This window comes from Nicotiana tabacum, chromosome 10 (assembly GCF_000715075.1).
Source record: "Nicotiana tabacum cultivar K326 chromosome 10, ASM71507v2, whole genome shotgun sequence".
NCBI lineage: Eukaryota > Viridiplantae > Streptophyta > Magnoliopsida > Solanales > Solanaceae > Nicotiana > Nicotiana tabacum.
Window position 1 is genome coordinate 168,018,367 of NC_134089.1, and position 72,089 is coordinate 168,090,455.

Genomic DNA, 72,089 nt, shown 5'->3' on the forward strand with positions numbered 1-72,089 from the left:
TTAAACAAACATCGCAAAACTATCACAATTAATAACAACTAAATATACGACTAATTATATAAATAATTGAACTAATCTTTTGTTTTTTCATGAAATTAACATAAAGACTTAACTATTCGACCGACTAGGTCGAAGAACTGAAAATTCAGACTTAATAACTCTATACAAAATAGTCGGTTGACTAGGTCGAAGAACCAAAAATTAGAACTAACGGACAAACAAAAAATAGTCGACCGGCTAGGTCGAAGAACTGAAAGTTCAAGCTTAACAAATCCACACAAAATAGTCAACTGGCTAGGTCGAAGAACCAAAAATCAGAACTAACAGACAATAACGAACTACTCGACCGGCTAGGTCGAAGAACTGAAATTCACATTTATAAAGTAAAAGTAATTAAAAACTAATACTCATTGCACATAAATAACAGAAACATGAATGGAAATTAAACCTTAGAACTAATACTAAAACAAAAGCAAAAAATCAGAAAAAATAAAAATAGGGAAAGGAAATTGATGTTTTACTATACAGAGGGATTCAATGCCAAATCGACCGATGAGATGGATGCCGGGGGCAACGGATGGTGGCTGCCCGACCTTGAAGTGCACGTTTCCTCTTAGCAGACGCCAAAACAAATAAGTTTGGCATCGTACTAGAAGGAAACGAGCTCCTCTAAGTCGATAATAGAAAAGAAACAGAGGTTGATGCGTTTGGTGGTGATTAATGGCAGTGGAGGCTGCTGGCCGGCGGCGGTGTGTTATTTTTGAGTGGGGATGTAAGGAAAGTGTAGGTCTCTTTGAGATCTATGCGTTTATATAGGTTTTGTGGGTATGTAGTGGCTGGTTTGCCGGAAAATCGAAGAAAGAAGTAAGAGGCGGCTATCTACGATTTCGATTTCACGGAATTTAGAGAGGTTTTTGAGGATTTGGGGCTCGGATTAGGGGTGAGGGGAGTGAGAGGAAGAGATGGTGAGATTCTGGGGTGGATTGGAGGTTGGCTGTCGCCAGTGACGAATTCCGGCGGGCGGCGCTGGGCGAAGCTGCTGGGAGGAGAAAGAAAAGAGAGAGGAAGAAGAAAGGGGGAGAGAAGAAGAGAAATAAGGGGAAAATGAGGCAATTTTCTGATTCTTTAAGTGGTTATATACCTCTTGAGAGATCAAATATGGACCATTAGATCAAGGGTTGATCAACGACTGAAATTGAATCTCCAAGTCATTAAATGAAACGGTGTAGTTTCACCGTAAAATTACGTCGTTTAGCTTACCTCTCAAGTAGGCTTCACCAGAACGGGTCAAATAGAATTGGGCCATTGATTTGGGCTAATTTTTGGCTTAATTTCTTTAAAATTTAACTAGAACAATCCTTACCCCATTTATCAAACCATTAAACAACTCTTAAAACATATACATATACAAATAAGAACAAAACACACATACACACACACATATTTATTAATTATTATAACTTATAATTATATGCTTATCATAAAATAAATTATATTTATCATAAAAATTATCTTATCTAAGCACAATTGTATTTAAAATAAATTGACAAATAGAATATTTTGTATTTGAATCGATCTGGAATCTAAAATTTTGAAGAAATTACGCCCTTATAAGTGTAAACATTTCTAAGGTTATTTAAGTCATTTTAATAGAAAAAGAGTTTATCAGCATTTTTTTTATCAAATACTGCAGTAATTTATTATCAATTTCAGCACTTGTATCCAAACACATAATTGCTTATTTATTAAATTATTTTCAATACTTAAAAGTACTTTTCAGCACCTAATGTTTATCAGCTACTTCAAATTAGCTAATCCAAACGGGCTCTGAATAAATGCATGGGGTGGGGCTTGCACGTGAACAATCGAGTTGGAGAAATTAAAGAAGGTGCAGCAATATATAGCATGCCACCAAAAAGACAAGAGAGAGCTGCTGCTCTGCAGAGACAGAACCGCACGTGCACCACTTGGCTTGTCTCTATTTGTACTAACCACAGGATGTTCCCACGTGCGCTCGTCTGTACTGCTGTTCCACTATATTAATCTTCACTCCTTCTTTTAACTATCGCGAAAAATTTTAGAGCAAGGGTAAAGTTGTCGATATAATTATAGATTCGAGCTGCAAAATAGTCACAACTACTTATATTATGGTAGATTATTTATATCATACCGTCTAATATACGGCTTTTTCCTGAACCCTATAAATACGGGATGCATTGTACACCTACTGCCCTTTTTTTTGCTTTATTTCTCAGCTTTCGCAATGCAAATTCCCACAAAGAGAAAAATAAAGAAGGGTGGTTTTCCTTACGAAGCGCTTTGTCATTGCCAAAAGGCTGCTCTACTAAAATAGCTAAACAAAGTTCAGTACGTCATATTTTACAAAGTATGATAGAGATTGAACGACTATGTATTACATTGTTAAAGGTTGGTGTGAGTGCATCCACTTTATTACTTGGTTCAAATTATATTTACACACAGAGAGAGAAAGAAAGTTAAAGAATTTCTAACATATAGGAGTACTATATTTTTGCGTCGTCTACAAAATTTTGTAAGAAACGAATAAGATGCGGTGGTACAATGCATTAAATAAGGTAAAGCACTCGCTTTAGAAATTAGGTTTTTGTAATTACAAATGTTCTAGTTAAACGATATTTGAAACAAAAGGCCGATTGAGAAAGGTGCAAGTGTAGTACTAGTGAGTACCTGTTAATTTAGTGGTGGCAAAATGGATAAAATAAAACAACTATCCATTCATATTATCCATCAGAAAATTGGTTGGATAATGAATTTTTTTAAAGTTGGTCAAATATAGATAAAAATCATATTATTCACTTAGAAAATGCATAACCAATGTATAACTAATGTGTTTAACTTTTACATTTGTAAAACCTCAAATTGAGGATTCCTCAAGTTTGGGAGAATAGGAATTCACCCAAATGTGATCATATTCAAGAAGCCATGGATAATATGGATAACCATATTATCCGCCGGTTAACCCTTTTTTTATCTGTATTAATAATGGTTCGGGTTGAATAATTTATCCATTTTTACATTACCCATTTTTGACCCATTGCATATTTGACCCGACCTGTCTGTTCGCCGCCCCTAGTTGTTATTATGGCATTCGACAAAAGAGAAACCAAAAAGAACACACTTCATTATATGTTTGAAAAAGAATCCGGAAGAAATTACTAAAAAAAAATGAGTTTAAGTTCTATATACTGATAGTATAAATATAGAATAAGACATGTTTAAGTAAGTATAAGTAATTTTTGTGAGAGATGTTAGGAAAAATTAGTAGTATCTCAAAAGGAAATATCCATTGCTGGTTTGAAAAGACTTTCTTTTTTGAAATGTTATTTTACACCTACTTATTATTTAGTAAATTATTTAATCCATATTTAATGAAGCAAACTAGCTATTAACTAGCTATTGGAGTAACACCCATATATACTTGGTATTTTGGTGAACTAAGAATATAAATTTTCCAACTCTCCTTTTTATTTCTCATCCTTCCTGTAAGATGAGTTTCTTTCTAGAATTTTCTGTTTGTTCTGTTTTCAATTTATAACTGGATGAATTTGTTGAATTTTGGGAGATACGAATAACTTTATTCTTTACTATGTGGGCGAATATCCTTATGAACAATGTCCTTGACATGCCTCATATTTTGCTAATTCTATTCTCCATAATCACTTTTTCCAACAAGAGATTAATTAATAATAAACATAGTAATTAATACTATGCTATGTAAGTTAAACTACACTATAACGTAAAAAGGAATTAACACCAATAATGTATGTAACTTAAATCCAAGAAATATAACTTTATCAAGGAGACACAAAAAAATAGCTTATCCCGAGTGTAATTTCCGCTTCATGGACTCTCTTGGGTAGAAATGTTCCAAAATCTTTCAGCCCATTTTGGCTTCAGTTGTGTGAAAGATAGGCTACACCCAAGGAGACACAAATGGGCTCATGAAAAGCATTAATTTGTGGAAATGACATCAAATAGCCACTTTTAAGCATGTTATTTAAAATATATTCATAGTTATAATATATTTAAACATTAGTCAATTCGCTCAAACATTAGGATACGACGTCATAAAGTTTAAATCTCAAGGTTCAAACTTCAGGACATCGTTTTCTAAAGTTCGAAAATTGCGTCGAGAAATTCGAATCTTATGTCCTAAATTTTAAATTAGTAGTCCAGAAATTCAGGACATGTAGTCTTGAATTTTAAATTAGTTGTTCAGAAATGTAGGACACTTAATCCTAAATTTCAAATTAGTAGCTCAAAAGTTTAGGATACTAAGTCCTAAATTTAAAATTAATAGCTTAAAAATTTAGGATAAAAAATTCAAGATACTTAGCCGTGAAGTTTGGATGAATTGGTTAATCCTTAAAGACATAATCAATAGTGAATATATTTTAAATATCATGCTTAAAAGTGGCTACTAATGCATTTCGCCCCGTTAATTTGGAACCTAGTCCAGGATCCACCTAAAGCCCATCTCCCGTACCGTCAGTCAGAAGAATACATTCGGATTCTATAACGAAAAAATGGCATGACATAACAACATATTAAGAAAATTGGCATAAAAAAGTCCTAGTTTTAGATATTGTGACCCTATACCCCTACTTTAAATTTTTATTTGTTTTAATTGGTATAGCATAACTAACTTTATCGTTATTCAAAATGAAAAATAACTTCAGCACTTTCCCCTCTCTCCTCCCCTTTCTCCTTCTTTTACGCTTTTCTCCTCTATCTTCCCCAAATTTTAAATTTTTCAAATCCCCCAAATCTCTTCATTTTTATCCGATTAATACTTTATATTGTGTCTTCTTAATGTTTTTCTTAACTATTTTTTTAAATCAAGTCCCTTTTGTAGAAATTGGAAGATAATATTCACATTCTTGCCAAGTTGATAGATGGGTAAAAACTCAACTGGTAAGAAATCAAAATCTAAAGCAATTGTGGTCAAATCTTCATCTCTTCATGTTGATTATGACTTTGGTTTTGAAGATACGGTCTTAAAGGGGTGCAAATCACGACATGCAATAGCCGTTCGAAAGGACAATCAAAGGGAAAAACGGGTTGAAGCATCGCATACAAAAGACAAAGGAAAAAACATCGAAAATGCGTCTGGTATGCAATAAAATATTGCTATTAAACCCAAAAAGAGAAAGCGTGTTAGCACGGAGGAAGTTCAATGTGATAAACTTCCTGTGAAGGTATTTTTAATCTTAATTGATTTAATGTATTTTATCCGATTTACCATTTACATTAGCTATAAGCATTCATTATTTGCACTTGATGCTATGTAAAAGTGGTAATGGCTTTGAGCTAAATATTTGTCGTCTCCAACTCACTGCTTCTACAATTCCATGGTTCTCAAAGGAAAAGAAAAGAGAATCTTACCTATAAATGCGCTCAAACAGTGCTATAACTCTTGCAAATTATGGAGTTCACATGTAAGAATCTGAGTCTGTGTAATCTTTTGTGCTACTCATTCTTCGACTATGTTGTTATGTTAGCTTCACGGGGAGAAATCTGGGAGGAGCTAGTGTTGTAATATAGTAGTTATAGAGCATTGGCAAAAGTAGCTTCTATTTGGTAACTGAGACAATAAACCGGTGTGGTAACACGAAATAAACAAGTAAATAAATAATTATTTGTCAAAAAAATGTAGTCTGATTACTAATAAATAAATTCTAACTCAGTGCAGACATAGGTTTGATGATTTCCAATCCTTAGGATCCCGTATTTTATCTGATTTGAACCTTTTTTATTTAGTATTAGTATATTTTCTTTTATATTTAATTCTTTTAACATGCATCAGTTGTGAGATTAATGAAAATGTATAGAACTATTCTTCTGAAGATGTGTAGTTGAGAACAATTTAATAATATTCACCATTTGTATATATGGCTTAGTATAATTAATATTTTTTTATGTAGAAATGAAATTTCTATGTCGCACTGGATACAAAATTATCATGTTCTCATTGGAGCTCACATACCAATGTTGGGGTTGTTGATGAGTTAAAGTTGAAATTGACGGATGAGCAGATTCAAATGTTTAGGAAAACTTGTTTTGGCTATTTCCTCGATTTGCCTCCTGTTGTTGTACAAAATCAAGTTATACGGTTCTTAATATCAAGGGAGTTGGTTCAAGATAGTGAGGATGAGTTTTACGTCAAGATCAATCATAGTACCCTGTGTTTTGGGATTAGAGAATTTGCAATTATATTTGGTCTAAGGTGTGTTGGTGAAGTCAACGATGAGGGAACTTATAGTGGATCAAATAGGCTCAAGGAAGCCTACTTTCCCAATCATGATAGAGTATCAAATGACGATCTTATTGATTGTTTTATGGAAAAGAGATGGCAGTCAGATAATGATGCTCTAAAGATTTCATTATTGTACTTCATATACACCTTCTTATTTTTCACAATTAGTAAAAGATCCTTTGTAAGTAATCGGGATGTTTTTTTGATTGAGAGTGGGGAATACGACCAGTATTGTGTATCTATACCCCAATGTATATCAATACTTAATTGTACAACTACATGTATATATCTTGTTCTATATATATGTAAACTAACACACTAGGCATTGTGTATATCTCTATCCACATGTATATCAATACTTAATTGTACAACTATATGTAAATATTTATGTGTGTTAACTTGTATATCATGATATTTATATACGTGAACTAACCATACCAGTGTTGTGTACATCTCTATCCCCATGTATATCAATAATTAATTGTCAAATACACGTATACATTTGGTTTAGCTAATATGTATATCATGTTCTGTATATCCTTCAACTAACAACACCACTATTTTGTATATTTCTATCCCCTTGTATATCAATACTTAGTTGTATAAATACATGTATACATTTAATAGAGATAACATGTATATCCCACTATGTATATCCGTGAACTAACTACTCTAGTTTTGTGTATATCTCTATTCCCATATATCGATACCTAATTGTACAAATACATGTTTACATTTATTTGAACTAACATGTATATCCTGATGTGTATATCCTTGAACTAACAACACCAGTATTTTGTATAACTCTATCCCCATATATATCGAAACTTAATTGTACAAATACATGTATACATTTTATTGTATAATTGTATGTATAACAAGCATATAGATGTATATCCAAACTTGTATATCCTTAAGTAACGTTAAATCTTTCCATGTCAATAAAATTCAGTGTTCAGTATGACAATATAGTAATTCAACTTCATATAAAATGATTAAATTGTTAAAGATCATGTGCCATAATACTGTTTACATGTCTATGAAATAATATACATGATGATATACATGTCTTACACAACTTAATATATTGACCTTGTCCAACTACGTTATATGATACATTTTGATATACATACGAAAATGCAACCTCTATTAAATTAAAACTTGCATACACAAGTGCAAAATTTAAATAACTTCTTAACATGAATAATACTTCAATCATTTAATAAACTTGATATATACACAAATCATTTATCTTTAAGGTCATCCAGTGGTGATTCGGTATATTTTTACATGTTCTCCTATTGTGGCCCTCACGTCCACATTGTCCGCATGAACTCTTTGGTCTCTTAGCTTGTGATTTTGAAACCTTTTTGTATCTCACCTTCCTCGGTCTTCCAGGCATCTTATTCCAGACTGGTGGCAACACAACTTGTTCTAATACCTCTACTGGAATTGTCCATGTACTTTTATCTAGAAGAGGATAAATTGGAATGTCGTATGCTTTCAATATGTATTCATTGCTGTAGTACATAGAGCAATAATCTTCACCCTCTAAGTTTTTTGACCTCAAAACCGCTCACGCATGCGGACAAGGGATTTGATTTAGCTGGAACCTTCTACAACTACATGTCCTCTCCCTAAGGCAAACGATGAACAACCTCCCATTGTCAATAACTAAATGCAAGTTTTCAGTTGATGGTCTTACCTATATTTGGTAGAAAAGCAAGATTAGTCTAAACTTTATGTAAAAAATCCAAAAGGGTAACCCTATTGAGTGTTTCTGTAGATAAACATGAAGTTGAAATAAGGAATATGTTATATAATATAAACTTACCATCATATGCTGTGGTGCATCAAGATTTTCATCAAGTATAGCATTGTATTTAAAGGTAAGCTTTGTAAATGTCGGTGCAGTGTTTCGATTTTTGTAGTTCCACCTGTTGATCAACATTCGAATTTCTTCCAATAATTGCTGTATCGGAAGTTCCCTCGCTTCTTTAGTTGCTGAATTTAATGATTTTGCAATGTTGGAAGTCATTGTCATTGTCCTGTTGACTTTTGCATGCGCTCTATACCACCTGTGATACCCAATTTCAAATAAGTAATCTTTCACTCTTCCATCTATTTGTTCCATCTCTGTCATATGGTGATTAAACTCTTGAATGGTATATGCTCTTGCAGTAGCAAAAAATATCTCTCTTAGCTCTTTCTTGGCTCCTCTTATATCTGTCTTTTATGTTATTCCGTAGGTGCCATATACAAATACAATGAGAAACTTGAGGATACACTATTGAAGCTGCCTTCGCTATGCTCTCATTTCTGTCCGATACAATGCACATGTCATCTCTATCACCGAACGCTTCTTTGAACCTTTCGAAGAACCACCTCCATGAGGCATCATTCTCCTTATCGGCAATTGCATATGCAAGTGAAAAAATCTTGCTTGTTTACAATATATTAATTATATTCCTTCAACATAGTGCTTATTATAAATATATTCTATTTATTAAGTGTATAGTATATGCACACATCAATATGGAATATTTTATAATAACATGCGCTAGATGGGGTGGGGGTGGGGGGAGATTAAATACCTATGGATGGTTAATTGATATGCACAAATTTAAAATAACTATATAAGTATAAATGGCTATACACAGAACTTTTATACATATATGTATACTCTGATATACAATTAGATACGTGGATATACATGAATATGTTAATGAAATATAGTAGAGTATTTCTAGAACAAACCTCCAGCATCTTGCGAGCAAGTTGTGAGTAGCATTCCTCTGTACGTTGCTTTAAGGAAGCTTCCATCAACCACAACAATATGTTTGCAAAATTTTCATCCCTTTATTGATGCATATAAGGCAACAAAGGCATACATGAAGTGTCCTTCGTCTGATTTTCTCAAACTCACAACTGACCCGGAATTGGAATGCATCAACATATATAAGTAGTTTGGCAGCTTTGCATACGATTCACTTGGGTCTCCTCTTAAAAACTGAAGGGCATTTTGCGTTGATCTATTTGCCCTCCAGTAGCTTAAGTCAATACCGTAGTGTTTTTTCATGTCTTTCATTATGTCCTTTGCAGTGTATATTGTTTTAGGATCAACATATTTATCACAAATAATTCTTCCAATAACAGGAGCAGTAGCTACACGTTGTGTAAACAATCTATCCCTCGCCGAACATGTGTGATCCTTACTGAATTTTCTAACCTTAAATATTTTTGACTTGTTTAGCGATGAAGACTTGAAAAACCACGTGCAACGGTCATTGACACATACCAGACAGTATCTAATAACATCCAAATTTACGCAATAGTAAATAAATTAAGATAAATTATCGTGCGTCGTAAAAATAAAAACTGACGATTGTCTACAATTATTAAAGTTAGATATACATTTATACCTTGATGGACTTGATCGATTAACCTTAAATGAAATTTTTTCTGAATAGCATAGTTTTTCAACACCATCATCAGTGTCTCCTTAACCTTGTAAAGTTGGCCTTCCGAAACATTATTATTTAGAGGATCATCTATTATTAAAGTTTCATCAAAATCTACAACTTTAGGATCATCTACGTTATCAAACGCAATCAATTGTAGTGTATCACCGTTATGTATATCATATGTATTGGCAATTTGTAGGCATACAGATGAATTTTCCTCGTTTCGATTAAACGCATGCATATCTTTCTTTTTCATTGTTAAACACAGTGGATATTCATTAAACACATAATTTTTCTTCTTCAACTCGATATATACATGCAATCCCATATCATTGTGTATCTTTCCGTAGGGATTATCATTTCCAGTCTGGCTCTCGAAGACTCAATATCAGAGGAAGGTTTTTTGCAAATTAGTCCCGCATTAGTATCTGAATTAGTCGATCATCATTGGTGGTGAATCCTTATCGCATTTATACTGGATTTCAAGCAAATTAATTGTGGCGTCAACCATCAATTGTTTTGAAATTGTAAAAACAAAATCAATAAATTTAGTTTCAGTACTAATCACCACGCTTTCAACTGAGTAATCCACAAATCGATTGTTGCTATCCCAGTGTCCCCCGTACTGTATCAAAATCGGCAAAGTAGCCATTGAATCTGTATTCTATATACAGAGATTGAAACCCTTCTTCAACCGATTTCTTAGAACTTCAAAAATAAAGAAAATTGTTGCCAAAGAAAGAACTAATTATTGCATTAGAATACAGAGATTTGATATTCAATTTCCGTTATGGCTGAAAAATCTTCGCACCCATTTTGATTTTTGAAGGAAATATAATTTCTGCATTTGATTTTATTTTAATCGACTGAGTAGTTACGCTTCTAAAGGGATACATCATGCAAGTGTGATTGGGGGGACAGAATCTTAAAACCCCCCTATTTTTGAGGGGTTATATAATCATGTCTTTTGGGATTTGGCTATTTTACGCCAATACTTTGGGCTACTAGTGCCAACCTAAATTTATGGCCAATAAAATGCCAATTATAGTGAAGCATTATTATATGGTGTCAATTTGTCTTCCATAACCACTTTGCCGCGAAGGAAGAGGAATAACTTTTAAATCATACTTATATTCAAGAGCTGTTGTGGACTGATCGATCAGCCATGAGTTTCCTTTTCGGCAAGAGAAAAACTCCCGCAGGTTCGTATTTCACTTAATTATCTGTCGAATTTGATATCTTTTCGGCAATTTGAATTTATCTCTCGCTGTATTCTATTGTTCACAGTCTAATTTTGGTGATGTACTGTGAATTGTGATGACCTGTGTTAACTAACTCGAGATCACCTCAAGACAGCCTGGTGTACTAAGCTCCCGCTATGCGCGTGTATAGGTCAAAATCCGGTTTAGGAAATCGGGCGTGGGAAGGTTGTTAAGTGAGAAGACCGTGTTTCGATTTGGGCGGCCAAACCGAAGTCGACCGAAGCCCAACAACGAGCAGTCGTTGAGCAAGCCATTAAAGCCGAGGTCGAGTAGCGAAGAGTAGGAATAACGGCTAGTGTAGTCTTGGAATCAACGACATGAATATTCTCTTTGTTGTACTTTTTTAGGGTTTTTAGAAAACATCCCATATAAATAGAAAGGGAGAGAGGAAAAGGGACAAGTGGGATTCATCTTGAGAGAAACCATTGTAAGAAGTTGACTCTTGAGAGAAAATACAAAAGTTTACCTTTCCACAGTAATTGATTTTATCAATTATTCTTCCTTTCCACTCACAAGATCCAAGAAAGCATTGTTCATTTTCTCACTTATTGCCATATTCTGTTGTCAGGAGGAAGAATCTTCCACATCATTCGATATTTGGGTGAATTGTTCTTATTTATATTTATTGCCACTTTCATATTTATTGCTCATCATTCATTCTTCGTTTATTCTCCAAAGTGTGCATTTAATAACTTAATAACCAATTATGGGCATTAAGTAGATGGTATCATTTAAGCACTTAGCTAGATCTAAGAATTATTATGCTTGACTAGGATTCATCTCTCATCTAGTTATTTTTTTATTAGTTTAACAAAGAGTGTTATACTTTTTAGTCAAACAAATTGGCGCCATTTGTGGGGACTTCCTAGTCAAAATCATTGTCTTTCTAGATCGACAAAAACACACCAATAGCAAAATACAAGACTTTTTTTCCCCTACTTGCATAATCTAACATGGCAGGAAATGGAGAACAAAGACTAAAAGCAGTGGCAGATCTTACTACTAATCTCCTAAACACCATCAATGAAACTCACGAAGAGGACGAGGAGAACGTGACACCAAGCATCTCACCTAGGCGAAGTGATTCACCCCCTCATGGCAGCATTACCGCTTCTTGTGGAAAGGGAGCCTCTACGTCCACTACGGAAGAAGCACCACCAGCGGTAAAAAGCTACTAGAAATATGGCTAACGAATACACTGAATTGACAAACCCCCTCAGAGGGTGAGCAGAGAGGGTGTGCGAGTCGACGTCGTTACAACAACCAATGAGCAACATATCCAGCCTCCCTCGACAGGTATCACTCACTCTGTTAATGATGCAGGTAACGACGCCCTCGCTGTCATCCTTAGAAAAATGGAGGAGATAGAGAACGAGAATAAAACACTCCGCAACCAAATGAGAGAGCATCAAGAAAGGGTAGGTAAGATATCAGGCGCCCCAAAACTCCTACCAAAATGGGACGCCGGCCTGTTTGTGGAACAAGCGTATAGATAAGAAAAAGTTGTTATTGCAATCATAGAGAAGGCTCCACTATATATTGGTTCTGCATTCTCTATTTCTAGTAACCTCATCATGATTGTTGGTCGATATGGACTTGGGCTAGCCCAAAACTTGGAGGTGATGTCTTGTATGCTTTCTGCTTGCACTTACGACCAACTTCTAAACAGAGGTATTTTAGTCACTTAGGTGACCTTGGTCATACTGATCTTGTCTTACCATTGCATTGATATCCACCTGATCAATTCGGATTAGACTTTCCATTTGATCCTGGCTCTAGTTTGCTTACCACGTTCCTTAGAGTTACAAATGATTGTGTATTATGTGGTGCCTCGAGCAACTTTGAGCGTGATAAGTTCGTGACATTCACTGTGTGGAATTCTTGCACTGCACCTTTGAAATTTCGATTCAAAATATATACAGTGTTCGCCAATATGGTTTGTTGGGAGTTGCTTTCGACAATGCTTTCTAGACTTGCTGAAGGTATTGGTAGTGGTATAAACAATTTGGTTCCACAAACAAATTTAGGATATTTGCCACTGTGTTTTTGTTTGGATGATGCTCCTGGTATTTGACTCTATTTTTATGGATCATGTGCCGATCTTTTTGCCCGAACACTGCCTCTTCAAATGACCAAGAAAGAAACAGAAGCTATTGTGACTAACACTACACAAGTTATTGGGTGTATAGTACTTAGTTTAACATGTTGTGAGCTCAATTTGTTCAACGAAATGGTGGAAACTGTGATTATTTTTGTTTCTAACAAGGTGTTTTTAGGGAATTGGAGTGGAGAGATAGTAAGTCTTACTGTCAAGAACCATGGCTTGGGCATAAAATTTTTGAAGTGGTTCGACACTAACCATGCTTTTATGGTTGATTTTGGTTGTACAACTCTTCCTGATGTTCCTTTAAGCTCTAAATCGGAGCCGCATACATCATTTGACGAAATTGCTAAAAGGAGTAGAGGTTTGGTTGCAATGTCGTGCTTTGAGACTGTGAGCGACATGGAACTTACGTGTCCGTATCTGATTTTTCCATGCTCTTATCCACAGACTGTGCAACAAATAGCAACATTTGTCATTGTGATAGCATTTAATATTGAGGGTGTGGATTATGTGGCTGGGCTTGAAGGTCTCTTACTAAAGGTGAAAAATTCTGAGATGAAGGCTTGGGCATTGGAGGTACATTCACTTTTGAAAACCTTAAGCAGGAAAGTGTCTGATTATATATTGCCACTAGCCAGAATAGCGATGTACAAAACTTGTTGGAGTTCTGGTTGCTATAATGTAGACTTGTTGGCTGCATTCAATGATGCACTTAGAGATGAGATTGTTTTATTATGTTAGGTCCTGATGCTTCCCAAGCAGATTATTTCAATGATGCCATTTCTATAGGGTCACTTCAAGCCTCAGACTTGGAATTCTTGTGATTGCTTCAGATGGTAATCAAGGAAGTCAAAGTTCATACACAAATCTAGCTTTATGGACGTTCATTGTTGCTGCCAGTTATACTAACATAGATTTTACACATGCAGTAGAGGAAAGGCTTAGTTTATAGGGAAAAGATCCAAAATTGCCCCTCTAATATAGTATATTGTTTACTTCTACCGCCCGTTATACTTTTCGTCCAATCTAGCCCTTACCATTAATCAAGTTTTAAAAATTACCCCTGACCCTAGCATTTTGACACCGTGGCAGCTGACCAATATGAATTTCTACTTGTATCTCATTTTCACTGTTCAACATGAATTTCTACTGCTTATTCTTAAAGCAATCGAATCTTTTATCTCTAAGTCATGCTCTCAATGAGTTTAGAGTAATAACTTTGATGTTGAGCTCAGTTTTATACGAATCAATCAATCAACTATGTCTGGGTCCCTAATTATTTGGGGTCGACTATGAATCATTTATACTCGTTTCAATCTGTTCAGGTGTGATTCATTAATGGGTCCGTGGGGTTTCAGTTTGGGGGGTCGATGACATAACAGCTGACATGGATGAAATTGAGGGGTTCAGCTGTCACGGTGTCAAAATGTTAGGGTTAGGGGTAATTTTTAAAACTTGATTAACGGTAGGGGCTAGATTGGATGAAAAGTATAACGAGTGACAGAAGTAAACAATAAACGATAGTAGAGGGACAATTTTGGACATTTTCCCTAGTTTATATGATCTGATTGTAATGTGGATAGAAGGAATTCCCGACTCGAACCTTGAGGGCAAGGTTCTTATTGAGTACGGGGGTATTGTTATGAATCAAAATAGTGGTGATTCCACATTTATGGGACTTGGCTGAAAATAGAGCATGTGCGCTGTGCATGACAGAGACCAAGGAAATCAGGAGATAATAATGCGTTCATTGCATTCTAGAGTTAGGCTGAATTTTATAGAAACTTCCTCTCTCTGGTCTCTCTCCCTCGACTATTTCTCTCTGTGGCTTTGTCTTCCCACCCCCTTTTTTTCTGTTACGATCTTTAGTTATGGTTACTTTTCAGTGTAATTCCTTTGTTATCAGAATCAATATCAATCTGTTATTTCTGTATTTGGTTGTGGATATATCAATATATTTCTATTTTATCCATCTTGATAATTTTATATTATTAGAGCGAAAGTTACGTATTATAATTTGGAATACTACGTGGAATCAGAGGAGTATATATAGAAGAAATATATTGCAAAGATTGGATATATGGGTATAATTGGGAAAAGACGAAAATGATTCCTGGATAAAGAGGGGGAAAAAAAAAGATGAAACACAATGTAGAACAAAGGAAAATGGACAAACATTTCCACAATTTGATTTCTGAACTTCTCTCTAACTATGGTTATATTTACACCTGCATCAAGGGGCGGATGTAGAGTTATAGGTATGGGTTCATTCGAAATTAATAGGTTTGATACGGACGTTATATATATAAAAAATTTAACTAATTAAAAAAATAATAGTTTTGAACCCATTAAGCCAAATAAGTTGTAGTAAAACCTCAAATTCAAACTCATAAGGTTCAGATCCTGAATTGCGACAATATTCATATAGAATTGCAGCCACGTTTTAAGTAGAGTTAAATTAGTGATTCTTCGTAATTTATATGAAATTATTTGATTGGATACGAAGTCTTATTTTTTTTAAAAAAAAAAAAAGAACCTTTGATATTTGTGACTGATTATAAGCAACAACAACTACGACGAAATTAAATAATGGAGTAGTGGCAGTAATAATTCTTATACTCTTGCCCACTTACCACCTTAAGTCTTTTTCATACAAAACGAATAATAAAATTGGGAAAATAATAGTACCCAATGATAGTCAATATAAAAAATCTATAAGCTTAGACACAAACTTTAGTAGTAAAATAATAACAGGTTTCAAAACTTTCAATATTTTATAGTATCTCAAGTTCCTTATTAGTTTCGTTACAAAATAATTACCCTAATCAATTTACGAAACATGAAATTTTACTACTCCTCTTAGCTGTCCGTTTCATACAAAAAAAAGAATGATAGGACTGGAGAAATAATAGTAACTAATTATAATCTGTATACAAAAGGTATAATTTTAGGCACAAAATTTAGTAGTAATATTAGGTGTTTAAAAACTTTCCGTAATTGTGTTTAGCTTTAGTTGCAAAATTTATTACCCCTAAACAAATTAACAAAGTTGAAATTTTACTATTCTCCTAATCGTTAGGGAAAAGCATTAGCAAAACAAGTTAATTAAAAAAAATAGTTTCCCAGTTAGTATTGGAAAAGTTTACCTGTTTCTTTACCGTAAAGTTTCAGTCACCTCTCTCCTATAAATATTCTTTTTTTATACCTAAAATACACCGTCGAGTTTACAGACTTTTTCTTCCCTCTCAGCTATCAATTCAATGGCTTTCTCTTCTTTTTCTTCTTCTTCTTCTCCGTTTCCTTCCGATATAATTTTCGAGATATTAACTCGAACTAATTCCTTAAAAACATTAGACACATGCAAAGCAGTAAGCAAAGAATGGCATAATATGGTTTTTGAATCAAATTTCATGCCACAGTTTTGTGAGAAAAGCAAAACTATTTCAGGTTTTTTTGTTCAATCTTTATCAAAAACCAAGTACGTTACTGAGTTCATATCATTAAGTGGATGTTCAGGTGAAACTCCATTATATCTTCCTGTTGAAAATATAAAGCCTGAAAATATTTTCAAGAACGACATTGATATGAAGATTGAAGCATCGTCAAAACAAGGGATTTTGTGTTGTGTAAGAAGCACAAGAAAGGAGTATAGATACCACATATGTAAACCTAGTACTAAACAATGGATTAAACTCCCTAATCCTAGGATACGATATTCTACTATCAAAGTCGCCCTGATTGTACTGAGATCAAATCCTTTGCAGTTCAAGATCATAAGGTTGTCGTCGCCTCGGACTCTTTATCATCATTATAGAAAATTAGGGTTGAATTACTATCTTTGTGAAATTTTTGATTCAGAAGCTTGGGTTTGGAGGGAAGCAAAAGATTTATTACTACCTCCTGAAGTGTATTTTGACATGTTTGCTCCAGCAGTTAATGCAAGTGGATTGGTTTATTTTAAGTTAAGAAAAGATGATCAAGTGATGGCTTTAAACTATAATGGAGAAGAAGCTTTTTCAAGATTTTCTCTTCCAAAACCTGCATTGGAGTATAAAGATTATGGATATAACCAACTTGTGGAGTATAAAGGGAAGTTGGGGTTTACTTGTTTGTCACCAAAAGGGATGGAGCTTTGGGTTTTTGAGAATGGAAACCAAAGTTGGGAGTTGAAAAAGGAAGTTGACATTGAAATTTTAAAGAAAGTGACAAACTATCCAAGTTCAATTGGGTTTTATAATGCAGATATTGCTTTGATGAAGGATTATTATGAGGTTATTTTCTACAAGTTGCAAGATAAGAGTTTTAATGTGGTAAAATTGGATAAATGTCATAAAGTTGATGAAATTTTCCCTTTTCGGTCAGATTTGGAGCCACTTGATTTGAGGATGCAAGACGCTACCAACACTGTTTCAGCTACAAAATATTTCTATCCCTTCTCCATTTCTTTGTTACTTATTGTCTTCGTTTTTCTTTTTGGTACTTTGTTTTCGTACACTTGAGACAGTTGTTTTAATGATTTATTGTTCTGCACAAATATATTGTTAAGAAGTAGAAATTTTGGAAGTCTTGTTTTTTTGTTGTAAAAATTTTAGTAAGAATTTTCCCAGGCTATACTCTTCCTATTTGTCTGCCATTGTTTTCTTATTTCCCTTTTGCTCCTACGATTACCTTCTTCTTCTTAGAGGTTGCATATTTTTGCGTCTCTTGACAATGAAAGATTTTATGTTGCATTTGAGTTATTGTCATTACAAATTGATTTTGGTTTTCAGTAGGACCTATGTTAATATCTAACTTTAATGTTAAAATAGCACGGGCAAGCTAGTTTTCGGACTGGTCATTCAAAAATAGCCAGCATTTGTCAAGTCATTGAAAAATAGTCACTACTTTGCTGCAACAGAAACCGGTCCAACATAATATACTGGAGTTGGGTGCACATGTATATGAACAATATGCTGGACCGGTATACTTTGCTGGCTCCAGTATAATATACTGGAGTTCCAGCAAAGTATACTGAAACTCCAAACTCTAGTACAATATACTGGAGTATTTTCAGGATTTTGAACAGTGTTCAGATTTATCTTTACATAAAAAGTAGCTAAATTTCCATGACTTTTGAAACTATGGCTATTTTTAAATGACTACTTGTAAATCTGGCTATTTTTTAATTTATCCCAATTTTAATTCCTCAAAATTTTAAAAATAAGTGAAAAAAAAAATAATACACTACAATTTTAAGCATAGATAGTCTATTATCATAGAAGGGGAGCCTTAGAGCAACAGTAAAATTATCTCACTATAATCTATAAGACACAAGTTCGAGCCGTAAAAGCCGCCACTAATACTTGCATTAGAATAGGCTATAAATACCCCCCTGCAGTCCTGCCCTTTTATGCTATATTATCATAATTTTGATTCTCAAAATCAACTCGAAGGACACCATTTATTATGAGTATACCAAGTATTACAATTTTGTGCAATCTAATAGAGATTACCGAAAGAGGCAGTAGTTATTTTCCATTATATCCAACAAGTATATTGATCTAATTAAGCAAGGCTGGAACTTTATTCAACAACAACCAAATACCCTACTTTTAAGTAATGAAATATGATCTACTTGTGCAGCCAAAACATATAACAGAAATAGGGCCTTATATATGATCTGCTGATTTTCTAACTAAGCTCCCTATTTATCAGTCATATTATAAGTTCAACTGATCTACAGCACGATAGAGTGAGACTAGCTAGTTAGGAGTTAGACTAAAAATGGCATTGGTCGTCTATTGATGCAGGGCTTTACCTGCTAGTTTTACTATACCAGCCATCTATTTCGTATTTCATATTTTATTTTATTATACATTTTTATGGTACTAATATATCTCCTGTTGCTTTTTTGAGCCGAGGGTCTCCTGAAAACAGCCTCTCTACCCTGTGGGGTAGGGGTAAGGTCTGCGTACATATTACCCTCCCAGACCCCACTTGTGGGATTATACTGGGTCGTTGTTGTTGTATTATAAGTTCAACTGATCTACCGATTTTGCAGTTCAACAATGGGAAGAAAAGAATCACAAACTGCGTTGACAATTTTAACACTTCATAGTTCATATACAACACAACCTTAAACTGCACTTTGCTAAACACTACAGCAAATAAGAACCTAAAACTGACTGACAACTTTAGTGACTTTACAACTCAAAAAAAGGCAAGCAACAAAAAACCAATGCATCTGCCTATACCTGCATATGATCACACTAAAAGCCTTTTGGCCTAATAAAAATACCTCTCAAGTTAAGCATGAGAGGAGAAAAGAATAAATTGAACGGGACAACAAACTGAGACGGTTGTCCAAAAACAAGTGGAGAAAAATATACACTAGCCATTAAATGCAACAAGCGATGTAATTATATGCACAAGTATCTGCATGTTCCTTGATGTGCAGGAGAGCCAGCTCTCTGGAGCTACGCGAACATCCATCAAAGTCCATGTTGAGTGATATTCGGAAACCACCATCAACTAGAGCGTTGATGTAAAAATACAAATGCTGAATTCTCACGGATTAATGGAGGAGGTTCAACATCGGCAATGTCTACTTGTTGGATTGATTTGGAGATGTCATCCACGGAGAACGGGATGCTGCATCATAATTTAAGACAGGATATGAATTTGAGATGGTCAGTAAAACGTAAATATGTGCTAAATATTGAGAAATGAGTTATTTAATAAATGATACCTCGAGTCATCATCCAACAAAAAGGAACTGCTAACAGCATTATTGGAGTCTTCTGTCATCATAACTCTCATACTTGAAATAACCTATCAGTGGGACGGAAACAGAAACCATATAGGGAAATCAGGAAACAAGCAAACTGTACTATAACAAAACAAAAACTACTGAAGACCTACATCGCATTAAAACTGTAGGTGCAAGATCTTACATCTGAAGAAACAGTGTGGGTTCCGTATTTGTCATCCCAGTACATAGTGCTGATCCTATACAGTTGCTGTATGCTAAGCACCTAATAAAAAATAGCCATGTGAATTATAAAAGAAAAACAGCGAATGAGAATTCGATAAAGAAACAGGAATTTTTTTTCTTCTGAGAAGTAAAAGAAACAACCATATTTAAGGAACAACAAACTGGAACAAGAACAGAAGAGAAATATAGAACTAAGTCTCCTTACTGGACAAAGTTCATTAGTGATCTCATGCAATGTCTTTTTGGGCTTTTGATGTATAACCTGCAAGAAATTGAGGGGAGAAAGAGTCAGATAAAGGCACGTGATCATATGAAAGTTCGTTTTGCACAAAGACACTAAATTAGTTCTTACTAGGAATCCAACTGCTTGTCTAATGTGCTTCAACTCGTCCCATGCTGAGCCTACATACTGGACATGAAAATACAGAAGTAAGATACTGGATAGGAATTGAAAAGATACAGTGGAACATGCTTACTTCTTCAGTTGCATAGCAGCACCACTGTTCCAATTCAGCCAACCCAGCTTTCACAAACTCTCCATTACTGAACGAGCAACACTCCCGCCGCAAAAGGAGACTGTTTGTAGAGAAAGTTAAAACACAGATACATAAGAAGGTGCCAATGTGCCAAATAAAATATACTTAACGTACAGAATGCACACAGATTTTACAGTCCTTAAAGGCCTGTAGTTACCTGTTGAAAAGTTGAACATTGATAAAGGAGAATATTTGAGTGAAAACCTTCCGAACCAAGAAAGGAGGAGCCTACATGGGTGGAGCAATGGAAACACATAAACATCAGGGAGACAAAATGACTATTGCTATTATATAGCTCTCCAATTTTTAACTTACATAGTTTGCTTTCATCATCATCAAGTAGTTGTTCAAACTTTTCACAATGCTTTGCCAATGAGCAAATAGAGCTTGCTGGGCAGCAGCATTAGCTTGGGATCTTCCTTTGACTAAACTTGCACGAGATGTTCTCGGTGCCTGCAGACATGATGCAGATAATGTTCCTACAAATTAACTCCTTCCCTCTTTCTCTCGGCAGCAAAATATTCTCACATTGGGAGAGAACATAATAAACATAGGTAACACAATGACCCAAAGAGAAAAGTGGTGCCTTTATATAAATTTTCAGCTTCAAGGCATAGTACTAAACCTGGAAAGATCCACTTGTTCCAACACCCTAGGCTTGAAGACAAGTATCCTCACTAGCCATTCTCGGGAGCTCTACTGATGATTGGGGATTTGTCTGATTTATTACTTTAGTGATTTTATTATTTTAATAGATATTAGAAACTAATAACTCTGCCGTGCAGAGACATTCAAGAGCTCGTGTGCTGCATAATTTACAACACATTAACTTTCTTAAGTGACAATCAATCTGTAAGATTTTGTTGCTTTAACACTTGACTGGTTCAAGCATCAGAGAACTTCTCAGTGGTACAATGCATCAACCAATCCAAGTCCTAAAACTTCCACAGTTTATCACATCATACTACCTTAAGCGTAGGGACTTGCTGAAACTACACATCGAGCAGTAAACATTCTATTTCATAAGCTTGCTTGGACTTGTGGCATAAGTAGCACATACAAAATAATGTACCTGAATACATAGCCCAAGCAATGGGGAGATCTCTTTCTTCAGATTGTCTCTTATCATTCCATATATTTTCTCCAAAAAGGCAGTGAGCTGCTGCTTGAACAGCAGTGCAGGATATTTGGCCTCAACATGACGTAAGTCATCCAATCTCCCAAGCATACGCCCATTGAGAACTGAAAGTCCAGCACTCTGGGGAGAACCTCGTAAGCCCTACATAAATATTAGAGGTAGCAGAGGACAAAAATAACTAAGACATGACTTATAAATTGGGCAAATGGCTGAAACTGAAGAACTTAATATAAATCACAGAGCTCATACTTGGGACATCCTCCCAAACAAAGAAGCTGAACTGGTTCTCCGCCTCTGCGGAGTCAAACTAGCAGCCCCGCTAGCTTTAAGTGTTTGTTGAAGCAGCATCAATAATGTGGACGTATTGCATAACCAGTATGCTAATACATCATTATTATCTGGGACCTTTAATGAAGAAGTTTCAGAAATTAATTGTCTTAGATTTATAAACACAAAGTCAGAGAAAACTTGAATGGTACAACATTACCAAAGTAATAAGCTTTCTACCTCGATGGCTGAAGCAATGGTTTGTATTATACGGTCAAAAACACTAGTTCTTTCAACTTCGAAGGACCTCCAGTGGAGCAGACATTTGTATATGAGACAAGCTGCAATTGGTTTGCCTCCAGAAAAGCCCAAATCTTGTGAAATGCACTTAATCAGCAAGTCTTGGTTCTCCTGTAAAAAAGATAAAATTGTACAAAAAATATTTCTGAATTTAACTGTAACATTATGATTAACAAGCATAAGCGATCTGGTAATTCTTTGGGGCAAGCAAGCAGACCACGCACCTGCTGCTTTTCATTTAGAGACTTCTGTGGTTTCTCCTCAGATGCAGGCTCCTTTGGACTTGCTACAGCAAGACTCATATCCTATGCCATATAATAAGCATATACATTAAAATAGGGCATATGTTTAATTCACGTCAAAAGTGAAAATAACAGTCTGACCATTGAACTTACAGAATTAGCCTTCGATTCTCCGTTTATAGCATTTCCATTCTCCGGAGTCCTCTGAAATTTCATCGAGAGTAATTATCTATAGCATCTACGGTATTAAGAAATTCTACTCCCTCAAATAAACTCTAATAAGATAAGAATCGGCAACTATTTGTGCACCTGTATAATAGTAGTCTTTGGCCGTGCAGATAAAGTTTTTCCAGTTGGTGACATGGTCAAAGCTTGTTGACGAAGCACTTGGTTCTCCGATTCCATATTGGAGAGCTTCTCTTCAAGCCTGAAACAAGAAACAAAGAAAGAGTAGATGAAAGAGACAGCGACAGAGACTTGTGCATGTCTGGGAAGTCCCAGTTCACAAAAACGTGATGATTAAGGATGCAAGTCTACTATTATACTGAAAGGTTGGTTGTTCATAGCTCAGAAATCGTAAGAGCAATGCTCATAATAATTTTTAGGTTCAATCAGAAACCAAAAATGACCAGAACCGTGGGAAAGCTATGCAACTTCTGCTGTATGTTTGATCACAAGACTCTTAACTATCAGGGTCACTCTAAGACAATCAACCCATAACAGGAGGCGGATAAGTTGATTCCCTCACAGACACAGTCAATATTCATATACAAACCTCTGCACTGAATCTTGAAGCTGATCTACTTTTCGCTCAGCATCTTCTAGTTTGTTAGCCAGCTCTGAATTTCTGGCCACTGCATCCCTGGAAGAATCTCTAGCCTCTTCTGTAGCTTTCTTTTCTGACGCCAGCAAAGCCTGGATGATTCGTGAAAAAACTTTTCAACCAAGAGAAACATAGAGATAATCTTTATGTGTTCTTTTATATAAAAGTATGAACATTTTAAAATCAACGTTTTAATGGGACTCATTTTTAGGTTAATCCCTCCTCATAGGCCAGCTCAGAAGTGACTTAAGTATGAACTTCAAGGTGGAAAAAGAACTTTAGGAGTACACTTGAAGAAACTATGATTCTGAGTATTCTGCAACACTGAAGTCAAGCACATTCAAGAGATTCAGGGTTTATCCAGAAGGATGGATCAAATAACGGCGCTCCAATTATCTTCTCTTTTTTTGGTAACCGAGAAATCCTCGAGGGCAAGAGGGGCACTGTAGGGCCTGCCCTTCTCCACTTAAATGCCAGGCGTTTCTCTATGACAGGGTTCAACCCCTTGTAGCTTGCTATCCTGCAGGCGCATTTGCATTGAGGGGGGTTGTTGAAGAGACAATTAAGTAAATAAAGTGTGCTCTCTCTAGAAGCTTAAGCTTTTAGATGAGATGGTCACGTACTTCAACATGATAAATGGACCTTGGCCTAACTCAACCCCAAAAGCTAGCTCATAAGATAAGGATTGCCCCAGACCATATAAAGAGACCAGAAAATCCTCATCCCACCGATGTGGGACTCAACATCCCCCCATGCCCAGGCCTGCGAACCGGAGCGTGGACAACATAAATGGGGGCTCCAACATCGCTAATAATAAATTGAGATGGGTCTGGCTTTGATACCATGATAAATGGACCTTGGGCCTAACCCAACCTCAAAAGCTAGCTCATGAAGTGAGGATTGCCCATGACCATATAAAGAGACCACGAAATCCTCATCCCACCGGTGTGGGACTCAACGCAAACTACTTGTAGAATTGGATGATTTTTGCAAGGGGGATTTACTTATCATGGTCAATGAGTCACTCACAAAGAAAATAAAACAATTAGTTGGCATGTTTTGCTAAGTTTAGCAGCCAACCATGCAGATTATAATCCTTGGGATATTGGAAATCATACCTTCAAATTCTCTACTTCAGCTGACAGGGCATTTATTTTTTCTGTGTCTTGAACTATAACTGGAGTCTCCTTGATGACTGGAGGTGCTTCTTCAATTGCTCTCCGTGCCGCTTCCCGCTCTTGGACTACTTTAGCATTTGCTTCTTCTACTTGCTTTTGCATTGCATGCAGTGCCTCCTGTAGCTTTGCAACTTCTTGGGCCTTAGCCTCCTCCAGCTCAGTCTGCAGTAATCCAAAGTACAATGGTGTCATAGTCAAGGAAATGAACCAAGAGGAAACTTTGCAAAGAATAAGAAAAACTTACCCTGAGTCGTTTCTCAAATTGCAACCGCCATGTAAGTTCTTCCACTTTCTTCTCGAGCTTGTCCTTGGCTTCTTTGAGAGCACCTGTTTCCCTTGCAGCCTGCATACATATATCTCTCATTGACAATGATCTTCCTTCTCTGAACGATATGAAGACATTACTAAAGAAATTATCACAAAAATGCATAACAAACCATTTTGAGATTTCGAAGCTCCTTCTTGGCAACCCGTCGCCTCCAACCACACTGAGTGATAATGGCAGCTCTCTGAAGACTCCTGTAATAAGAATAAGCGGCATGGCAACGCAAATGCGCCTGCATGATAGCAAGCAAATCATGTATCAGCTATTTTTTTCTTGAAAATTTCAAGATTTCATGTACTTCTTCACTAAATTATAGGGAAGATCAGAAGAGTGACAATAGCAGTAGAGAGATTAGCACCTGTATTTTAATTGCAGCTTTGGTGTGCTTCCGGTATCTAAATTCATTGCGAGAAACCATTGCTCTCATGCCTGTTTGCAAGGTAATTGCAGAAGAATGCAGTGTTGTATACGCTGTGTGTGCAACATAACATCTGAAGTTCTTCTGTATCTTCAGAGCAGCTGCTTCACGTCTCAGCTGTTCATACAGTTTGCAGGACAGCATAGCTGACATTTACGACATAGGAATCACGATAGCACTACTATGTCATTAATAGTTACAAGAAAAAACATTGACATGTCAGCTGATAAGAGAGTAAACAATTTTTCCTCAGACAAGACTAGCAGAGTAAAGATGAAACCTAATATGCACTTTTAATAATAAATTGGAGTAATTGACATATGTTTTCAAAGTTTCCTTGCCAAGAGAACTCTTGAAACCAGTTGATTTCTCAATGCTAGCTCAGTTTTTGTATCAACTATACCAAATTAGAGCTTTTGAAGAGGTGGGAATAGGATTTTATGCGATTAGGGCGTGTCTTTTGTTTTTGATTAACTTTTGGTGCACCCACAATGAGCTTCCTGTTAGTATAGATGGCTGGTGTCTTTAGTAAACAACCATATTTTTGTGTAGGTCCCCTACATTTTTTTATACTTCTTTTATCCGAGGTTTTCCCCCTCATCAACAATAAACTATTAGTACTAACAAAAACAAATGAGTAAATAATAATGTGTAAATTGAACCACATTGGAAAAGCTTTTGAAACTTGAATAAAGCACCAGCGTGAATATACAAGCATCATTAATCATATAAATTCCTTAAAGTTGGTTTCAAAACACCATAAAAATGTTAAATGTATGTTAAATATTAGAAAATCAAAGTCAAAATGTAAAGGGAAGCTAAAGCTACTCTCCCATAGGCCAGCCGCCAGTCCTAAAAACATGCTTCTCAATGAAGTAGAGTCCTAAAAACATGCTTCTCAATGAAGTAGGGAGTCAGATGAAAGAAGTTTCAGCTATCTGAAATGTAGGATTCCAAATGACTGATATTGAAACATACCTCGCCAACATGATTGCAACTGAATAGCAGCATGACGCAACACAACAAATTCTTTTCGCGTAATATATGTACGGATTTGTCTTTGAATAATTTTTGCTGCATTTCCAAGTACCTCAGCTCTTCTGGCGTCGAGCTCAGCCATCTGTCCAGCCCGCAAAAAGACCTTTGTCTTTCCTATCTGTAAAGACAGGCATCAGTTAATGTAAAGACATCGAAATGTCTCTGCACATTTCATGATGCCCATGAACAATATAAAGAACTTGTCTATTACTTCTCTAGCCTAGATATTCTCTTAGCAATCCAATGAAAAACCTACTCTAGTTGGAGGATGAGCACATCTGGTTTAGCACGATATCCAAAATTTACCTGATAGCCCATAAGTCCCATTTTGTCTAGAATCATCTGGCATGCAACCTTGTCATCATAGCTGGAAAAGGGATTATTATAGATATCAGAAAAATCAGAAAGAAACTGATGGGGAAGAAGGAAATTCACAAATGAAAACAGAAGTTTCAGTTAGAATCGACACAAGACGAGTCTGGAAAACTTACCTTCCAGCTAAAACTTCTGGAGCCAGAACACCAAATCTAAGAAGAAACTCATAAAATGTACGTCTAGTGGGATATCCAGCACAGCTGATTCTAATAGCTTCTAAAACACCCTAGAATAAAAAGAACTTAGGTAAGGGCAAGAAGAAGTAATGAATCCATTACATTTGCATGCACAATGATGAAGCATCAGTAGACACTTACACCACATCGCAATTGCTGGATCACGTTCACATTCTCGAAAATACAAGGCTTAAGGACATTATTAGGCTTCACGCATCTGATGTAGTGAGGCTCTGTTGAACTTAATGTTTCCATTAAAGATTGCAGTTGTAGCTGCATTCATGTAAGAAAAGGCTTCAGAAGACTGAAAACTATTTTTATAAAACATATATACTGCAATTCCACATACTCTAATGAATCAATTTTGCTAGAACAGGGACACAGGGAGAAAACAACAAAACAAATACAGAAGCACTATAACACAACACCATAGAAGAAACATGAATCGTTTGGAGATAACAAAGGGAATATTGCGGGAAAAGAGGTGGAGATGGAGGTGTCCAAGCATGAAAAACCACAATGTGCTACGGTAAAAGGTAGCATATGAGTATCAATCAAATGATGTATGGACCTAGTACTTACTCTAATAGGAAGTACTAGGCATACAATTGAATAAGAATGGACGGCAAAAACGTCAGAAATTCCGCGGTAAAGCACAATTTACACTGTAATTCCACATGATTCCTGCACATATCTGAAGCTCCTAGTTCACAATAAAACCAAAAGCAAAAGCTTCTCTTAGACATTTTTTTATAAGTAGCTTCTCTTAGACATAAACATACATTAGTTATTTTCATCCTCAAGAACCCCACTTGTGGGAATACACTGGGTTTGTTGTTGTTGTTGTCATCCTCAAGAACCTTATTCATGACTGAAATGTTTGCCAAAATATAAGTCTTGCTTATACGCTAGGCAGTTCTGTCAAATTAGTTTTTGATTTTACAGGGTCAACATGGATCAGCCATTTGTTACTTAAAGCCATCAATAAAGTAAGCATACTCGTCAGTCAGAGAGAAAGGAAACTCGCAGAACAGGAAACCTAGATAAGAAATCCATACATCTAATTAAGCTTAATAAAGGGCAAGAAGAGAGATTTTTCTAGCGGTGAGACACACAAGCTTTTTAATTGTTTCTAAAATCTATATTAGCCAAAATACTTGATGGAGAAAAATGAATTAACCTTGAAACGTGACCCAATGGAGGAGAATTTGGACGATTTTGATGATTCTTCAGGTAGAGGAGGAAACAAACCCACCACAAAAGGACACTTTGAGGCCGTTAACAGAACCTGATGTTCTGCAACCACATAATCTTTATTCTTATCCAGAAACAGATCCGCTTGATATGTCACCTGCATATCATCTAGGACGCTTTAGCATTACATTGGAAAGATGAAAGTACAGATATTTCCAAAAAGACGAACTAGTCATCACCTCTCCAGCGTAATGAGATATCGTAAAATTCGTCCGTGAAAGTTTAGGTTTGATGAAACGCTTGTTTTTAGTGAATGTCTGGTACAACTTCTGAGCAAATGTTTCATGAGTAGATTTAGGAAACATACTGCAAGGACCAGTTATATGAACATAAATTATATCATAAGCTGGAGAACAAAAAACAGAAAAATAAATTACATAAGATATCTGAAGTAATTGATGACTAAGAAAATCAAGCACGCTTACCAGGCTTCATCTAACAGAGCGATAATTCCTCCAGGTTTCTGCAAGTTTTCAACTTCAGCTGTTACGATTTGAAGTTACCAAAAGACGGGCTAGAAGTCTAGAACTAATAACATACTATAGAATCACATGACAAGTTACTTTGTTCCAGACAAACGAAAGAAGAAAAAAAAGCATCAATAAACAATGAATCAAGCGGTTGCAGACCTTTTCGATCAGATCCAGCACGTCTTGGTTGTCAACAAACTCTATGTAGCTCCAGTTAATCTTTTCTTTTTCATATTCTTCTTGTTCCATCTTGAACACGTGCTGAAATCATAAGATGGAATAACATTAAAAAACCAAGACAACCTCATAAGCAAAGAGGTGCTGGTGCAAACGCATGACCATTATAATCATATAGCCTTAACAGATTGAAAAAAATAAGAAAATAGTTTTTAAAATGCAAGAATGAGATATAACCTGGTTAAAATGTTGTTGCAACTTTTCATTTGTAAAATTGATGCAGAACTGCTCAAAACTGTTTCACCCGGGGATAATGTTAGATAGGCACCAAGGTTTCAAGTAAGCAGCAGCAGAGGATATACCATACTGAAACGTTACCTGTTGGTTTTAAAACTCTCAAACCCATAAATATCAAGAACTCCGATTATGGACTTGGAGTTTGGATCCTGGCCGATGGAGATGTTTATCTTTTCCACAATCCTGGAGTCGATATACGAATTCTTTAAGAAACAAAAGAAGATAAAAATATGGAAAACCAAAGCAGTATATGTATACGTGTCTATACATGTCTTATGACAGTAAAAGTGACAGTAACATCAGGTATTTGACTTGCTTACCAGTCAAAAAGGCGAGAATAAACGGTTTTAGCCAAAGCATCCCTGCTACCCAGAGCAGCTTCTGGATCAAGAGTCCTCGTAATAACTTCCTCAGGTGTGACCATTACACGTGTAATTAGTGCATCTTCCAAGCTCTTGGCATCACACCTATCAATATTAGTCATAAGATCCAGAAGAATTAACAGATCCAAAATAAAAACATGCATTCAAGTTCAAAAGTAGAAAATAGACCTACTTGAGCAACTCTGCCGTCATATTGAGATGAAACCGAGACTGCTCATCCTTAATCACAGAAGAGTCAATCTCCTCACCTTTTGCAAATTCGACATTACCAAGATGAAGAATTGCGGCAACCACCCTGAAAATTGCATCCTGAACAAATTTTTGAACGCATTAGTAATATTCATGTTATCCGCTTTACAAATTAGTCAGGAGGAAAACTAACCTGCTCTTCCTCACTGATTCCCACTATATCCATAGCCCTTCTTGTTGCAAGATATTCATCAGCATCATTTACTCCATCCAATGCGTAACATTTGGACTGATTAAGATAGTGAAATGATTTTGGGTTCCCTAGTTTATATCTCTCTATCTCCTGCAAAGCGAAAGAATATCATAATTACGTGCGTCGTTAACATTAGATCAGCTAAACAGTTAAAGACAATCAAAAACAAAACAAGAAAACAAACATAGATACCTCAGCTGGAGCAGCACAAAGAAGATAAAAACAGTGGTAGTTTCTCTCAGGATTTGAGATTTGGCAGACACGAGATCTCTCCAGAAGGTAAGTTCGTATAGCTGCCCCAGATATTCTCCCACTCTTATCAAATTGTATCTCGACAAATTTACCAAAACGACTGAAAGGATTACACCATTTACATCACGACAAAGGATCAGTCACATTTCGAAACCATTAACAAAATTGCTGAAACAATTAACATCTACTGTGGCTTCAATTACAGAAGTTGCTAACCTTGAGTTGTTGTTTCTCACAGTTTTGGCATTTCCAAATGCTTCAAGAACGGGATTGGACTGTGTGTCAACAATAACATGAATTTTAGACAGTAATTTGATAGACTAAGCCCAGTTTCGTCAGAAACTACAAATGGTAGATATAAATTAAATTGAAAAGTCACTCTTACTTCTAGAACTTGTTGTTCTACAGTTCGACCTTCGACACCTGACCGACCCCCAAGATATGCAAGATAACGCATAAGCATCTTGGTAGTTTCAGTCTTACCAGCACCACTTTCTCCACTAACCAAAATTGAATTGCTTTTTCCCTCGTTGATCATTGCCCTGAAACCAAAATGAGAATAAATAAATGTGAGATATCATGCCAAAGCAATAAAAGAGGAACACACGTCAGAAAAGAACTCAACCTATATGCAACATCTGCAACTGCAAAAACATGCGGACTCAGCTCCCCAAATGCTGCTCCTTTATATTGTTCCATCATGTGAGTGTCATACAGATGAGGCAATCTTTGGAAAGGGTTTACTGCAATCAATATGTTTCCAGTGTACGTCTGGACAAAAGATAAAAAAAAACTAAGAAAACTTTCTCCGAAGGATGATAAATTCATGAAATACAACTAGTGGGTATCAACGATCAATTTGCATGATTACAAGGAAAATCAGATCTCTTACATAAATTTCATTGAGCTCATATCTAGTAGCCAGGTTTTGCAGAACTCCAGGTTCATGCAAATAGGAAAGCTTGGTCATATCATCTACACCTCCAGGAGGGGCCTCGGTATCTTTAGGGAACACTTTAGTGATATTTGCAACAACCTGAGATCAATAGTTCGAAACTATTACAACCTTAGATGTACAACCAAAAAAAAAATGCAAGAACTGATTTGCTGGTTGAAATGAAAATGTTTAAGCTTCAGGGACCGGCAGACTGCAGTGATCTGAAATGGTCCTCGAGAAAAGATATTCGCGTTTTGAATAAGTTAACGACTGCACGACTAGAGGAAGTACAACATAAAACTCGACGCTACAAGAAGAACATGATTAACAAAGTTACAGTCTAGATGAACCAAACATTCCCCGGAAGCCAATACGACGATAGAAAATCAAAATTAAAAAATTTACACCAACTTAAATTAGAGAACAATGATACTTTGGGTGCACAAAGGAGGTGACATGCAAACGTTCATGGAAACCAGAACTAATGCATCAAGCAACAAGCAATAATATTCAGAGAGATATTCGTGGTGTATATGACTATATGCAAAGAAAGCCACAAGATCAATATGAAAAGTTGTTCATCAGCTTTGGCACCCTATATATATTTTCGAAGTCATTTACAGTTGGATCATAACAAATAAAGGATTATAAGAAAGTAAAGAAGGGTCAACTCATCTCGGGACATGTAAGTAACTTGATTCATGATGATAGTCAAAAAGGCAAACTTCTACCATAGACCTGCCTCAAATTTCTCACATGAAGCATTTCACAGTCATTATGGTGAACGGCCGCAGGGGTTAAACTCGTGCATTCCTAGACCTCTTGAAGAATTTAACATATTGTTTGCATAGCTAAAACTGGGAAGGTGTTAGTTCTCAGTAACATATATTGGTCACAGTTCATTCTAAGAAAGGGTTTAATATGTTAGATAGGGCATCCTTGGATATATTGCATGCATGCATAGTACATACAAATATGCACACATACGACAGTAGCACGTCATATTTTATAAAGTACCTCTAGTAAAAGGAAACAATAGGCAGGAAATATTCCTCCCTAAATATAATACAAGAACCGAGTACTGAATACTACAAAATATTGATTGCACTAGTGAGGTCTGGCCAAATCCATTAAGAAGAGTAGAAAATATAAGCACATTAATTGATTTTCCCTTCAAACTGATACAAAGTATAACCCTTGAATAAATATAGCTGTTATAAAACCAAATACTCACTTCTTTCCCATTTGAGGTTTTAACATGAACATCTTGACCGTGTATTTTGATAACTTCTCCATCTGACCATGCCAATTTAGGGTCTTCCACCCAAACATGCGAACCGACAATTATGTTGACTGATGCCTGCAAAAAGGTATTTGCATGAGATACCAAGAGGACAATGATTACCATGCAATATCTCAGCCATTCTAATAAGACAACAGAAAATTTAATCTTTATAAATTGTATACGAATGAAATGGACCTGAATAGAGTGAAATGGATAGAGAGGATTCATAGATCCAATCCCAACTAATTTGGGATTGAGGCATCGTTGACTTAGCAATCGATACACCAGATTAGAGAATTCTTCAACAAAAGTCTTTAGACTATGTTCATGCTAATGCAAAGAGATTGAGAAACAAGGGAGGAACCGAGGAAGGGAGAGGAGGGGGTAAGTCGTCCAGTGTTGACTTCTTTTTTTAATATCACCTTTGTTTCAGAATCTAAGAGACGGGATAAAACAGACAAGAGAAAGCAAGACAAACTTGTGAAATTTATGCATGAACTTAAACCTCAGAATCCACCCTGAAATGGAATCATGCATCTAAAATAATACTCTCCTTCAGTGTTAGGCGTAGAGGTCGTAATCCTATGCTCTATCACAATACAAAAAAAAATAGGAAATTTGAAAAGCAACATATATAGCTAAATGGACAGGAGTCGCCCCAAGAATGGAACTAGCCGTCTAAACTTCAACTTTGAGTACAACTTTTTTCTTCTCTTTGAAGAGGTAAGGTAGGCTTAAATTTGAATACAATTAAGCACCTTACATGTCTAAAAGGACATATCGTAATTATCAAAGTGAAGTTAGAAGAGAAAACAATAGCACAACAAAATATATTTTGTTTCATAGAGAGAATGCCTCCACAAACTGAAAATTGAAATGAAACGCTTCAGCTACAGTATGTCATCTCGGCCACACAAGCTTAGATTACACGGTTAGCATAAGTTACGAGATTTTACATTGATCATCTTGAAACAAGCATGTCATTGCCACAGTTTCAGTTAAAAAAGAGCTATTATTTGGTTTGCACGACAATACTTCCATCAAAAGAATTTATTCCAATTTTATTCTTTCAAAGAAGAAATATCTTTGACTAAGATTTCTAAATGACATTTCTGTCAATTGAAATGAAAGCATTTCAATTTGTAGTATTCTTTTCATGTAGTCTCTAAATATCTACATGTTGTCTTCAACAAGTGAATCAATCCACGCCCAATTAGAGACAAAAACGAGTCAGTTGACTATGAAAAGTAAATAAAGAACTAAATTTTTTGGGGAGGGAGTATAGTGATAGAGATTGACTAGCATATAATTCAGGAGGTTGGGCTGACGACCAGCAAAGAAAAATATATCTAGGAAGCAGATAACTGATAATTTACCAAGAAACAAAAGTATTCAGCCAGAAGTGAACACTAGGGTTTTTAATCACTTTCAGTTGTCTCTGATTAAAGTCAATCGTGGCCCTAAAAAATGCAGCATCAGTTAGTGTTTCTAGGCACTAGAGAGAGTGGGATATGCAGCAATTAGTTCTGAAGTACTATTGAGTTCTAAGATGGCATGATATTGCCCACCATATTCCATGCATGTGTCTTCTACATGACCAGACTGATCTCTAATACCATTTGAGGAAGGGAGAGGGACTGAATTTAACATTTTCATTGAGTCATTTGTTCTCATAACATTGTTTGGTAAAGGGTACGTATAACAGAGGATGAGATTTACTTCCTCCTATTCAATTTTCGAGGGTTCAAAACTTGATCATTTACTTCAATCGCCTTGCCATTCCTAGATTAACAAGGGGAATGACTCTTGCACTTCCTTTATTTGTCCCTTTGCTTCCCTTTCTCTTTGAACCCTAAACAAACATAATGTAGTTGTACATGAAATTGTCATTTTTGACATATCATCCTAAAATGGTGAGATATACCTTATACCATCAAGGCATTATTACAGTATAACAAATTGGACCAACTCCATTTCTAGATTATCTTGTTAACTAAACCCATCATAAGAATAAGATAACATGGCTAAGCTCCGGGATGTAACTTCCTATTTACAAAGAAAACTGGAATCTTAAAACTAAGGATGATATTTCTGGAAAAAATCCCAGGAGAGGCAAAAGACTGCTGGGTGATTTCGTCCTATCTATGTAAACCTTGTCCAAATCTTGGTGGACAGAGTTACCCGATACTTGTGTTAATGGGAGATAGCAGGTACAAGTGGACTAGCCGAGGTGCATGCAAGCAGGCGTGGCCACCGCCATAATAAAGAAAAAATGGATGATATTTCATGAAAGATCATTAAAACTAATCAAATGTAAGAAAATAGCGAACCTTCCATTGCACTCAACTGAAGTATTTCAGGAAAAGATAGAAGTTGAACGGACACTTCAGAAATTTACTTCTCTGACTACTTTCTCTTTTTTTTTTTGAATGGGTTCCTTTATTTGACAACCTATAATCCTCTTTGAAGCAATGTTATGTTGTAATCTTCTTCAAAGCTAACGCAAAATTCTTTCTACAATGCAAATGTTATATCATTGATAAGAGTATAAAAGAAACATAACTCTTCTAATGTTGTTTTCTTTAACTTATCATCATATTATATTTATGCTACCTTGTTTCATTTATCAAATATTTCTGAAAAAATTAGTTCCACCTTCTCTTGTATGCACAAAGTATCTGAAAGATCACCTGCTCGTACAAATTTTGACCATAGGAACTTTTGGTACTTAGAGGCTAGAATGATGTCGAGGGCTTTAGACTGGTCGTAATGGTCACAGTCTTCCTCACAATAGGCGATGCTTCGATCCTAACTATCTCCTTCACCCTCCCATTTTTCTACGTGGCCAGCCCGGTGCACTAAGCTCCCGCTATGGGGGTCCGGGGAAGGGCCGGACTACAAGGGTCTATTGTACACAGCCTTAATCTGCATTTCTGCAAAAGGCTGTTTCCACGACTTGAACCCGTGACATCCTGGTCACATGGCAGCAACTTTACAAGGGTCTCATTTCCCTACGTAATTAAAAAAAAATGTTGAGTTGACTTCTATATGTCCTCTGTGTCAGAAGCATTGTGAACATATCACGGTGCTTTTACTTCTACTAGTACACATTATTCTAATATTGTTTTACTATATCAAAGTAAAATAGAATTAACTCTTTGTGCAAGTGATCAATACACATAGTTATTTGCTTAGTGTTTTTCTTTTATTAAACAAACACACACTTTTTACATTCATATTAAAATGTCACTGTCCTTGAACTGGCAAATGATATTTTAATCAATTTCTTCCTTTTCTACTGCCTCAAGAAATCCCATGATATATATCTACAAATATTTCATCTTATCACCCATGCCTCAGTCATTTTCACAACTCAATTTAGGACCTATGCGATAACACAAGGAGACTCTGCAAGAGATCACATGTCGTAGCTGCATGTGACATTGGACAACCTTGATTTCAAAGCAATGAGGTGCTACATATGTTGATTTATTTTGGATGATTCAAAATTTTACTTTTTGATAATAATAGCACTACCTTGTTTTGATAAGGAATAAAAAAACGCACTACCTTTTTTTTGAAAAGATGTAATCCATTCTCTTTTTTTCATAACCGAGAAATTCCCAAGGGCAAGTAGCGCAAGGTTCGAAACTCGATGGATAATGGGCATGTCCCTTTACCTTTCTTCACTTAAATATCAGACTTTTGTCGTGACGTAACCTAACCCACACATCACATGTTGTGCTCTTACCACTAGACCAAAACCCTAGAGCAATCCACTTTTAAAGGACTAGTTTCTGGACACGTGCATTGCACGCGTGTTCCATATCAGTTGGTGCAAAAATTTTAAAACAATATAAACAATATTAAAACTTGTGCATACTTAGTAACATAAATTTGAAAGGAAAAAGCACAAGCTGAAATTGATGAATATAGTCAGCCTATTCGTATGACTCGATGTCACTATTATATTTTTTAGTTGTAGACACTAAACTAAAATGGTATAACTTTTTCTTATGCAGTTCTTCTAATATACCACATATTCAGCTTGGCAATTTTCTCAATTTTTTATATTTCACGAGTACATAGTTTTAATGTGAATATAAGGAATGTCAGATATGTTTGCAAGTTCTTCACATCTTAAAGTTTGTGCCTTGTCTTTTAGAAGTTGTAGCCTCTTTTTTACAGCGGCATACATATCAAAAAGTTATCGAATGAAAGTACTATCTCCGTCCATTTTTTGGTGAAGCACGTGACATGAAGCTTCTAATTTTACTGTTGATTCTAGACCTCATGGATATATTGGAAAATGACTTTTCTTCACTCTTCCTTTTTTTATTCAGCGATTTTCTTCACTATTTCATTACTCGAAATATAAATATATGCAATTGATTGCTAGAATTTCTTTCAAAACAAATCTTTCATCTTTTCTTTCTTTTTGTCTAAAGATCTTCTAAAGGTTTCATCTCATTGAATTACAAAATACTTTTGATTATCAGAAGGAAACGATTAACAAAAATAACCCATAGTCTTTGAATGTTTATCGCGGAGAAAAGGAAAAAAAATAGCTCTAGTAATGGAACCAGTCGTTTTTTTTCATAATTAGTCAAGAAAACAAAGCGTAAATTTATATCCAAAGGAGAAAAGAAAAAAAAAACAATCAAAATAAAATATGGTAATCAAGAATAACTGCATCAGATTTAAGATCGCAGGCGTATAAATTATAGTCTACAGATATATGTGCTGAGGTTTCCTTTAAAGACCGGCACAATGAGACTTTGATCACATATATGATGAGGATAAGAGCAATAGAGCAGCCCACCATAAACTAAGTTCCCTGAGATTTCTTTACATGGGCGTTGTAATTGGAGTAGAGCAAAATTAAAAAAAAAACAGAAAGAGCATGTTCTTCTAGGAAAAAGGGAGTTTCTAACAAAGAAGAGAAAATGAAAAATGATGAAGTAATTTGACACTTTGGTGTCTACTTTTATAGTGTAGTAACGTATGAGTAAAGACTATGCATAAATGTTAGTACTATAACCAGTAGAAGCTCATAGGACCAAACAAATAAAAGTTGGAATGCGAAACAATGCAACTGATTTTTCATTTATTTTAATTTAATAGAAGGCATTTTCTTACTCATGGGCAAAATTATCACTTAGTTATTAATGGGTATATTTGTAAATCAACTTTTAACTTGGGGTCCTCCCACTTTTAGTATTATATGATGATATGATAGTATAATATGATATGATGATATATCTAATCTTTATTAAGAAGTTGTGATCCAATCCTTTAGATATATCTAATATTTATTAAGAAGTTGTGATGCAATCTTTAAAGGATACACCTGTTATTAAAAAGGCATGTTAGTTATCTCTATGAATACCTATTCCACTAGCCAAAATATCAGATATCTTGTGTTTCCATGTCTTCATCTTTTTGACTCTTCATATTGTCACTCTTTTCAAGAGTTTCTTTTTTCTTACTTCATCCTAAATTCAGACAAAAGCTGTTTTGAGATTTAAGAGTTCTCCAGAACTTCCATCCGATTGCATATTAGAAGATTTCTGAGTGGTTTGCCGTAATTTGGGAGCAGGACGTCACTTTGTTATTTGCACCTTAGTAGCGACGGTAATCTACTCTTAAGAAAGCACCTTCCATAGCGTGCCTCGAACCATTTTTTCTTTCCAAAACTCTAACTTATCTTTTATTAAATAATTGTTACATCTTATTTATATTAAATGTTTTTCTCAATAGTACTTTTATCTCTAATATTGTCCAAAGACATATGAAACCACTAACCAGTTAAAGTTTAATTTTGAAACCCAAAGTTGTATTTATTTTGCCACATTCACTTCTAAAGTTGAAACTGCATTTTCCAAATTTCAGCTCCTCAAAGTAACACAATAGACAGCCTCCTAATTAACACTTTATGAAACCTCTTTTAACTTGCCGATTGCTACTACTGTCTGCAACCTCTGCTATTCAATACTAGTAAAACAAATTACTACTAATCAGTAATTCATTCTACTGTTTATCTTTTTCCGACATCCAATTTCCGGACTGGGAAAAAAAGAGAGGATAAAATCAAATTTCAGAAATGAGTTAAAAAAAAATTGTATTAAACTAATCCCTGGATATATAGCACAAATTTCTAGTCCTAATAGACATACAAACACACCATCTTCAGTCCAGTTCCTATATATTTCACGCATGCACAAAAAAATACACTATTTCCTAACGATGTCCGAATTAAATTTCGTCCACACAATAACATCAAAATAAATACTAAATATTAATCCACAAAATTGACTTTGCGCTGAACAGATTTGACTAAAGCAACAAGCAATCACTCTGAACGAAATGAAACATAGCAAACGGAATGGAACGACAAGGAACCGAGTCGTTTCAACGGAGACTTACCATTGACGAGTTTTGAACTATCGATCTCTTGCTCTCCAACTCATCAAGGCAAAGAGTAGTGAAATTTTGACTCGCTGAGTCAGATCGGGCTCCTTAAGTTTCAAAAATCCCAGCCGAAGTAGCAACGACGTTTATGACGATAACAAAGAGGAAGAAGAAAACAAAGCTTGCCTCCGATGAATCAGCTTGTGGTAAAGCGAAAACCTTTTCCTTTTGTTCCTCTCTCTATATATATATAAACACAATTCTTATACGTATATATGTATATGGTTCCGTATTTCTGTATATATATATGTGAAAATGAAAGTTGAATGAAGAAGGAAATGGATAGTCTTTCTCTCTCTACAAACTTTTTTCTTTTTCTAACTTCGCAGCGCTATGGTATGAATCTCTCTTTCTCTCTCTAGAGTTTGAAGTTTTACTTGTTTTTGTTTAATTTTTTTTGTATTTATTTGGAATGAATTAATTTTATTTGCTGTGTTCCCGATCAGCTAGGGTGGTGGGACCCCACTCCTTCCTATACGCAAGGCTGTATTTTGGAAAATTTGTAAGAAGGGGGACTCTAAACACAAAAACCGACAATTTAGGGGGCGGATTTCTGACACTTATTTGTTTGTTGTTTTTGGGCATCATATTCCATTCATTTTACGGTGTTTGCCATCCGTTTTGGACAAATTCGAACGTTACTGGCCTCCCTACTATAATTTGAATTATTTGTACTACTACTTCCTTTTATCTTGGATTTTGAACCAAATTTATAAGAGCCCCTTTGGACATAAAGAATATTTTAACTTTTTTTCGAAAATTTTTCACTATTTTTTAAAATTAGTGTTTGGCCATAAAAATTTTAATTTTTACTTGAAGATGAATTTTGAAATTTTTTCGAAAATTTAAAAAATCCAAAAAAATATTTTTCAAAATTTTCACTCAGATCACTCACAAAACTATAAAAACAACCCAAATTATATTTATGTCCAAACACAACTCTAATTTTCAAATATCATTTTTACTTGAAAAGAATTTTTATTTTTATTTTTATTTTTGGAATTTTACAATTCTTATATCCAAACGCCTGCTAAGTAAATGCACTCTGTATACGGTGGAAATCGACGACTCGATTTCATGGCATCTTAAGGGTTTCCAGTACTCGACTCCGAGAATTCTCGACAATTCCACTTCGAGACAGTATGAGTAACGACCGACCCCGAGGTAATAAAATTAACGGTCTCGGGGGATCAGGGTGAAGTTCCCAAGGCACGTGCATATAACTGGCTAGGTCTAGTGGTCTAGTCGGAAAAGTGAATCAAGGCATTAAATGGATGTACCAGCCTATATCTTTGTAATTAATGTATTTGTATTATGTTGAGATCTCCCCTCCTATATAAAGAGGATCCTTGTCATTTTGTAAGGATCTGTTGCTCCATACTAAATATGCAAGAACATTCTATCTGCTCTCTAACATATTCTCTTGATCTTATTACTTTATTTATTGCTCGTATTTATTGTGATTCTCTTCATTGTTCATCATTTATTGCTTATTATTAGCCATAAAGAGCCGCCCTTGATCTATTTGTAACTGTTATTCGCCATCGACCACCTTCGATAGCTCCCAGCCGAGCTTCAGACTCAACCCCGAGGCCCTTGAATAGGCAAGCTCGAGGCCCCGATTGGCAGTGATTCGGTTTGATTATCACCTCATTGTTAAGCTCTTATTTCGTTTCTAAGTCTTTCACATAGTATCTACTGCCTAACAACTAGCATAAAAATATATCACGTATTTTTAGAACCACTAAATCAAATTTAATTGTTATTACCATTTTTATGGTAAACAGTTTGGCGCCCACCATGGGGCTAAAACTAATAGTGATTATTTTCTTGCTGGTTTAACTACATAACGCAGGTTATCTTTCACGCTTTTTCTTGTCCAAGGTCTTCGATTACTGGTCAAAATGTCCGACTCAGTAAACAACAATCTTAAGAACCACGGAGAAAATAGCGTAGACGTTCCAGGTGCTGGCGTACCATCACAAAACCCTGAGAATGCGCCAGAACTGATCTCCGTGGATGCGGTCTCACGTGATGCTCAACACGTCGATGTAAGCTCCCACACTAACAGGAGCGTGCACCAAGGAGACCAACAAGAAGCCCAGGAAACCCCGGCTAGGGAAGAACGGGAGGTTAGCCTTCACATTATTTTTGAAATGTTGCAGGCACAACAGCTAGCGATTGCCCAGCTACAAAACCACTAGAAAACTCCTAGCACGGTTGCACCGGGGATGGCTCCCCTGGCCGAACAGGTACCGGAGAGGTCAAGCAACAACGGGTCGGTAGCTGACCGCGCCATCGTAAAGATGCTCGAGAACCTCACAAAGAGGATTGAATCGGGTGAGAAGAGAATAGAAGCCAACGACAAAAAGGTCGAGACTGATCAGAGCCAACCCTGCACCACTACGGAGTGGCGGGAGCAGTCGAAGCAACTTTTGCCAGAGATGGTTAGGATCGAATCCGCAGGGAGCTAAAAGTGAGAATTGGATTCCTATCTAAACTAGAGATGCGTAATTGCTCTTAATTACTCTTCCAATCATCTTTTGGTTGGTCTTTACTTCTAATATTTATGCTAATAGTATGCTAAATTAAACTACGAATGATTGCTTCTAGGGTGTTCTAAATAGTTAAAGAGGCACTAGGAAAGTGACTTTCTCCTAGGTGAATACTTGACGGGATTTCGAATCTAAGGCAAGGTTGTCATATTGGGGATTACGATATAATCAATGCACTAAACTTCTCACTCTATACCTCTCGGTAGTTTGAGTGATTTTTCCCTAATTGACTTTCTCAAGACCAATTGGGTATGATAATTTGTGCAGGCGATTTAGGTTCTAGTCGGGTATTACTATCTCTAGGTTTAACTCTTTAATTGAGGCTATCAATCTCTTGAATACGCCCCAATTCATTGTTGGACTAATTTTCCTAGACTCAAGCTCTCTTTCTCAAGAAGAGCCCAAGTCAAAAAGGCACAAATTAGTATTTACAACTACTAATTCAATATGAAAAATACAAATTAGTCCAAATATCAAACACATATAGACATTCAAGCCTTAAAACTCAAGACCTATCAAAAATCCACACTAGGGTTGAGCCACAACCCTAGCTAATGAGTCTAGCTACTCATAATAATGAAAGAAAATAAAGAAATAGATGATTTAATTACAAACTAAGATAAAGAAACTTCAGTGTTAAAGTAGCTACAAATTACTCAAAATAGTCAAAAACCACCGTTCACGAGCGCAACTCAAAGTTAGATTACAACTGATGACCTAAAAATGGGAAAAGAAAGTATTTATACTATGCCGAATTATTTGGACAAAAATACCCCTGTAGGGGCAGTGCGGTCTGCACAAAATCGAGTGCGGCCGCGGTGGCTTCTTCTGCGATCCGCACAAAAAGGAACGCGGACCACATTGGCTATGTCCTCAAAATTCCCAACTCTCTGAACCCCATCATTGCGGACCGCACAATCTCAATTGCGGTCGCGGTGAGGCCAGTGCGGTCCACACAAAATATTTTGCGGCCGCATTGCTTGAGTTTCCAAAATAAGCACCTCTCTGAATCTCCTCATTGAGGACCGCACTAAATGGAATGCGGCTGCAGTGGATTTTGTTGCACTGTGCTTGGACTTGTTCTTGATACTTGTGCATGTTTCACTCCTTCTTGATCTGGTTTTGACTAATTGTCACCTTTTTGACCAAACCTTGCAAACAAGTATAACATGTAAGCCTTTGGGACTATTTTGTATACATTTTTAATCAAAACTCAAGTAATAAGGAGTGTAACATGAACCATAATCCCTAGTTATCAACTCCCCCAAACTTAAATTTTTGCTTGTCCTCAAGCAAACAAAATAAGACTCGCCTCCTTAAGAGTAAATCCAAGAAAATTCAGCTGACCTAAAGTGACCTCATATAGCATCAATTAGGACTAACAATTGCCCTCAATTCAAATGAATCATTAACAACATTCACTCTTTTAAGCACCATGGTTTTAGTGTCACACAAGAGCATCAAGAATTGACTCAACCCATCAAGAAGAACTCTTTCTACTACTTTGTTCATTGTGGAACCCAAACTCACACATCCTCAACTCTCCCTAAGCAAACCTCAATTTTAGATTGTAGCACTTAGAACGAGGATAGTGAAAACACACTCATCTCTCTCAAAGAAAGGTTACAAGTCCGGCTCTAAGTACCATAAGTTTGCCCCTTATGCGAGTCACCACTAATGTAAGCTTCATTCAACTCAAGATTATATAGGGCTTTTGTGGGGATATAGTGAAGGCTTTTGGTTCAGGGTAGGAAATATTTGGTCTAAGTAGGTTCCATCCTCCTTTTAGCACTTCATTTGCTTCATTTTGGCACACATTCTCTTGACTTTTTAAGTCATTTGCTTCTTTCTTAGGGGTTAGAGAGACACACTGTCACTCTTTCTTGTTCTTTTCAAACCTTTTCCTCCCTTCTAAACATTCCACACCTTTCATCTCTTTTTTATTAAATCCCTTCATTTTTTTTCTACATTGATCATTCTTTTTGTCTTTTTGATTTTCTTTCTTTTTCATTGCCTTTCTTTTTCTTCATTTTGTACCTTTTACCACTTTGTTGCATTCCTCGTCTCTCCCCCCAAACTTATGCTTTTGCCATGTGCTAAGGAAAGATCGGGTGCCAAGAGAGGGTGTTTTTAGAATGGGTAAAGGCTTGTATCGTGGTTTTTGAAAGAAAAAGATCTATGGCTCAAAAGGGTTGACTAGTGATATTATCTTTGGTAGGCTATGGAAGTTTTCAAGATATCATTCGGATCAAGGAGGGCCTATAATCACATCTCAAGTCAAACTACACTTAGAATTTCGCCTAGACAAATATTCAGGGCAAGTTCTAGACTAATGGAGTGGGACTTGGACTTGAAATTCAAATTCTCACCACACAAGCTATAGGATTGCTAAAGAGATAGAGTCGGGAGCCCACAATAACCTTATCTAAGATTTGAGCAACACAATGGTCCCGAAAAATCACTTGATGATTATCGGCCAATACAAGAGTCTCAAGGTCACAACTTTCATCATCCTATACACAACGATGTGTTTTTGACCATAGGATCAAAGGCAAATGTGTTAGGCCCAAATGAAGCTTTTCTTGAGGCACCATTACTCACTAGCTACTATTTGCACAAAAAAAATCAAAAAGAAAACAGACTCAAACCCTTAAGAAGGTTGTCATGAAGAGCCACCCGGTTCACACAAATTTCACCTTTGGAAAGAACTGTAACATTATGAAAACCAAAGGCTTATTGCACGCAAAAATTCAAAACAAGAAGCTACGAAGATAAAATAAGAAGCTATGAAAGGAAAAATGCGGAAAGTAAAATAAATATATACAAGAGGGGAATTTAGCTGAATATACATAAGGGAGAATGAATATATACATTAGAACATAACTTTATATATAGACCAAAATTAAAAAGTACGAAAAGTACAATAAAATGATAAAATTATGTACATACCAAAAGTAAAAAAGAAAGCATAAAGAAAAAGGTAATGTCATATATACAGTCATCCAAATAGGGCTACCCCCTCAAATGAAAGCTAGCATTATCCTCAATGCTATCAAAATAAGCACAAGAAAAGATAGGGAGGAAAAAGAAACTCCCTATTGGCCCTCCGTCTGCATAGGATCCTGAGTTTGGGTCCCTGGGTCCTCGGACTGCTCGGGAACCCGTGACTGGCTCCCTGAAACCTGTGTCTCCACTAGGACCTAGGCTTGTACTGAGGCCTGGGCTTGTACTGGAATCTGGGTTGGCTAGAGGAGCCTCCCTATGGGTCCTCCAACTCTATAACATCATCATCCGTACTAGGAATTACCTTCTTTTTCTTGGGTGGCCTCTCTGTCTCCTACTCCAGCTCAGGCTGGGCTGCTGGAGTCGGGTCATGCATAGAAGGTCCAAAGGCAAGTGATCCACCTTCAAACTCTCCACCACCACTCTCAACTCTTTCACCGACTCCTTGGATGCCCCAGTCTTCCTCAGTTTCTTTGCTTCTTTGGCCAAATCATTCAATGTTTTTCCGTGTGAACCCACAATGTCCAATATTACTTGTTGGTTCTCCAGAAGCTCCTTGAGAGTGTCTTCCACTAACTGTGGGACCTGTGGCTGAGGATGTGCAGATTGTGCTGCCACCGAAGTAGAAAGTACAGACAACTTAGAAATGGTTGTCTGCATCCAGTTGTTGATACTGGCAAGGGTCTAGCTCAGGCGGTGAGCAGTCAAAGGATATGCTGCGGATGAGGGGATATCTGGAGCTATAGAAGTGGAGGGTCCTGGGGCCATGTCTGGTGTGGCTGAAGGAGGCTAAGTAGGAGCCACGGCTACTACTGGCTCTTCAGACTGACCAGTTGAAGTAGTGGCTTTGCCCTTAGGGTCCTTGGGGTTGTCAGCACACTTGGTGTTGTACCAGGAGAAAGGTGCCTTGGCTTTCACTTTCACATCAAATCTTCTCTTCTTCACATCTAGATCCTCAAAATACATGGTCAGGAAATTTGGGAAGGGGTAGGATCTATCACCTTCGTTCACCACCCGTGTAATCACCCTGGACATCATATTCCCGATGTTGATTGGGTACCCCGCCATGATCGATACCACCAATATAGCCCGGGAGATAGGGAGAGAGTTGTCGTGAGTGGTAGGGTCTATCTTGCTGCAAACAAATGTCTCCCACCCTTTTGTTTCGAAGTTCAGGGTTCTCCTTAGAATTTTCACTCCCGCGGTCAACCAACCTGGGGTGGTACCTGGGATTGCCAAGTACTCTGCTAACCAAGGACGAGTAGCCTCACCCAATGCCACCTTTTCTAAGTACAATGCCTCATCCTCCTCCGGGAAGCCCAGGTAGTCATTGATCGTTTTGCCATCAAATTTTACTTGAAAATTTCGCACCTTGGTCATTGTGGTGCCCTTTTTAATGTGGGCAACATTCGTATAAAACTCCTTCACCAAGTGCTCATTTGCATCCTCCACGTGGCCTATGAAATAGTCCCATCCTGTTCTTTCTCTGAACTGCCTCAACACATTGGGGTTATGAGGCAAAAGGTCCTTTGTGATGAATTTCCACTCAGGTATTAACTTCCTCTCGGGCCACCATTCTCTGAACTTGTGGTAGGCCACTTTACTCACAAACTTGTCTTGTCATGCCTCCGGGTTTCTGGTTCTCTCCACCCCTCCTACTTGGTGCTCACCCCCTCCTTCTTCTTCTACAGGATCCTCACTGGATAGTGAAGCAATAGGTGAGGTAGAATATGCATTGTCACTGTCCGCAGTTGAGCCCTCAGACGACTCAGAAGAAATGTGCACTAATGCTTGGGTAGTAGGGGGTTCCCGGAGATGTATCCCTCAATCTCGGCCTCTCCTGCTAGTCAGGAACATATTCTGGCATGGAGTCGGAGTCGAATGCCTCCTGGGAGGGCATATACTCACTTCCCAACTGTGAAGCAGCTCTATCCGCAGCCCTTATGATTCCTCTAGTATCCTTGATAGCTTGTCGGGCTTGTAAGGTCAATCTAATCATACCTCGTCCCCTACCCAAGGAGGACTCTCCTTTCCCTATCTGTTTATCGCCTCTGCCTCGTGATTTCACCATTATCTGCAAGGAGAATGAATTCTATTCTTGTTAGTATCCCAATATCAGATAAAGTAGTGCAGAATAAAAGTGCAGACAGTTGAAAATGAAAAGTAGAATTGAAGACCGTGGACCGCACAAAATGAAGTGCGGCCGCAAAGAAGTTGCTGCGAACCGCATAAAATGCACCGCGGTCCGCATTGAGGTGGGGTTCAGAATACCCACTCTCTGATTCCAGGCACCGCGGACCGCGCAAAATGTATTGCAGTCTGCATTGAGGCACTGCGGTCCGCACAAAATCCATCTAGGCCGCGGTCCTCAATTATTAACTTTCAAAATTTCCACCACCGCGGTCCACACAAAATAGCATTGCGGACCGCATTGAAACACCGCAGACCGCACAAAATCCACTGCGGTCCGCGGTAAGTTATGCCCAGCAACACTAACCTAGGGTTTCAATTTTTCACATTTTTAGTCCAATTTTTCACCTTTTATTAATCCCCTAGGTGTTCAATCAGTGTTTTTAACTAATTAGTCCTAATCTATACAACTTATAAAATCCTAAGCTAAAAATTAAAGAAAAAGGGGAGAAGAATTGAAGAACTAACAATTTAAAAGAAAATAAAACACATTTAAAAGCTAGGGAAAGATTAAAAGTACCAGGAGTGAGATGCATTGTAGATGAATGAAACTCAACAATTAAATTCGTGCAGTTAGACGTGATGAACAGTACTTTTTTACTATTGAGAGCAAAAGAGTCGAAAAGTTTGAAATGAGGGCATCAGGTCCTATTTATAGAAAAAGGAAATGGGGCCCATCTCACCTACCCACCACGGACCGCACAAAATGGCATCGCGGTCCGCGGTACTCAGAAACAAGAGGAACTGGGAAGATGTCCACTGCAGACCGCAAAAAATGCAATGCGGTCGTAGTGGTCCACCGCGGACCGCACAAAATGCATTGCGGCAGCGGTGGAAAACTTCAGAGACTCCTCATTTTTGACCAATTAACTCTGTAATCCGCATTGAATTGTTGCTCCGCACTAAGGCCTTTGCGGCCGCACAAAATGCAATGTGGCCGCAGTGCAAACTTCATAGAGTGTGCATTTTTCCAAACTTGGTCCTGCCTTACATCAAAACAATCCTACAACATCTCACAACTAGTTAGTCCAAAAATAAGTCCTACACTAAGAAGAGAATCAAAGATAAACAAAAAGAAAGACACCTGGGTTGCCTCCCAAGAAGCGCCTGATTTAACGTCATGGCACGACGCAAGTTACCATCAAATCAATTTAGATGGAGCAGTGCCATCACGTGGCTATCATTAATCTTGCCTAGGTAGTGCTTGACCTTGTGCCCATTAACTCTTAACACCTCCCCATTTTTGTTCTTCAAGTCAAGTGCACCAAACGGAGTCACAAACACCACTTCAAAAGGTCCACTCCATTTCGACTTAAGCTTTCCCGGAAACAGACGTAACCGAGAATTGCACAAGAGAACCAAATCACCCACTTTGAACTCCTTGCCACAAGCATATTTATCATGAAGGTACTTCATCTTGTCCTTGTACAAGGACGAACTGGAGTAGGCATGGAATCGGAATTCATCAAGTTCATTAAGTTGCTCCATACGAAGATTTGCTGTCACATCCCATTCAAGATTCAGCTTCCTCAAAGCCCACATGGCCTTGTGCTCTAACTCAATCGGTAGATGGCAAGCCAAACACCAATCGATACGGAGACATACCAATCGGAGTCTTGTAAGCGGTCCTATAAGCCCATAGATTATTATCCAACTTCTTTGACCAATCGGTCCTATTTGCATTGACCGTCTTTGACAATATACTCTTGATTTCCCTGTTTGAGACTTCAACTTGGCCACTCGCTTGAGGATAATAAGGAGTAGAAACTTTATGATTGAAACCATACTTTGCAAGCAAAGTATCAAAAGCTCTATTACAAAAATGAGGCCCCCATCACTTATGATTGCACAAGGAGTGCCAAACCTTGTAAAAATGCTCTTCTTGAGAAACGCAACAACACTTTGGGCCTCATAGTTGGGTAAAACCACGATTTCAACCCACTTTGAAACATAGTCAACCGCCACAAGCATGTATGTGTTCCCACACGAGCTAACAAACGGGCCCATAAAATCAATGCCCCATACATCAAAAATATCAACTTCAAGAATGGTATTGAGAGGCATCTCATCTTTTTTCGAAATTCCACCTGCTCTTTGACATTCGTCACATCTCTTCACAAGTTCACTTGCATCTTTGTACAAAGTTGGCCAATAAAACCCACAACTAAGAACTTTTGAAGTCGTCCTTGCCTCGCCATGATGGACACCATAGGGAGAGGAATGACAAGCCTCTAAGATACTTAATTGCTCCTTCTCTGGGACACACCTTCGGATTACACCATCCGTGCAGATCTTAAACAAGTATGGCTCATCCCAATAGAAATCCAAACTATCCCGTTTGAGCTTCTTCCTTTGGTTAAAAGAGAGCTCACAAGGGATTATACTAGTCACAAGGAAATTAGCAACATCCACAAAACATGGTATACCATTCACCAACACAGAAAGGAGTTGTTCGTTAGGAAATGAATCATTGATCTCTAGGCCATCACGAGGCCTCCCCTCCTCCTCCAAACGGGACAAGTGGTCCGCCACTTGGTTTTCACTACCGTTCTAGTCCACAATCTCTAAATCAAACTCTTGAAGTAATAAGACCCATCGCATCAGTCTAGCTTTGTAATCCTTCTTCGTCATCAAGTACCAGAGTGTGGCATGATCGGTATGAACTATGACCTCGGCACCTATGAGATACGGCCGAAATTTCTCCATCGCGAACACAATAGCCAAAAGCTCTTTCTCAGTCACCGTGTAGTTCACTTGAGCATTATCCATTGTCTTGCTCGCATAGTACATTGGATGAAATATTTTGTTCACTCTTTGACCCAAAATTGCCCCAACCGCAACATCGCTCGCATCACACATGAGCTCAAAAGGCGAGCTCAAAAGGCAAGCTCCAATTGGGTGCGGTACTAATAGGCGTGGTGGTCAACTTGTGCTTGAGAAGTTCAAAGGCTTGCATACATTTTTCATCGAACACAAACTTGGCATCTTTTTCCAATAACTTGCATAAGGGATTCACTACCTTCGAAAAGTCTTTGATAAATCACTGGTAGAACCTCGCATGCCCAAGAAAACTTCTAACTCCCTTGACAGAAGTAGGGGGAGGGAGCCTTGAAATCACATCAATTTTTGCTTTGTCCACCTCTATACCATGCTTTGAAATTTTATGCCCAAGAACTATGACCTTTTTAACCATGAAGTGGCATTTTTCCAGTTAAGAACACGATTGGTTTCTTCACAATGGGCTAACATTCTATCAAGATTTTTCAAACATTCATCAAACGAATCACCCACAACACTAAAGTAGACCATGAACACTTCTAAAATATCTTCCACCATATCGCTGAAAATGGCCATCATACACCGCTGAAATGTAGCCGGTGCATTACACAACCCAAAAGGCATCCTAGAGAAGGCAAAAGTGCCATATGGACAAGTGAAAGTGGTATTCTCCTAATCTTCTGGAGCAATCAAGATTTGGTTGTATCCAGAATACCCATCCAAGAAACAATAGAAGGCACGCCCAACAAGTCGATCTAACATCTGATTAAGAAAAGGCAATGGAAAGTGATCCTTGCGGGTCACTTTATTTAACTTGCGGTAATCCATGCACACCCTCTACCCGGTGACAGTCCTTGTTGGAATCAACTCATTCTGCAAATTTGCAACCACAGTCATGCCACCCTTCTTCGGCACACATTGCACCGGCGAAGTCCAAAAGCTATCCGATATGGGGTACACAACCCCGACATTCAACCAATTGATCACCTCCTTTTTCACAACTTCTTGCATTGCCTCGTTCAACCTCCTTTGATGTTCCAAGGAGGACTTTGCATCATCTTCTAAAATAATCTTGTGTATACAGAATGTGGGGCTTATCCCCCGAATATCAGCTAAGGTCTATCCAATTGCCTTCTTCCGCTTTTGAAGCACCGCCAATGTGGCATCAACCTTCATGTTAGTAAGACAAGAGGAAAGAATAATTGGCAAAGTTGAACTAGGGCCTAAGAATTCATACCTGAGGTGTGGAGGCAACGACTTCAACTCCAACACCGGAGGTTCCTCGATTAAAGGTTTTGTTGGTAGAGTCTTCCTATTCTCAAGATCCAAAGAGAGTTTCCTAGGCTCATAAGAGTAAGAGCCCATTCCATGTAAAGCATTCATACACTCCACTCGGCCTTCATCCTCGTTTACATCAAGATTCAAGAATACTGCCTCTAGAGGGTCCTCTACATTGATCATTGCACTAGTATCATCAACTATCACTGCCGTGACAAGGTCTACAAAAGAGCACACTTCAGAACTATTGGGCTGCTTCATTGACTTGCACACATGAAAGACCACTTTCTCATCACCCACCCGGAAGGTAAGTTCCCCTTCTTCCACATCAACTAAGGCCTTCCCAGTAGCAAGGAAAGGTCTTCCCAATATTATTGGAACCTCATAATCTACCTTACAATCCAAGATCACAAAATCAACTGGCAAGATAAATTTGTCCACCTAGACAAGGACATCATCAATAATACACAATGGTCTCTTCATAGTTCTATCCGCCATTTGCATCTCATGGAAGTCGACCTTGGTTGCCCAATACCCAAAGTCTTGAAAACTGAGTAGGGCATCAAGTTGATACTTGTCCCCAAATCACATAGAGCTTTTGCAAAGTCCACACTCCCAATGGTGCAAGGGATGGTGAAAGCACCGGGATCTTCTAGCTTTGGGGCCATTGAGTGCACTATTGCACTAACTTGGTGGATCATCTTGATAGTTTCGCAATTCATGGATCTTTTCTTTGTCACTAAGTCCTTCATGAATTTAGCACAACCCGACATTTGTTCAAGAGCCTCCACCAAAGGCACATTAGTGGATAAGCTCTTCATCATGTCAATAAACTTTTTAAACTGTTTCTCATTTTTCTGGTTCGCGAGCATTTGGGGATAAGGTGGAAGTGGCCTTGGCAAAGGAGCTTTGGCTTTAGGCACAAGCATTTTCGGCATGTCTATTACGTTTTCCCTAGACGGGTTCACGTCATTCTGAGTTTCCACCTCGACATCTTGAATATCAATCCTCACTTCCTCGTTCACGTTCTCATCACTAACATTTTCAACCACCAAAGGAATCTCATCTTCTTGCAACTCAACTTCATCACTCAAAATTTCTTTTTGTTTGGAGGCATTCACATCACCGCCTCATCCACTTCTTGTAGTTACCGCCATAACATGATTGTTCCCACCCTTCGGATTAACTACCGTATCACTTGGTAGAGTCCCCTTAGGGCGAGTATTCAAGGATTGTGAGATTTGGCTTAATTGAACCTCCAAGTTTCTGATTGAAGTATTGTGGGAAGCCAACTGAGTATCAGAGTCCGCATTGTTTTTCATCATCTATTTAAACATCATTTCAATTCTCCCCATTTCATTGTTGGAAGAACTAGGACCTTGGGAAGGAAATGAGGGTGAATTGTTCGGTTGTTGATACATTGGGGGCCTTTGAAAGCCTTGCTCCTGATTTCCTTAATTGCCATTGTTCCAACCACCCTAATTGTTGTTACCACCCCAATTGTTGTTGTTGCCATTCTAATTACCCTGATTGTTCTGATTGCCCCAATTGGAATTTTGGTTATTGTTCCCCCAATTACTATTCCCTTGTTATTGATTGCCCCAATTGCCTTGGAGTCTCCATTGTTGTTGGTTGGAAGAATTGCCCCTTTGGCCCTGATAATTGTTTACATATTGTACCTTTTCATTTTGCCCACCATAACCATCATCATGGAATCCACCACAATCATTGTAAAATTGATCCGAACTCCCTTGGTTTTGTTGACCTCTTTGTCTTCTTTTGTTCACTAGCATGTTGACACCCTCCATATCATTTACTTGGCATGGATTTTGAACCTGTTGTAATTGTGCCTTCGCTAGCTGGTTCATTATTGTTGCCAGCTCTGCTATAGCCTGCCTATGGTCATGTAGCTCTTTGTGTAAGTGAGTGACCGTGGGGTCACCCTGTGGCACATTGGCTCTACTTTGCCAAGCGGAGGACGTGACAACCATCTCGTCAAGAATGTCACAAGCCTCATCATAAGACAACTTCATGAAATTACCCCCATCAAGTTGGTTCACTATGCACTAATTTATTGTGTTAATGCCCTAGTAAAATGTTTGTTGTATCATTGTCTCAGTCATATCATTGTTGAGGCATTCCATTACCATGGTTCTGTATCTCTCCCAAATCTCATGTAATGGTTCGGTGGGCTCCTACTTGAAAGCTAAGATCTCATCTCTCAATGCTTCCATGTGCCCCGGTGAGAAAAACTTTTCAATGAATTTATCCTCCAACTCATCCCAAGTAGTGATGGAATGGTTGAGAAGTCATTCAAGCCAATCCAATACCTTCCCTCTAAGTGAGAAAGGGAATAGTCTCAACCGAAGTGCATCCTCCGACACATTAGTTTTCTTGCTCCCCCAACAGGTATCTACGAAACCCTTGAGATATTTGTAAGCATTCTGATTGGCAGCTCCGTGAAATACCCTCGCTGCTCCAGCAATGTCAGAATCACATTTGTAATTTGAAAATTGCCCGCATTGCACTAACATATCCTTGGTTGGGAAGCACTCGAGGAGCCACTCTTGGAGGTGGCAGGGGAGGGTATGGAATACTATCATTGGCCTAGCGACCTCTCCTTTGTCCTTGAGGCACAATAGGAACCTCATCATCAATATTTTCATCTACCTCCTCCCCCGGCGGAAGATCTCCAAGAGGTGCGTTGTTTGCTGCCATTTTGTACCTGAAGTTGTGACACATACAAATTAGTAATACAGAAGAAAATAAGAACAATACACAAAACTATTTAGATAGATAGCCAAAACCATTAACTCCCCGACAACGGCATCAAAAAGTGATCGGATCCAACCCTGCACCACTACGGAGTGGCGAGAGTGGTCGAAGCAGCTTTTACCCGAGATGGTCGGGATCGAATCCACAGGGAGTTAGAAGTGGTAATTGGATTCCTATTTAAACTAGAGATGCGTAATTGCTCTTAATTACTCTTCCAATCATCTTTTGGTTGGTTTTTACTTTTAATATCTACGCTAATAGTATGCTAAATTAAACTACGAATGGTTACTTGTAGGGTGTTCTAAATAGTTAAAGAGGCACTAGGGAAACGACTTTCTCCTAGGTGAATACTTGACTGGATTTCGAATCTAAGGCAAGGTTGTCATGTTGGGGATTATGATATAACTAATGTACTATACTTCTCACTCTATACCTCTCGGTAGTTTGAGTGATTTTGCCCTAATTAACTTTCTTAAGACCAATTGGGTATGATAATTTGTGCAAGCAATTTAGGTTCAAGTTGGGTATTACTATCTCTAGGTTTAACCCTTTAATTGGGGCTATCAATCTCTTGAATACGCCCCAATTCCTTGTTGGACTAATTTTCCTAGACTCAAGCTCTCTTTCTCAAGAAAAGCCCAAGTCAAAAAGGCACAAATTAGTATTTGCAACCACTAATTCAACATGGAAAACACAAATTAGTCCAAACATCAAACACACATAGACATTCAAGCCTTAAAACTCAAGATCCATCAAATACCCATACTAGAGTTGAGCTACAAACCTAGCTATTAGGTCTAGCTACTCATGATAATAGAAGAAAATAAAGAAATAGATGAAGAAAACCCATAAGATTTAATTACAAGCTAATACTTGAAGATTCAATGATAAAATTACTCTAAAATTACTCAAAATGGTTAAAAACTACTGTTCACGAGCGCAGCTGAAAATTAGAATACAACTGATGACCTAAAAATGGGAAAAGAAAGTATTTATACTAGGATAAATTTTCTGGACAAAAATACCCCTACGGGGGTAGTGCGGTCCGCACAAAATCGAATGCGGCCACGGTGAGGCTTCTTGGCTTTAAATCTCTACTCTCTGAACTTGGCCACCGCGGGCCACATCAAAATGCACCGTGGCCGTGGTGGCTTCTTCTGCGGTCCGCACAAAAAGGACCGCGGACCGCATTGGCTATGTCCTCAAAACTCCCAACTCTCTGAACCCCATCATTGCGGACCCCACAATCTCAATTGCGGTCGCGGTGAGGCTTTTGCGGTCCGCACAAAATGCTTTGCGGCCGCATTGCTTGAGTTTCCAAAATAAGCACCTCTCTGAATCTCTTCACTGCAGACCGCACTAAATGGAATGCGGCCGCAGTGGATTTTGTTGCATTGTGCTTGACTTGTTCTGGGTACTTGTGCATGTTTCACTCCTTCTTGAGCTGGTTTTGACTAATTGTCACCTTTTTTACCAAACCCTGCAAACAAGTACAACATGTAAGCCTTTGGGACTATTTTGTATACATTTTAATCAAAACTCAAGTAAGAAGGAGTGTAAAATGAACCATAATCCCTAGTTATCAGAGACCTACAACTCCAGGGTCGACCAAATCCCGAGCGCACCCCCGATCCTGAAAGGTATGGATTCGAAGAAGTTTATACAGAGGCCGTTCCCAGAGGAAGCGACTCCAAAACCCATTCCAAAGAAGTTCAGAATGCCAGAACTTCCAAAATACAACGGGACCTCGGACCCTAATGAGCACGTTACTGCTTACACTTGCGTAGTGAAGGGTAACGACATAAAGGACGACGAGATCGAGTCCGTCTTACTAAAGAAGTTCGGAGAAACACTCTCGAAGGGGGCCATGATGTGGTATCACAACCTAGCTCCTAAATCCATAGACTCATTTGCCATGCTGGCAGATTCCTTCATAAAGGCACATGCCGATGCCATCAAAGTAGCGACAAGGAAATCTGACGTCTTCAAAATCAAGCAGAGGGAGAACGTGATGCTGCGAGAGTTTGTATCCCGCTTTCAAATGGAACAAATGGAACTACCACCAGTCTCCGACGACTGGGAAGTGCAGGCCTTCACTCAAGGTCTGAATGAGCAAAGCTCGGTGGCTTCGAAGCAACTGAAATAGAACCTGGTCGAATATCCTGCCGTGACCTGGTCGGACATTCACAATCGATATCAATCAAAAATCAGGGCTGAGGACGACCAACTAGGAGCCCCTCCGGGCTCGGTACACCCAAACAGGCTATCGACGAAGGAGCCAAAGCCAAGCAAAGAAAGGTACTAGCCATACCTCGAAGACAAGAGGAACGACCCAAGGCGCAACATACCCCACAACGATCGAAGGATGGACCGAGGCCAGAATCTTTGGGGACTCATCAACAGAGCTGGCTTCGATAGGTACACAGGGCTGACGGAGGCACCTCGCTTGTCAAAATACAACTTCAACGTCGATGTATCGAACATTGTATTCACATTAGTAAAATCAGAGACACTAAATGTCCAAGGTCCGTATAATCAGATCCTTCACAAAGGAACCATAACTTAGTGTGTGAATTTCACAACACACACGGTCACAAGACTGAAGATTTCCAACAAATCCGGGAAGAGGTAGCCCGAATGCTCGACAAAGGTCACCTCTGAGAATTCCTCAGCGATCAAGCCAAAAATCAGTTCCGGGAAAGAGAGGCGACCAAAAATAAAGAAGCAAATGAGCCATAACATGTCACCCCTACCAGCTTTTAATGTGTCGATGCCCTGCAGGAACCCATGGTCAGGAGAACGAAAACATACCTCACTAGGAAGAGGCAAACTCGAGGCTCTATCTCGGTCCCATAATGATGCACTGGTAACTTCTATTCTTGTGGATACATTTCAAATTAAACATGTGCTTGTGGTTCCAGGTAGCTCGGCCAATATTATCATGTCAAAGGCAACAAAGCTGCTTGGACTGCTCGACCAAACTATGCCCGCCCCTCGAACCCTCAGCAAATTTCAACACGGTGTTCACAAGGCATATTCTCGGCTGTTTCCGAATGAACAAATAAAGGGTCGTACCGTGCCCTTTAAGCAGATAGCTGAAGGCCTACCGAGGTTCAAAGCATCATCTCCACTAAGTTACAACCATCTCCCTTTTTAAGTTACATCTTGTACCCACCTTTATGTAAGTGCTCGATTAAGACAACAGAAGCGCTAACCTGGATCGAAGACCTTAAGGTTTTAAAGTATCCATTGCACTCTTTTCCTTAGGCCGAGTTTTTATCCCGAAAAGGGTTTTACCGGCAAGGTTTTTAACGAGGCAACATCCATATTCTACCTAAGGGAGACTCAACAAGTACTCAAGGCTTCCTTTGCAATCAACCTCGAATACTGGGGGACATCCCCTCCGGAAGGTCACCTACTCGGAGAAAGCTAAGACACATCAAGCGGGGTCTCGCTAGGAAGATAATGTACTGGGCCAAACGGTCGAACGAATCGTGTCCGTATAGAACAACTGAGCCCTTAAACAACAAAGATATGTATACTTACACTAAGTAATCAAAGAATACTTCGCTAAAGCACTTTGGGTGTCAAGGAAGCTCGACATTTTTTGCAAAAAACGGCTCCAAAGCCAAAAGACGCCCCGAACACTCGGGGACTCCCCGGGTCGGAGCTCCTAACTCGTAAGCCCTTGGTGAGGCAACAACGAGATCACAAAACAACTTCAGATCCAAAAAGCATCCCGAACACTCGGGGACTGACATCGAAAATTCAAGGCTACACGACCTCCGGGTTGGAAACTCCAAAATCATAAGCCCTCAATGAGGCAACACCAAGTTCACAAGTAATGGCTCCCGAGCCAAGAAACCCTCGGGGACTACCGTCAATCTCCATCTCCATCGACTTATCAAAACCCGAGGTCGTAACGACACATGCGGGCAACCTCGGTCTTGTAAAACCTACATAAGGCAATAGCAATACATATAAGACCTCAAGCAAGGCATGAACAATACTTGTACCAAGTATCCAAAACTGTAAGACCTCAAAGGCATGTAAAACTTGTAAGACCTCAAAGGTATGTAAAACTTGTAAGACCTTACTAAAGGCATAAACCCAATCTCAAAGTTTCGGTTATATATTGATCTTGTAAGACTCCTAAAAAGGCATACCCTCGATATAGATGCCGAGACTACTTCACTCGGGACTTAAAGGCTCCTGCCGAACACAAATGACTCCAGTCACAAGGCTGTACCAGCCAAACTAACGCGACTCGGGGATGCCCGACCGTCGTTATAAATCACAGGCCTTCAATTACTTCGAATATACTTCGGAAAGAACCAGTTAAACAGGCTACCCTCGATACAAGCAAAAGAGCTTCGACTATGTCAGCTCCTAAAACACTGGCTTCGAGATACTCAGCCTCTGAGCTAGACCTCCCGAGGTGCTCGATCATCGCCATATAACGACTCACAATCAAGGTTTTTTAAACCATCGAAGATTCAGGCAAATACTATTTCAAAAAATCCTTATCGAGGGAAAAATAAAGCCCATATAAAAGGTCACATCGACCCAAGGCGTAAGAGCCACTGTCGCCAGCCCGCATACACTAAAAGGTTGCATCAACCAAAAGCGTAAGAGCCATTATCGCCAGCTTAAAATTCAAAAACTTGAGGGTCGAATGAGCTCGAGTCTTAACCCGATTCGATGTCTGAACCCAAAATAGTTAACTAAATATGCCTAAAGAAAAAAGTGTAAGAGCCACTGTCTCTAGCTTAAAATTCACAAACTTGAGGGTTGAATGAGCTCGAGTCGTAACCCAATTCGGAGACTGAACCCAAAATAGTTAACTAAATATGCCTAAGGACAAAGGCATAAGAGCCATTGTCGCCAGCCCACATACACTAAAAGGTCGCATCGACCAAAAGCGTAAGAGCCACTGTCGCCAGCCTAAAATTCGACAACTTAAGGGTCAAACAAGCTCGAGTCGATGCCCGACTCGGGGACTGAGCTCAAAATAGTTGGCCTAAATATGTCCAAGAGCAAAAGTTCATAAGAGCCTACGGGCCAGCCCAATGATCCTCAAGGCCATACCGTGAATCTAAGAATTCCCTTCAACTCAAAGACCGGTTCATCTGGCTAAAATCAAAACAAAAAGAAATGCAGGAGAAACAAAACCGCGAAGTTTTCCTCTTTATACATACACAAAAAAAAGTACAAGCTCTATTTACAACATACTTCGAAAGTACTATGTACAGAACCAGAAAAGGAAATATACGTCCCCCTTGGGGACTATGGCTCGTCGGCCTCATCCTCGCTATCCTCGGCATCGAACAGAAGGAATTTAGCACCGTGTTCTTCTACCCTGTCTTGCTTGATCTCTTCTGAGAGGTCGAAGCCCCTGACATGAATTTCCTCGAGGGTCTCCCTCTGAGATTTACACTTCACGTACTCCTTACTATTGTTCTCAGGATCAAGAGCTTCCCCTAGCTCAACTCTAGCATAGGCAGCGCCCTTCAAATGGGCTGCCACTTTCTAGTCAACCCTAGTGTGGCTTATTATGGCCTTGGCTCGGGCATTCACCACCTCAGCCTTCGCCTTCAAGAGCTCGGACTCGCTCTTTGTGATCATATTCGCTCGGACAAAATCATTTGCATGAGCATCCCGAATTTGCACCTCGAGGGCAGAAGCCTTAGCCAAAGCATCCTCCCTGGCCGCAACTTGGGCATCTACTCGAGCCTTCAACTCATTAAGCTCACGTTTGGCCCGACCAACTTCGTCCTAAAGACGCTCCAGCTCCTTCATTTTTTCTCTCCAACTGAAATATCGAAACGTTAATCTCCGAAAATAAAAGGGGGCATACATCAACCTGAAATATAGGTTACCTGTCTTTCGAGACAGCTTTCGCAGTTCCGACTTTTATCTACCTCACACCGCAGGTATACCAGCTCACCTTCCTTTCTCTCACAAAGGAGCCTAAGGGATCCCTCCCTATCCAAAGCTTTCCGCAGCCTGGCCCCATGGTGAAGCAGCTCGAACTTAAGCTTGTCAAAGGCTTGCAAATGAAAATTCAATAAGAAAGGAAGGGTGCAAAACCGAGATAAACATATGCCGGCTACCGAAGCTTACCATAAAGCCAAGCCGCTAAGCCTCACCGAAGGCCAAGCCAATGTCCAATGGCCCAATATCCCCCGAAGCGCCCTTGGTAGAAAAAGAGAAAGGCGCCACATGACCCTCGCTCCTCGAAATACCTTCGATGGGAATGAGAAATGATCTTTCAGAAACAGAAGCCTTCGAAGTCGGAAGATCGGCCGAATCGCCTCTTTTGAACCTCAGAACAGGACTCGCCCCGCCGTGAGCATCCTCGCACCTCGGAGACTCTTTCCATTTCTTGTCAACCCTAAACCCCAAGGTCAGTAGTCTCTCCTCCTCCTCTAGGGGGCACAGTCTCATTTTGAAAAATTCTCCAACACCTGCGGCGACAGAGGTAGTGCGCTAAAAAGGAAGGTACCTTTCTGAGGAAATAAGCCATTAAATGCCTACCGTGATGCTTTGCCTCCCATCTCTTCTTGGACAGGTCTTGCCACCTGCGCTTATCATAGGTCGAACAAGCTGCCAGCTTGCGGGACCATTCAGCCAAATCAGGGATCTCATTCAGCAACCAAGGAATCACTAACAATTATAAAATAGAAAGATGCCTTTATGGAGTCCGCCCCCGCTATGGATAAAGCGATAAAAATACAGGTACATCACTTATGTGTGAAATTCCATTTCTTAGGAAATAGCAAAAACTCTCCAGGGATAATGTCGGTTATCTATGCTCGAACGAACTGGCTCATCCAACCCCGGTCTTCGTCCTCTTTATCGTTAATGGCAGGGGACCGAGTGGATCGACACCGCAGGGTAATCAAGCCCCGGTAATGCAGCGGCCGATATAACCTAATGAGATGGCTGAGGGTGAATTCAAGCTCGGCCTTATCCGCAAAGTACCTTATCATCAGCACTATCTTCTAGAGGGATGGATGAGCCTGAGCCAGGGTAACCTGATATCTCCTACAGAACTCAAGCACAACCCTGTCAGGGGGACCCGATGTAAAAGGATACGTATACACGCTCAAAAACCCCTCGACATGGGTCATGATATTCTCCTTCGGGGAAGGTACTTGTAGTACCACTCCTTCTCCCCATCCGCAATCTTTTCTAATCATCTTGAGGTATTCCACCCTTATTGAGGAGATGAACCTCGATACGTGCTCCCGATGCCCTTGAATGTTGGGAGATCTCTCCAACGTAAAGTCTCTCCTCAAGACAAAGCACCTCGAGGCTCGTTCACTAGGTACCAGTGGTGTACCACCGACCGGACATGAAACAGAGGCAGAACTCCCCTCTCTTTGATGGGCGAATATCGATGTAACATCCATGGCTATGGTAAAATAGGAAGAGGATGATGAAGGTTTGGGTCAAGGCTTTAAGTCGAAACAACGAGAGAACTAGCACAAAGAACAAAGTTCTATGGAAGAAATAGTTACTCTGAATAGTAGAATCTCCATTAGAGAAGTAAGCGAGTGAATATATAAAGGCAGGCAACGACTACTCACCTACCCAGAAGAACAATTAATTCTAGCCATGACAACGTCACCTTTTTTGGGAAATGTACTGGCAGGATCACCCTGGGATCCCACTATCAGGTCGCATGAACATTACTGTCGAGCAAAGTTCGGGAGGTATCGAGACCCCAAAGGTTTTCCTCCTATCACAAGCATCGGCCCCAAAGGAGTTGTCGACCTAATTTCGATACAGAATCCAATCTCGGGAGTCCCAATTGCCCCGAGCACGAGCTCCAAATAGCTAACATCGAAATTTAAAAGCTAACTTCGCAAGAATGATGGAATATAAAAAATAGAAAAACTTGAAGCAGAAGGAGTCTTTTGCATTGCTAAAAAATATATTTACATGGGGCATCTTTATAAGACTTGTTTCCCCGGGAGTACATACACAAAAAGAAAGAGGAAAAGCAAAGACGGTGCAGGCCTACTCTTCATCACCACTACCCTCTGAACCATCTCCAGGACCTTCGTCCAAAGCAACTAAAAGTTCCCAGTTTTCCTCCGATTCTCGGGCCTTCTCGACCTCAGTTGAGAGATCGACAACTTTGGCACTGGCTTCCTCTAAGGCTTGCCTCCTCGCCTTTGCGCCAACATGACCGACAACCCAAATCAGTTTTTTCTCGGCTTTCTCTAATATATTTCGAGCTATCTGATTTGTAGTAGTGGCATCCTTCAGATAAGTGGCAACTTTTCCCTCGACCTCGTACTTGGCCATGGATAGTACGATAATCTCTTTTCAAGCATTTTAGAGAAGACCTTGAGTCAACATCAATTCCGAGGTCACTACCTCATTTAGCTTCCTCATCTCGAGGATCTCCCCATTCTTCTGCCCGATCTGCAAAAGAAAAGGTAAGACAACAAACCTTGAAATTGTGGGAAAAACGAACGGGTTTATGAGTAACGAATTACTTGTTCCACAAGGCCAACCTTTTCTATGAGCACTCCCTCCAAACTCATCTGAAGTTAGCCCAACTCTTTCTCCTTTCGGGCAGAAGAGGCCTCCGACTCCTGCAACCCCAAGGTAAGCCTCTCGAACTCTATTTCACGGCATGAAAGCTCCTCTTGGAGCCTAGAAAGGGCATGGTCATACATCTCCTTAGACTACAGGGAAATAGAAGAGTTAGACAAATAAGGAATAATGCTCGGGACTGAGGAAATATACATAAACAACTATCACCTACCGCTGGAACCTCTCCGCTACCTTGATGGTGCTGGAGGCATTAAGATCGATGTCCTCACTAACATCGTCAATATCATCGAGAATGTTGCCAAGAACACCTCCCCCCTTGAGAGGAACCCCCACGTTGGCAACATTTGGGTCCTGAGCGTCCCTTAACTCCCCAGAGGAGAACTGACGGCCAAATTAAGACCACCCAGGTAATCGATGTCGCTAAGAGGAAACTCCTCCTCCCAGAAAGCTTCGGGCTCGTACCTTTCTGGACCAGCCGTAATTGTCTCCCCAGTAGAGGCTACACCACAGTCGATCACAAGATCATGGACCACATTTACACCTTCCTCGAGGGTCTCCACCCCATGGGACCGATCCGAATCGACCGTTCCTGATTTAGTGGCCTTCGATCGTGGCACTTGCAAAACTCTCGTGCACGACCTTGTTCTATATACCAAACATCACTGACCATCATCATCATCATCTTCATCCCTAGTATCGGGACTTGCTCCGGAAGCTGAAGTCGAGGTCCCGATGGCAGCTCGAGGCCTGCGTGATTTAGGTTTCTTTGTCTCAAGGGAATCAACAGCCGCCTTGTTCTTCCTTTTCTCGCCCTTAGCGGGCTTCGAAACCTCCACCTAGCCATCGGGAGGTGCTCATCCGCACACCTTCGCCAAGGCCTGCACAAACACAACGGTCAAAGTTTACTAGCACAAAGGATACTAGGGAGAATCATAAGATTAAGATACAAGTGTTGGGAAGAACTTTACCATGATTCTTGGCCACCCACCGTGTTTTAGCCAAGTCGGGCAAAGATTGGACGAGATACGAGAATGAAGTATCCAACCGCCTGATCCATCTCGGCAGATCATGAACCACTTCGGGGTACTAAATGGCTGTTGCAAAGACCAGGGGGAAATAATGTTTTGGAATAGGGGTAAGAGGATCATAGAGCACGTTCAAAGGAAAAATACTGACATTGTGTATTCCACCTCTCTGGGAATGGCATCCTCCCGGCTGGGATGATGTCTGAAGTCCTCACTCGGACGAACCTGCTCATCCCCTCTCTATCCTTATCCTCATTGTGCTCGAGAAAAATGATTTCTTGGAGCGGTGGTGAAGCTTAATCAAACCTCGATAAAATCAAGGGCTATATAATCTGATAAGATGGTCGAGGGTAAAGGTCTCGCCCTCGACCCCATCGAAAAAATAATGGAGCATGCAGACTATCCTCCAAAAAGACGAATAGATTTGACCAAGCATCACTTGGTACTTGTTGTAGAAATCGAGAATAACCAGATCTATCTCCATGGAAGAAGAGTTAGAGGAATCGACTGGACCCAGAGTGAACGGGTAAGTATATACATAAAGGAAACCAACTTTGTGATCCATTACGCTTTCGTTAGAACGGGGAATCTCAACCAGCGTTTCCTTACCCAACGACAGTCTTTTTTCACCCTCTCTATGTCAGTCACAATGCTAATGTACCAGGACACATATTCGCACTGGCCCGGTGTAGATAAAGTTTTGTCGACGAAAAAATCCTTCGTTGTGTCAAACCTGATGGGAGTACATTGTTCAACGGTGGGTATCACTTTGGGCTCTCCTTTGGGTGTTTGGGATGAAGAGGCAGCCTTGACTTTTTGAGGAACTGTCTTGGAAGTTCTAGCAATGATAGTGGCAAAACATTTCTGAGAAAGTGGGCAAATGATCAAGAACGGAGGAAGAAAGGGTGAGAAAGGGAATGGATTAAGCCTTGGAAATTTGAAGATATTGTGAAAGTATGGATTATCAAACGGTTGATGCATTTATAGGAACCGTGTGGGCAGTGGAAAGGACGAACCAATAGTGGTTCGTTGAATTCTCGATAGTCGTGTTTGACGGCGATCCTTGAGCGGTTTTTTGAGTATGGCATTTAATGCTCTGATGGACTGACATCATGGCGATGATGCTTACGGAGTAGGGGCTCATGATCGTTTCCTATTGTTGGCCCAAGAACAGGTGAAGTTTTGAAGATTGACAAAAGAATTCAGACATGGACTAGGTCCATCTTGTGAAGCACAGTCATGATCAACCTATACATGTGAGATGCACGGGAAGGAGATAAATCTAACTGATCAAGAAACAATATCTCCTGATCTGATCGAAAAGATTGCATATTGGATAAGGAGGGAAAGACTCCTTATATGAAAAGGACACAGTTTAGGAAGAAGATAGTATTAGAGTTTGAGATCATCATGAACTCTTCTACGATAGAAGAGTAGCAATTGAATCCCAGTCAAACTCTGATTACTAACCTATTAAATATGAGTGTTGTTCTCTTTTAGAGGTAATGCACATAAGCAGAAGTTAAACTTAAATTGAGAGCAAAAGAGCAAGGCAATTTTGCAAGCAATTTATGCGTGATTTGAGTGTGCAATCCCGAAGCTACTTGAACGAGATAGAAGAACCAGTTCCATGTGTCTATTTGTTATTCTAGTTCAATTGTAGTAGGTGATTTTACATTGTAACTTTCAGCTTTCATAGAAGCAATTGTATTAGGTACCTAGAGTGGTCAAGTTATAGTTAACTTGAAGTTATAACAATAGTTAAGGCTGTGTGCCACAACGGGATTAGAGTTAATCCTTAAGTTTACAAAGAGTTTTTGTAAATGCTATTTTGGCTTAGTGATTTTAGTAGAAGTTTGGGAAAATCCTACTGAGTAGTAGGTCGTGGTTTTTTCATCTTTTGAGCCAAGTGTTATCCACGTAAAAATCTCTGTGTTCTTTATTTTCAATATTTAATATCCTTCAAACAATAGTAGTTGGAACACCTAGAAGAACCAGGTTCTTCTATAGTTCAGTTAAGCAAAAATTGGGTACCACAAAAATCACCCCCCTCTAGTGTGGTATTGACGCTTAAAACTTCAACTGGTATCAGAATAGGTTATCCTTGAAGAGGTTAACACCTTAGGAAAAGATCAAGATGAGTGTACCACCTGGAAATTGGGAAGGGCAATCCACTGCTAGGCCTCCTCTTTTTAATGGTTAGTACTATTCTTGGTAGAAGAACAGTATGAGGGATCACATCATAGGAGAATACTATGAACTCTGGGACATAGTCACTGATGGTCCCTTGACAACTACAAAGAAGAATGCTGAAGGAGTGGATGTGCCAAAGACAAGAGCTGACTACACTGCTGAAGACTTGAAGAAATGGGAGAAGAATGCCAAGGCCAAGAAATGGCTTGTGTGTGGACTGGGTCCAGACGAGTACAGCAGGATTCAAAGTTGTACCACCGCCAAGGAGATATAAGACACTTTATAAGTGGCTCATGAAGGAACTCCTCAAGTAAAGAGATCAAGAGGAACACTGTTATATTCTTAATATGAGAATTTCACTATGAAGGAAGGAGAAACTATCCAGGAGATGTACATAAGGTTCACAACACTAACCAATGAACTTAAATCTCCTGGGAGAATTATCCTTGAAGAAGACAACATTGAGAAAATCTTGACAAGGGTCTTACCAGTGACTTGGGAAAGCAAAATCACTGCTATTCAGGAATAAAAAAACATTGCTACTCTCAAGCTGGATGAACTGATTGGAAACCTCATTGCTTATGAACTGAGAAGGCAAACCATGAAAATAGATGCACCCAAGAAGGAAAGGAGTTTGGCTCTCAGAATAGCCGAAGGTGCAGATCTGTAGGATGATGAAATGGACATGATCACAAGGGATTTCAAAAAGTACCTAATAAGAGGAAATGGTTCTTCAAGAGGTACAAACTTCAATAAACCAAAGGCTCCTGAGAAACAAACCAACGAGGAATGCTACAAATGTGGTAAGACTGATCATATGATCAAGAATTGTCCTTAGTGGGAAATTGAATGGAAGAAGGAAAGGGTTGAACGAAGGAACAGGAAGAAGGAGCAAGTTCAACCCAAAAGGAACAAAGGCTATGTTTGCTGCTTGGGGAGAAACATCATATGAGGATTCAGAAGATGAAGGTGGAGATGAACAAGCACTTATGGCCATTGGAGAATCAGATGATGAACAATAGGTAAGTGTCCTTCATCTCAAAGACAAGATTAAATTTCTATCCAAAGAAAGGTTGTCTCAACTATTGCTAGACTTCATCGATGAGTCTAAGATAATTAACAATGAGAAGGAAGAGTTGTCTAAGGAGTGTGTGATCTTAAAAGCCAAGTGCAAAAATCTAGAATCTAGGGCTAATGAGAGTGACAGTAAAAATGCTGAGTTGAAGAACCAGGTTCTTAAACTTGACACCAGTGTCCTAGAACTTAGGTTTGAAAATTTAAAACTAAAATTAGGAATAGGTAAGAAGAAAGCTGATCACACTCATCTCACTTTAGAAGAAAACATAGGAAAAATGAAGGATGAGTTGTACAGGAAAGATGAGCAGATAAGAGTCTTAAAAGAATACCTAAGGAAGGTAAAACATGAACTAGACAGAACTTGCAAATGGAATAAGGCTTTTGATGCACTTTCCTGGCTACAAGAACATCACAGTAGCAATAAGAGAGGACTTGGCTATGAGGCTTAAGCACCTAAGTGGGACCCTAAAAGCAAGTACCTCACTCTTCTTGAAAATAAAATTTTCACACACTGTGGCAAGACTGGTCATTACAAAAATAAATGTTATGCAAAAGAAAAGGCCAGTCAAAAGAACAAAGCCTTTGTTCAAGAGAAAAATAGGCTGTCTGGGTGGGCTAAAAGAAATTTGATTTACCCCTTTGCCTATAGAAAGGGACCCAAACTAGTTTGGGTTCCTAAGACTAACCCCCAATTTCTTTTTGCATGTCCAAGTGAAGGGAAGTAGCCAAATATGGTACATGGATAGTGGCTGCTCAAAATATATGATTGGAAGAAAGAACTAGTTCCTTTCACTTGAGGACTTAAAAGGAGGTAATTTCTCCTTTGCAAATGGGAAGAAAGGTGAGATCATTGGGGTTGGAAAGGTAGGTAAGACAGACTACTTACACTCTATTGAGAATGTCTACTTGATAGATGGCTTGAAATAGAGCCTAATCAGTGTATCACAACTGTGTGACAGAGGTAACCTTGTAGTATTTACCTCTACCAAATGCTTTGTGATTAACCTTACCACTAACAAGATTGCTTTGCAGGGAAAAAGAGTTAACAATATTTACATTGTAGATTTATCTACTCTTTCAGAAAATGAACTCACTTGCTTGAGTGTGTTGGACAATGATCCCCTCCTGTGGGACACATGCAAGTCTGAATCAACTCAATAAATTAGTCTCCAAGGACTTGGTGATAGGGCTACCTAACATCAAGTTCAAGGAAGACAAAGTTTGTGAGGCCTGTGCAAGGGGGAAGCAGGTAGGATCATCCTTTAAAAGCAAGAAAATGGTAAGCACAACCAGGATGTTAGAACTGGTTCATATGGATCTCTGTTGTCCAATGAGAACATTGAGCAGAGGTGGTAAGAAATATGTGATGGTACTTGTTGATGATTATTCTAGGTTTACCTGGGTACTATTCTTAACATCTAAAGATGAAGCATTTGATATGTTTACTGCTTTTGTTAGAAAGACTCAGAAACAACTAGGTAATCAACTTGCATTCATTAGGTCTGATCATGGAACTGAATTTGAAAATGCTAAGTTTGCTGAATTTTGTGATGAGCATGGTATAGATCATAACTTTTCTCCCCCGTAGGACTTCTCAACAAAATGGAGTAGTTGAAAGAAAGAACAGGACTCTTGAAGACATGGCTAGGACTATACTTCTTTCTAGTAAACTGCCCCACAGCTTCTGGGTAGAGGCGGTAAACACTGCATGTTATATCATCAATAGATGCATGACTAGACCTCTTGTAGAGAAGACTCCCTATGAGTTACTTAAATGGAGAAAACCAAATATATCCCATCTTAGGGCATTTGGATGCAAGTGCTTTGTGCACAATAATGGAAAGGACTCCCTAGGTAAGTTTGATCCCAGAAGTGATGAGGGAGTATTCTTGGAATATTCTTCACATAGCAAAGCATATAAAGTGTTCAATAAAAGAAATTTGTGTGTAGAAGAAAGTGTGTGTGTATTGTTTGATGAAACTAACATTCTTTCTGAGAGACAGGAACACAAAGATGAATCTATTGGGCTGGTAAAAGACATGAGTGAAGTCTCAGCTCAAGCTAAAGTGGCACCAAAAGAAGGAATAGGTGATGGAACAGGTTCTTCTATCTAGGTCAACCTGACAAGGGGAACTGATCAAAGAGGAACTGAAACCAATCCCCTAAAGGAACCTGTTCATGACCCTATTCCTCAACAACAAAACATGGGAGAAACATCAAGCAGAAATCAGTTGGTTGTGAAACCTCACAAGTATCAAAATTCTCATCCTATTGAGGACATAATTACTTATCCAACCTCTGGAGTCAAAATTAGATCATAATTAAAGAATCTGTGTGCTTTTGATTCTTTCCTATCTCTTATTGAACCTACAAATATTGTTGAGGCTTTGCAGGATGCAGATTGGGTAAATGCAATGCAAGATGAACTCAATCAGTTCGAGAGAAGTCAAGTTTGGCATCTAGTTCCAAGACCCCAAGGACAGATCAATAATTGGCACAAAATGGGTCTTCAAAAACAAACTTGATGAAGATGGAACAATTACAAGAAACAATGCAAGACTGGTGGTCCAAGGTTATAGCCAAGAGGAGGGTATAGATTATGATGAGACTTTGCTCCAGTTGCAAGACTAGAGGCAATAAGACTCCTCATAGCCTTTGCAGCACACATGGAATTCACTCTTCATCAGATGGATGTCAAAAGTGCCTTCCTGAATGGCTACCTAAAAGAAGAAGTGTTTGTTAAACAACCTCCAGGGTTTGAGAGCAAGGAATGTCCTGAGCATGTAAACAAATTAGATAAGGCTCTCTATGGACTCAAGTAGGCCCCTAGAGCATGGTATGAACGATTATCCAAATTCCTGCTTGAACATGGCTATAAAAGAGGTAAAATTGACAGTACTCTATTCTTGAGGGGAAAAGGGTAAGGACCTTCTTGTGGTACAAATATACGTTGATGACAAATTTTTTGGGCTACCACTGACAAACTAAGTAAGGACTTTGCCAAATTAATGGGGAGTGAATTTGAAATGAGTATGATAAGTGAGCTTAGCTTTTTCTTAGGCTTACAGATCAAACAAAGCCCAAATGGAACCATGATCCATCAGCAGAAATATGCAAAGGAGTTGATTAAAAAGTTTAAAATGGATGAATCAAAGGAAATAGACACACTCATTGCAACTGCCACTAAATTAGACATAGATGAACCTGGTTCATATGTTGATTAGCAGTTGTATAGGGGTATGATTGGCTCACTTTTGTATCTTACTGCCAGTAGACCGACCTGACATAGTTTTCAGTGTAGGGCTTTGTGCTCGTTTTCAGGCTAATCCAAAAGAATCTCACTTGACTGTTGTCAAGAGGATACTGAGATATTTGAAAGGCACTACTAATCTGTGTCTTTGGTACCCTAAAGGTAGTAATTTCAATCTAGCAAGGTGTGCTGATGCTGATTATGCAGGTTTCCTTGTGGATAGGAAAAACACCTTAGGTATGGCTCATTTTCTTGGTTCATGTCTTGTATCATGAGACACTAAAAAGCAAAATTCATTGGCCTTATCCACTGCTGAGGCTGAATATGTTGTTGTTGCCTCTTGTTGTGCTCAATTGCTATGGATCAAACAGTAGTTGGTAGACTTTTGCATTGAAGTTGGTTGCATTCCTATATTCTATGATAACACTAGTGCTATAAGTATGACAAAGAACCATCTTCATCATAAGATAACTACGCACATAGATTTTAGACACCACTTCTTAAGAGATAACTATGACAAAAGATTGATCTCCATAGAATTCTGTGCTACTGATAAACAAATTGCTGACATCTTCACTAAAGCACTGAGTAGAGAAAACTTTGAGAGGAACAAGTTGAAATTAGGGATGATTAAGATCACCTAATAGGTCCAGCTTAGAATGCACAAGAAACAAAATTGAAAAAGATGAAAAAAAAAGTTTTTTTGGTTAGGAACTCTGAACTTTTGTAAATATCTAGATTAATTTTTACTCAGCTTCATACTTTAATTAGTATACTCCTGTGACATGTGTTAATATGACCCACTGATCTCTTACAAAATTTTCTCTATTATGGTAAATTGAGGCATGTTCAAGAGAATTCCAAATGAAGAACCTGGTTCATCAGTATGGGTTCATTTGAAAACTAATGTATGTTTTCTATACTCTGCATAATTAGAAATATAAATATTTAAATCATGAGCAGAAGTCTTACAATTGATTTAATTCCTTAGAAAATACTATTTGTTAGCTTTGAACTAGTTCCGACTGCCTTAGAACTCTAAACCACAAAAATTGCCTAAAATCTGGGGAAGCTTAACCTATCATTCAAACATGCAATTTCAGGTTGATTAGACCTCTAATTAACCACTGCTAAAGTTGCCGTTATACATTAAATGTATATTTATCTTTAAATACACATCATTACCTTCTGCCATCTCCATAATTCTAAACCGTCAAAAATCCCTCGTCAATTTTATTTGTCTTCTTCTCCAAAATTCTAACTCACAAATTCTCTCAAGAAACCAGCGATCATAACAAACCCACAAGACAATCATGGAACTCCACCACAACCTACTCCCTCTGATTCATCTACCCCTCCTCCACCCAGTATATCTCCCAAACTAAGGCTGAGAAGTGTGAAAATGCTTGCTTGAAAAACAGTAGCGTCTGGGGCTCTCAAAAGGAAATTAAATGAGAAATTAAAAGCAAGCCAAGTCCAAGACTCTAACTCCAACTCTGATTCTGAGTCATACTAATCCGCCAGTGAGGGGGAAGGACCTGGGTCTTCTAACTCTGAAAAGGATCAAGAATCCCCTTCTAAGGTAAGTTCTTCTTTGTCTTCTGGTTGGGCCTGTTAAGGATGTAGAATTACCTGAGTTACGAAGGAGTGGAGGTAAAAAGAAATCTGAAAAAGAAAAAGAGAGAGAGGGTACATGTGGTGAAGAGAGGGGAAATGAGAAAAGAGTGGTTGATCATTCACCCACTGCTGATTTGCCTGTGCCTGCTATTTGTGGGGTTGAACAAGAAAAGGTAGAAAAGAGTGGCTAGAAGTCAGGGGGAAGTGGTTTTGGTGAAGCTGCTGAAGGGTTAGTTCATCTAAGCACACAAAGAGATAAACCTGGTTCATCTACTGAAAAGGTTGGGGAGAGTTATGATCCTAAGAAACGAAGAAATCTCACACCAAAGGCCCCCAGTGCTCCTAAACCCTCCAAAAAAAGAAAGGCTTCATCCCTAACAACTATTGAAATTTCATTGCCAAAGGGAAGAGCTACAAGAAGCAGGGTAAAGCAGAGTGAGCGTGATCTTCAAAAGGCTTTAGCTGAGAGTAAAAAGAAATATCTAGATAAAGGAAAATGGAAGGTTGCAGAGTCCTCAGAGGCTATGGAGGTTTAGGAGATGTAACAGGTCCATCAGGAGGAAGTTCAAACAGTGGAGGTTTAGACCCCCAAGCTCAAAAAGACCAAGACTTCTTCTAAGAAGTCTTCCTCTGTGTCTGAGGCTGCTGAACCTTCATTAGCCAAGAGGACAAGATCTACAGTGAAAAGTAAACAAGTAAGAATTTCTGAAGATGAGGAATGGAGTGGAAAAGAAGTAGAAGATGATTCGGATGGTGAACAAGACAAGCTTTCCATGTTTGGCAAAAGAAAGATTTTGAAGGGTAGACTGCTAAAAGACCTGGTGGAACCAGGAATGATGAGACTGGTGGACGCCTTAGCTACTCAGGGGTGAAAGGACATTGTCCTTCAGATGGA

The 72,089-nt window shown here is 38.6% G+C and overlaps 2 protein-coding genes across 2 annotated transcripts; one reads left to right on the forward strand and one right to left on the reverse strand.

Moving 5' to 3' along the window:
• Nucleotides 1-16,385: 16,385 nt before the first annotated feature.
• LOC107765759 (F-box protein At5g49610-like) lies at nucleotides 16,386-17,624 on the forward strand. The gene has a single exon (XM_016584444.1). It carries the CDS (start codon nucleotides 16,386-16,388, stop codon nucleotides 17,622-17,624), a length of 1,239 nt encoding a protein of 412 aa, XP_016439930.1.
• Nucleotides 17,625-19,174: 1,550 nt separating this feature from the next.
• Nucleotides 19,175-38,935, reverse strand: LOC107765758 (myosin-17-like). The gene is given in 39 exon segments (NM_001324886.1): nucleotides 19,175-19,755; nucleotides 19,853-19,935; nucleotides 20,058-20,138; nucleotides 20,304-20,360; nucleotides 20,451-20,507; nucleotides 20,575-20,674; nucleotides 20,792-20,862; nucleotides 20,950-21,087; nucleotides 21,707-21,913; nucleotides 22,022-22,177; nucleotides 22,280-22,450; nucleotides 22,564-22,644; nucleotides 22,735-22,785; nucleotides 22,891-23,008; nucleotides 23,357-23,496; nucleotides 24,523-24,744; nucleotides 24,827-24,925; nucleotides 25,020-25,139; nucleotides 25,266-25,471; nucleotides 26,304-26,481; nucleotides 26,670-26,730; nucleotides 26,855-26,964; nucleotides 27,056-27,187; nucleotides 28,095-28,265; nucleotides 28,348-28,474; nucleotides 28,594-28,631; nucleotides 28,798-28,899; nucleotides 29,053-29,110; nucleotides 29,194-29,295; nucleotides 29,433-29,579; nucleotides 29,668-29,804; nucleotides 29,878-30,027; nucleotides 30,130-30,289; nucleotides 30,406-30,464; nucleotides 30,575-30,731; nucleotides 30,815-30,960; nucleotides 31,082-31,225; nucleotides 32,361-32,486; nucleotides 38,838-38,935. Coding segments are annotated over 39 exon segments (4,590 nt in total). The 5' UTR covers nucleotides 38,841-38,935; the 3' UTR covers nucleotides 19,175-19,631.
• Nucleotides 38,936-72,089: the final 33,154 nt, after the last annotated feature.

Excerpts from the sequence above, each read along its gene's own strand:
- LOC107765759 (XM_016584444.1), top strand. The coding sequence starts at position 16,386 with ATGGCTTTCTCTTCTTTTTCTTCTTCTTCTTCTCCGTTTCCTTCCGAT.